This window comes from Ranitomeya variabilis, chromosome 2 (assembly GCF_051348905.1).
Source record: "Ranitomeya variabilis isolate aRanVar5 chromosome 2, aRanVar5.hap1, whole genome shotgun sequence".
NCBI lineage: Eukaryota > Metazoa > Chordata > Amphibia > Anura > Dendrobatidae > Ranitomeya > Ranitomeya variabilis.
The window spans coordinates 621,899,101-621,961,655 of NC_135233.1; the positions used below are offsets into that span (position 1 = coordinate 621,899,101).

Sequence of the window (62,555 nt, forward strand, 5' to 3'; positions counted from 1 at the left end):
GCTGGTGCAGTCACTGTGTACATATATTACATTACTGATCCTGAGTTACATCCTGTATTATACCCCAGAGCTGCACGCACTATTCTGCTGGTGCAGTCACTGTGTACATATATTACATTACTGATCCTGAGTTACATCCTGTATTATACCCCAGAGCTGCACTCACTATTCTGCTGGAGCAGTCACTGTGTACATACATTACTGATCCTGAGTTACATCCTGTATTATACTCCAGAGCTGCACTCACTATTCTGCTGGTGCAGTCACTGTGTACATACTGAGTGTTACAGCTTGTAGATCCCTTCTGTACAAAGGAATCGGCAGAGCAGTTGCTATTTAAGCAATTCCATCCCAATTACACCCTCACATCACTTTTTCACAAACAGACACAGGCACATTTTTGAGGTTTCAGTGTTCTTATGACTCGGCCATAAAATATCTAAAAGGAAACAAACAACATCAGGATATAAAAGCCAGTGTGGAAGATCGGTACAATGAGGACACCTACAAATCCAGGCAGGAAGAAGTGCAGCCGGGGCGATACCTGGGGATTGTACCTGTAGGACCCCAAAGTCCCCAGTGCAGGAGGAAACCAGAGGAACTGACAGCTAGGACCCCCAGGGATCACTGGTACAAAGGGGACTGGCAATTATAAAGTGGCCATCTTGGATTTTTCAGTGACTGTTAGGATTGCTACTTCCTATAGGTGGCACTAGAGTTCTAGTCCTCTTCCTCTCTGAAGAGACAATTTGCATATTTCCCAGAGGAGCATTGCGGCTTTAAGTCTCCTCACCTTGCCATGCTTAACATGTCACTCTCCGCAAGGAGAAACGATACCTCTTGGATGTCAGTGTCTCCTGGGGATATGCCCTTCAGAGGACAAGGTTTCGTCCTTTTTGTTCTCTGATGTATAAAAATAAATGTTGCAATAAAATGTCATTAAAACCTTTCCATCACCGCCATGCCGCGTGGGCTACTGTTAGCTTCACAGCTGATGAGTTTGTCGCTCTTTTATCCGTTTTTCACGGCTCCTATCAGCTGTTTTATTATCACATCAAAGCCCAGATCTCTTAATGTGGTCAGTGGAGAGGAGCAGTGAAAAGACAGATCAGAGTTATCAGAACGAGCTCACTGACAGATCCTCCGTTCCTCATTTCACAGTCAACAATATTGTAACCCTTAAGGTTTCACATGAACTTTGCAATGTTTGTATCAACCCCTTAAAGTGGCATTCATTGCTAATTCCTACTGGAGGTCACAGCTAATGGTCGGCCCCCTAAATGTGATCGAGGCAGCGGTCCGGGCCTAAACTAACAGCTCACGACCCACATGCAGACTCTTAATAGTATGCGCAACTCACAACACAATGTAACAGTGACAAGAACGTAAAGCCTGTAAATCCTTCATCTTCCCGATCATAAAGATGACCAACAATCCATACTCCAGTCACAGCCAGAGCTGCGCTCACAATTCTGGATTTCTGTTTCCAGACAGCAGTGCATTATGATGTAACTCCCGTTATAGATGGACGTGGTTACCGGACATTACGTGTAGATTGATCCATAAAATGAGAGAAGTGCAAGCCCTGATAGCAGGCGAGGTGGCGTCATACAGTGGAGTCAGACGGGACGAGTCTGCGTAGTTCACACTGACGGTTTGGGGCCATGTTCCCAGAGATCACCTCTATCTGCAGTTATGTTGCTAGAACCCTTCACTATGACCTTGGATATAACCAGTCCCACAAGTAAAGGCCGACAGCGTCTGCTCTGGGTGGCGTCCACCTTCAGGCTTTGTAGAGGTTTTATCAATCACGGGAGTGAATATGAGGGAGCACGTTTGTTCGTCATTCCTTAGGTTTGGCAATAAATTTGTTTGTGTTATTCCAGCCTCGGGGGTTATTCTTTTACCCGGCGAGTCCTATGTGCCGGCACAGGATGTGTCCTAGGGGGACCCAACTTAATCTGTGGCCTGGAAAGCAGCACTAATGGAGAAGTCGGCATCAGGACCCAGCTGGGTGCAGGGCTCGGCGTCATGACTGGGCAGACTATCATCGGCCCCTGTCTGATGGTCTCTTTGTTTTTGTTTTCTTGGCTTTGTCATAGCTCCGGTTTTTCAGCACACACACACAGGCGGACACCCCAGCCACTGTCTTCGGCAGGTCCGTTCCTTTCACCCACTTCTTCCTTTCTTTATCATATATTTGGACAGTCCTTGAGAAAGCCGTGTTCTCCCAGCTGTAGCCGCCCAGGATATAAATCTTATTGTCTAGAACAGCTGCCCCGGACTCACTGTTCGGCTGAAGCAGTGGGGCGACCCGCGTCCACTGATCGCACTGGGGGCTGTAGCACTCCACCGCCAGGATATCAAACCGCTCCATGGACTCCAGGTTGTCATCGCTGCCCCCTATAGCATATATACTGTCATCCAGTGTGCACATACTGTGCCAGCCGCGGGCGATGGTCATGGGTCTCCTCTCCTCCCAGGCATCAGCTCGCGGGTCGTAGCACAGCAGGTTCTTCCTGTAGGGGCCAATCTGGTAATCGTGTCCTCCAGAGATGTAGACATAGTCCTTGTGTACGGCCCCCGCATGTCCGTATGTGAATCTGAAATATAGAAGCAGCGTCATTGTATTGTGGCAAGTTTACATTGAGACATTATCTGCGTATCAGGAGCCCAAACCATTGATTCCCATACACATCATGGTAAACACCAAGTCTTTTGTTCTCGTGAGAAGTCGCTGCTGAGGGGTCTGCAAGAGGGGGACTGAAGGGTCCGTTAACTATAGTAGCTATTCCCCCGGTTTACATGCTGCAGATTGGGTAAATCGGTTGTGTATGTGGTATTAATAGAGAAAAACCAATGAGCTGCTGCCAGATACCCCTGTCCTCCTCCAGGCCCCTCTGTCCCTCTCCTCCAGACACCTTTGACTTCGGTTTATCTCTTGTAAGAACAAATGATTGGACATGTGGAAATCCAGATCAGTGCCTTTACTGTACTATATATGTGCAGTTATACACGTTGGCGTATTGCCGTTAGTAAAATTGAATCCATTTACATCAGCTATGTGGCTACAAACCGCATCCTGACTGCCCCCCATCCTGACTGTCCTCCACCTGCATCCATCCCGACTGTCCTCTACGACTGTCCTCCACCTCCTCCGTCCTGTCCTCTCTCCACCTGCGTCCCGACAGTCCTCCACCTCCTCCGTCCGGTCCTCCCTCCACCTGCATCCCGACTGTCCTCCAACCCCTCCGTCCGGTCCTCCCTCCGCCCCGACAGTCCTCCGTTCTGACAGTCCCCCCTCTCGCCTGGCAGTGCAGTTCCTGGCTAAGACCCCCCAGTAGCACAATGTCTGTCCACGACGTCCGTGAATTGCAGGTAGCTATTCTTGAACCCAGAGATAAATGTGAAGGAATCAGACGTGGGGAGATCTACTCTGTTGAGGTATTTAGCCAATTGACGATTATCTAGACAGAAACAACTGTATCAAACCCTCAGCTGTGAGAGGTGTGACAGAAGTGGCAGAATATTTTGAGAGTGACACAAACTTTGATTTGTACATTTTGCAGCTTCAGTGTTTTCGCCCTTTTAATCAGTCATTTATATACGTTTTTACACTATTATTAACAGGTACATGAAGTTTCTGTAAAGCATCAATAGTTTAATGGTCCTTGTGAATGGACCCTTACTGCAGGCAGACGCAGGACTCATGGCAGCATCAACATCCGGAGAAGAAAAGTGTGAGTCTTCATCAGAGAAAGTAACTTTCCCAGTGCTCTACGGACCAGTCTCTACACAATGTCAGTTGGTCCTTGGTGTTTTCTAAGTGGCTTCATTGCTGCCCTTCTTGACACCCGGCCGCCTCCACAAGCCGTCGCCTCACTGAAACCTGCCTGCTGCCATTCCTGAGCAAGCTCTGCACTGGGGCTAAACTGAGCCCCGTAGCTGAAGCTTCTATAGGAGGCGGTTCTGGTACTTGCTGGACTATTTTCAGAACCATTTTCTTTTGATGTTCATGATGATCTGATAAATGGTTGATTTAAGGGCAATCTTACAAGCAGCAATGTCCTTGCCTGTAAAGCCCTTTTGATGTAAAGCATTAATGACTGCACGGGTTTCCTTGGAGGTAACCATTGGTTAACAGAAGACAATGGTTTCAGCACCAGCTACTTTTTACAGCCCCCAGTCTGCTCTTATCACTCCATCACCATGACAGAGTGATATCAGCTGCCTTGTCCTAGTTAACACTTTCTACCGCACTAACGAGAAGATCAATGGGTTTATGGCAAGAGGTCATTTTGTGGCAGCAGAGAAAAAAATCAGTGAAAATGGGGTTTTTAGATGGTTCATTTTCATAGCAAGGAATTAATTTTCAATTCTTCTGATCTCTCTTCTAGATCTAGTGTTAATGTAAATTTCCACTATGAAGACTGAAGAAACAAAATATGTAAACCCAAAATTTATGTCCGTCTCAAAACTTTTGGTCACGACTGGCGGTTATGTGCACACAGAGTCTTTTGCTGATTTTTTGGGGTCAGAAACTGATCAAAACGCCCAAGTTTTGAAGAGTTTTTAAGGAGGGTTTGGACAGTTTTTGCTCAGTTCCAGCTCCAACATTTCTTCAATAAGATACAGTGCGAACAAACCCTTGGATCAAGAAGATTTTTAGGCTTTGAATGTAAACAGCAAGCAGAGACGTTAACAAGTGCAAAGAAATGAAGTATCCAGTCATTATATAGGAGGAGATTGCTCTCGGGCAATCAGACAGGAAAGTCACAACACAACCATTCCACAACTTTTAGGTTTTGCTTTTATATTTGGGATTTTGTTTTGTTTCCGCAAGCAGCAGAATTTGCCCGATACATTTATTCCGGGGATCGGGAGGACGAGGCGAGAACACCTGTAGATGGCTTTGGTATAGATGAATAGACCTCCTCCTACCTGTCGGCATCCCCGGCGCCTCTTCTGATTTCTATCATTGTTGTGGCGTGTCGGCGACTGATCAGGCAGGTAGGAGGAGGGCAGATCTACATGTCAGTTGTGAGTGGTTACTCGCCGTCACGTGAGCAATAAAGTCAGCATCGCATTCACCTCGGCAGCTCAGACATGTAGCTCCAAAGATCGAGCTGAGGGCAGTAGACTTCCACCGAGGACAGGGCGCCATTTTCATTCCTTCCACCGACTGCGACAAGTTTATCAGTCACGGCACCTAAATAAAAATCCACGCGATGCTGATTCATGGAGGCCACCTGTGAACGGCAAACGTGACACTCAGGGGAGGCAGTAGATTTAGAGTCTTAAGCACCGGAATGAGACCTTCTGCAGATTTCTGATACGTCTTTACATGCCGACAGTAAGTGAAGACATCTTTAGCTATACCCAGAGGCTGAAAAACTCTACAAACCCCATGCTTTTCCCAGCTACAAGTTCTATCCAGTCTAGCCAATCCTCTAAACATTCCACATAGATACATTTTCCTTGCACTGATACATTGTATCTATCAGGTTTCCATAAAGGCTTATTCCCATTCAGACATCCATGGTGGGAGACTAAAATATCAGTGACCCTCACAGGGGATGATCTACGGAGACCCCCCCGAGTGTCTGAGCTGTGGGCTTTTTGTCCATACCCCCCTTTAGTACTCCGACGCTGATATTCTATTACCACCCTCTAGAAATCCCCTGTACCACATGCACCATTTTTTATTTCACCACGACCGGCGGCAGACAGAGGCGCAGCTATATCCACGTGATGGGTCTCACCTGAATCCACAGACTCCAGCGGGGATCGTACCTGTAGAGCAGGTTGGATGCAGCATCCCCGCCATTGTCCCGGGAGAAGCTTCCTCCGGCCACATAGATAAAGTTGCCCAGAGCGGTGACGCAGTGGTGACTCCTCCTCGCGGGGAGCTGCGTCTCCGACATCCACTGCTCCTTCTCAATGTCCAAACTGTAGACGTCGTCGCTCAGCTCCAGACAGTGTTCAGAAACCTCTCCACCCACGAAGAGAAGGCGCTCCGACCCCATGCGGAGGGTGCTACGAATGTTCTGCAGCAGGGGCTGTGCCGCCACGTTGCTGTGGTAGTAGATGGCTTCCTCCACCAGGCTCTCACAGTTGGACTCTTTAGGGAGCAGAGAACACACGGCGGGCTTCACCCGGTGCAGAAGTTCGCTCTTTGAGATCAGCTGGAAGCGGATGTTCTGCAGCAGCTGGTAGGCCTGTGCCTCGCGCTGCGGACAGTGAGTCGCCCACTGGAGCGCGGACTGCAGGAGGTCATGCTCGCTGCCGTGCTGCACGTGGCTGCTCATCAGATACAGGGACAGCTTCTGCAGAGGGATGTCCTGCAGGAAGACGCTGGTGAAGCACAGGGCGCTGTAGCTGCGCAGGATGAATGAGTCAATGTAAGAGCCCAGCCGCTCCAGGCTGTAGATGGAGGCCAGCTCCTGCAGGTACAGATAGTTCTCCTCATTTACCTCATTCTCCAGGTACTCGCAGCAGAAGTCCACCACTTTCCAGATCTGCAGAAGGTGGGCGGTTTCTAGGACGTAGTCAATGTTCCCTCCATCCAGCGTCAAGTCACCGCTGTACAGGAAGTCCACTGCAGCCTTCAGGCCGACGAAGGATGCACCCACAAGCTCCACCTCCGTCTGGTGCGCCTCTCTCATTCCGATGGTGAACATGGAGTTGAAGTAGTCGCTGCAGGCGGACAGGTAGTTCCTGTGAGCCGGCACTCGCTGATCGTCGGCCACCAGGACCACATCACAGAAATGCCCCTTCTGCCTCTGCTCACTGAGTCTCTGAAGGACCAGGCAGGAGAGGTCGCTCCACCGGTACAGCTGTGGAAGAAGAGGACACGTTACTGACTGTAGGGGCTTCCCACCAGAGTCACTGCTACGCCAACACTCCCACCATCTCAGGTCCCCCTCGTGAGACGAGTACACGTCCCAGAGAGGAGACCCCCATCTGTCAATCATTTATGGTATACCCTGTGCATACGCCATAAATGTCTGAGACCCCCAGAAGGCAGCACCATGACCCCACGGATCCCACCAGGATAATGTGTATAAGGGAAGAACAAATCTTTCCCAACAGCAGGTGGTGAAGAAAAGGACTGAGCATGTGGAATGTTAATATGCCCAATACTTCAGAAGATAACCAGCTGTCAGGGGTGTCTAAACGGAGGGCGGCGGGGGGCAGAAATGTCTGCGGGGGGGCTGGGGGAGACACAGGTATCTGGAGGGGCAGAGGCGCCTGGATGAAAGGGGGTGTTGGCTATACAGACTACTGGAGGAAGGGGGGGCAGAGGCACCTGGAGGGACGGGGGATAAAGACACCTGGAGGAAGAGGGGGAGGCAGAGGCACCTGGAAAAAGGGGGGACAGATGCCTGGAAAAAGGGGCAGAGGCACCTGAAGGAAGGGGGGGGGGGGATAGAGGCACCGGGATGGGAACAGACGTCTGGAAGAAGGGGAGCAGAGGCAGCTGGAGGAAGAGGGGGGACAGAGGCACCTGGAGGAAGAAGAGGGGACAGAAGCGCCTGGAGGAAGATGGGGAACAGAGGCACCTGGAAAAGGAGGTGGGACAGACGACTGAAGGAAGGGGTGCAGAGGCACTGGGAGGGGAACAGAGACGTCTGGAAGAAGGGGGGCAGATGCGCCTGGAGGAGGGGGGGGACAAAGGCACCTGGAGGAAGAAGAGGGGACAGAGGCACCTGGAAAAAGGGGGGGAAAGATGCCTGAAGGAAGGGGGGCAGAGGCACCTGGAGGAAGAGGGGGGGGGGGAACAGAGGCGCCTGGAGGAAGAGGAGGGGACAGAGGCGCCTGGAAAAAGGGGGGGAAAAGATGCCTGAAGGAAGGGGGGCAGAGGCACCGGGAGGAAGAGGAGGGGACAGAGGCGCCTGGAAAAGGGGGGGCAGATGCGTCTGATAGTAAACTCCCCCCATCAGGAGCACATAGCTCACGGTGCAACACATGCCTGTGTTTCGGAGGGTGCAGAAGAACATCAGATGACCTTTCCGTGATCTGGGGTGTACAGCTGCCTCAATAGTAAATGTGTGTCTGGTGTGGGCTGTGATAGGGACATCTGTCTCCTGTGCAGAATATAAAGGGGACATATCAGGTATAGACGTCAATGTCCTCAGAAATGTTGGGAGTCTGTAAAAAGTAACACAAAAGCTTTGCAGTGCATCCATGGTGCTCAGTCCGCTGTCATGCAGCTGCGCACTACTGGCTTTTCCCGTCTTCCCTCCAGGTGTCCGGCTAACCAGGGAACAGTACATTGCCAAAAAGTAACATGTGCCACCCCGACATCCACAGCATCCACTGGGCTCAGGATCTGTGGCTCTGTATCAGGAAGATACATTCCCACATCAGGCAGAGCTGTGGTGGACAGTCGCGATAAGGTGTGATAACGGGGGGCTTGCATGGACACGTCAGGGGGAGCAGAGGTATCAGCAGCCGTACCTTGGAAGACTCGCTGATCTTGTGCGGTCGACAAACTCGGGTTTGCTTTGCGCCCTCCATTTCTATTTAGATGCCTACCTTCAGGGAGAAAAAGAAAAGCATTAAAGGAGTTGTCCACATTTGGAGGCACATTCCACCAAACTACAGCATGGGGTTGAAAAAAAATAATTCTTTCAACTGGGTTTCACTGAAAATTTCCCAGGGCTTGCTTTCTATCTGTATTATACCCCAGAGCTGCACTCACTATTTTGCTGGTGCAGTCACTGTGTACATACATTACATTACTGATCCTGAGTTACATCCTGTATTATACCCCAGAGCTGCACTCACTATTCTGCTGGTGCAGTCACTGTGTACATACATTACATTACTGATCCTGAGTTACCTCCTGTATTATGCTCTAGAGCTGCACTCACTATTCTGCTGGTGCAGTCACTGTGTACATACATTACTGATCCTGAGTTACATCCTGTATTATACTCCAGAGCTGCGCTCACTATTCTGCTGGTGCAGCCACTGTGTACATACATTACATTACTGATCCTGAGTTACATCCTGAATTATACACCAGAGCTGCACTCACTATTCTGCTGGTGCAGTCACTGTGTACATACATTACATTACTGATCCTGATTTACATCCTGTATTATACTCCAGAGCTGAACTCACTATTCTGCTGGTGCAGTCACTGTGTACATACATTACTGATCCTGATTTACATCCTGTATTATACTCCAGAGCTGCACTCACTATTCTGCTGGTGCAGTCACTGTGTACATACATTACATTACTGATCCTGAGTTACCTCCTGTATTATACTCCAGAGCTGCGCTCACTATTCTGCTAGTGCAGTCACTGTGTACATACATTACATTACTGATCCTGAGATACATCATGTATTATACTCCAGAGCTGCACTCACTATTCTGCTGGTGCAGTCACTGTGTACATACATTACTGATCCTGAGTTACATCCTGTATTATACCCCAGAGCTGCACTCACTATTCTGCTGGTGCAGTCACTGTGTACATACATTACATTACTGATTGTGAGTTACATCCTGTATTATACTCCAGAGCTGCACTCACTATTCAGCTGGTGCAGTCACTGTGTACATACAGTCATATGAAAAAGTTTGGGCACCCCTATTAATCTTAAGCTTAATGTTTTATAAAAAAATTTTTTTTTGCAACAGCTATTTCAGTTTCATATATCTAATAACTGTTGGACACAGTAATGTTTCTACCTTGAAACGCACTGTGTTTTTTTGCCGCCATGCATAACGCCTTTTTGTATTACCAAACAACTCAATCTTGGTTTCATCAGTCCACAGGACCTTCCAAAAAGAAATTGGCTTCTCCAAATGTGCTTTTGCATACCTCAGCCGACTGTTTGTGGCGTGCCTGCAGAAATGGCTTCTTTTGCATCACTCTCCCATACAGCTTCTCCTTGTGCAAAGTGCGTTGTATAGTTGACCGATGCACAGTGACACCATCTGCAGCAAGTTGATGCTGCAGATCTCTGGAGGTGGTCTGAGGATTGTCCTTGACTGATCTCACCATTCTTCTTCTCTGCCTTTCTGATGTTTTTCTTGGCCTGCCACTTCTGGCCTTAACAAGAACTGTACCTGTGTTCTTCCATTTCCTTACTATGTTCCTCACAGTGGAAATTGACAGGTTAAACCTCTGAGACAGCTTTTTGTATCCTTCCCCTGAACAACTATGTTGAATAATCTTTGTTTTCAGATCATTTGACAGCTGTTTTGAGGAGCCCATGATGCCACTCTTCAGAGGAGATTCAAACAGGAGAACAACTTGCAAGTGGCCACTTTAAGTAGCTTTTCTCATGATTGCATACACCTGGCTATGAAGTTCAAAGCTCAATTAGGTTACAAAACCAAAAAAAGTGCTTTAGTAAGTCAGTAAAAAGTAGGTAGGAGTATTTAAAACAAGAAAATGATAAGGGTGCCCATACTTATGCACCTGTCAAATTTTGTTTGAATGCAGATTGCACATTTTCTGTTAGTACAATAAACCTCATTTCAAGGCAGAAACATTACTGTGTCCAACAGTTATTAGATATATGAAACTGAAATAGCTGTTGCAAAAAAAACAATTTTTATAAAACATTAAGCTTAAGATTAATAGGGGTGCCCAAACTTTTTCATATGACTGTACATTACATTACTGATCCTGAGTTACATCCTGTATTATACCCCAGAGCTGCACTCACTATTCTGCTGGTGGAGATCATAAGAGTGACCTTGTCGAGCTATTTAAGTGTTGTGTGCCGACATTCTCTGCACACTCGCTCTGCTCCGGGCCGCTCTGGTCACTGCGCATCTTTCACACTTCTGGGACGTATCAGATCCAACTTCAATTAAATCTGTTGTTAATGCTATGAGCTCAAATAAATGGTGTCACAAATGTGTGCAGTACATTACACCATGCAGTAGGTGGCAGCATAACATCACAGCTCAGGTATAACTATAGGGGATACGTGACATGATGCTGCTGTAACCCAGAGTATCTCCGGTATATAATTATATATGTATATAGTAGAAACATACGAAAAAATGAACAAAAGGGGGAATCGAAAACCGTGTAACATATAAACCCCTTAAAAATATATAAATTTTATTAAATATATTTAAAAATACCACTTCCCAGTGAATACAGAAAAAGTATAATTTAGATACAACAAAAATCTAGTAGGTGCACCTGTCCTGATAAACTGACCCTACACTGGCCTGCTGTCCCTTCCTATCAGTGGAGGTTGGCACCCTGATAGATTATTTGGCGCCCCCACTCCACGACGGCTATCGCCTGCTGGCCCTGGATATAGCTAGCCAGCTATAGGCGGGAAAACAATGAGCAATTAAAAGAGATGAAAAAAAGCGTTCTAGGAGCATGGCAGCATTCTAGGAGCATATGACATTGCAATATTAGAAAATCATTATAGAAGACACATAGACAGTCTATAGAAAATGTCACACCGTAAACTGCACAGTAGGTGAGATTCCATGCAGATATCCATATGCTGTAGTAGTCAGTGTTCAGTGTCTTCTATAATGATTTTCTAATATTGCAAGATAGTGTGTCCATGCATAGTTCCCAATCGGGACTGAACTAGGTCATTTATTTTTATGTTTCTTTCCTCCTATTTATGTCTCACCATTTATGCACATAGACATATTATTGTGTAACTGTGCATTACTATGACCACAAGTAAATTCTATGAGCGTCAATGTCATATGCTCCTAGAATGCTGCCATGTCTGGGACCTCATTAAGGGAGGTTGTTAACATATATTTAGTGTACACCTTAAGGCCCCGTCTCACTAAGCGATTTACCAACGATCACGACCAGCGATATGACCTGGCCGTGATCGTTGGTAAGTCGCTGTGTGGTCGCTGGGGAGCTGTCACACAGACCGCTCTCCCCAGCGACCAACGATCAGGGGAACGACTTCGGCATCGTTGAAACTGTCTTCAACGATGCCGAAGTCCCCCTGCAGCACCCGGGTAACCAGGGTAAACATCGGGTTACTAAGCGCAGGGCCGCGCTTAGTAACCCGATGTTTACCCTGGTTACCAAAAAAAACAAACACTACATACTCGCCTTTCGGTGTCCAGGTCCCTTGCCGTCTGCTTCCTGCTCTGACTGAGCCGCCGTACAGTGAGAGCAGAGCGCAGCGGTGACGTCACTGCTGCTCTCACTTCTCACTGTACGGCCGGGAGTCAGTGAGAGCAGGAAGCAGACGGCAAGGGACACCGAAAGGCGAGTATGTACTGTTTGTTTTTTTTGGTAACCAGGGTAAACATCGGGTTACTAAGCGCGGCCCTGCGCTTAGTAACCCGATGTTTACCCTGGTTACCAGTGAAGACATCGCTGGATCGGTGTCACACACACCGATTCAGCAATGTCAGCGGGGCCTCAACGACCAAAAAAAGGTCCAGGCCATTCTGACACGACCAGCGATCTCGCAGCAGGGGCCTGATCGCTGGTACGTGTCACACATAGCGAGATCGCTATGGAGGTCGCTGTTGCGTCACAAAACTAGTGACTCAGCAGCGATCTCGCTAGCGATCTCGCTATGTGAGACGGGGCCTTTAGACTCTTCTACCCTCGCTTTTTTTCATCTCTTTTAATTGCTCATTGTTTTCCCGCCTATAGCTGGCTAGCTATATCCAGGGCCAGCAGGCGATAGCCGTCGTGGAGTGGGGGCGCCAAATAATCTATCAGGGTGCCAACCTCCACTGATAGGAAGGGACAGCAGGCCAGTGTAGGGTCAGTTTATCAGGACAGGTGCACCTACTAGATTTTTGTTGTATCTAAATTATACTTTTTCTGTATTCACTGGGAAGTGGTATTTTTAAATATATTTAATAAAATTTATATATTTTTAAGGGGTTTATATGGTACACCATCTCCTGTATATAACTATATATGTACAGCCGGCATAACCTGGGCATCTCCTGTATATAATTATATATGTACAGCCGGTATAACCTGGGTATCTCCTGTATATAATTATATATGTACAGCCGGTATAACCTGGACATCTCCTGTATGTAATTATATATGTACAGCCGGTATAACCTGGACATCTCCTGTATATATTTATATATGTACAGCCGGTATAACCTGAGCATCTCCTGTATATAATTATATATGTACAGCTGGTATAACCTGGGCATCTCCTGTATATAATTATATATGTACAGCCGGTATAACCTGGGCATCTCCTGTATATAATTATATATGTACAGCCGATATAACCTGGGCATCTCCTGTATATAATTATATATGTACAGCCGATATAACCTGGGCATCTCCTGTATATAATTATATATGTACAGTTGGTAAAACCTGGGGATCTTCTGTATATAATTATATATGTACAGCCGGTAAAATCTGGTGATCTTCAGCTTGCAGAAGTCTGATTGTCAGAGCCGCCATGTTGTGTGCAGGAGCTTGGAATCGATGTGATTTCTTCTGTCCTCAGAGCTGGGAGTGCTGCAGTTTGCTCCCGCTGTCTTGCACGTGACATTATATTCTCACATGTGACATCAGAGATCTGACATTATAAGGTTTTCTGATGCTCAGGTCATAGCGGCAGTCACTTTTTCCAGGTTCCACCCTGGTTCCATCAGGATCAGTAGACTCCCCCTGTTCCCTCTAATCCCCCCCTCCCTGGATACCAGAGGAACCCCCGTGTGTCAACAATGAGCGCTGCTCTGAGGATCACTGCAGCCCCTATGATGGTGCTGTCAGGTCGGCATGTAACATGCAGTGTTTGTGTTACTGTTGTGTAATCGCAGCTTTATTCTATGGTTATTATCAGTATTAGATGTTATGTTATTGCTGCTATGTGACCTCCGGGACAATCACATAATATTATTAGCGCTCCTGTTACTTTATTACATGGGGACATCATTAGGTCACTTCTTATTCCTCCTGTTATTTTATTACATGGGGACATCATTAGGTCACTTCTTATTCCTCCTGTTACTATTACATGGGGACATCATTAGGTCACTTCTTATTCCTCCTGTTACTTTATTACATGGGAACATCATTAGGTCACTTCTTATTCCTCCCGTTACTTTATTACATGGGGACATCATTAGGTCACTTCTTATTCCTCCTGTTACTTTATTACATGGGGACATCATTAGGTCACTTCTTATTCCTCCTGTTATTTTATTACATGGGGACATCATTAGGTCACTTCTTATTCCTCCTGTTACTATTACATGGGGACATCATTAGGTCACTTCTTATTCCTCCTGTTACTTTATTACATGGGAACATCATTAGGTCACTTCTTATTCCTCCCGTTACTTTATTACATGGGGACATCATTAGGTCACTTCTTATTCCTCCTGTTATTTTATTACATGGGGACATCATTAGGTCACTTCTTATTCCTCCTGTTACTATTACATGGGGACATCATTAGGTCACTTCTTATTCCTCCTGTTACTTTATTACATGGGAACATCATTAGGTCACTTCTTATTCCTCCCGTTACTTTATTACATGGGGACATCATTAGGTCACTTCTTATTCCTCCTGTTATTTTATTACATGGGGACATCATTAGGTCACTTCTTATTCCTCCTGTTGTTTTATTACATGGGAACATCATTAGGTCACTTCTTATTCCTCGTTACTTTATTACATAGGGACATCATTAGGCCACTTCTTATTCCTCCTGTTACTTTATTACATGGGAACATCATTAGGTCACTTCTTATTCCTCCTGTTACTATTACATGGGGACATCATTAGGTCACTTCTTATTCCTCCTGTTATTTTATTACATGGGAACATCATTAGGTCACTTCTTATTCCTCCTGTTACTTTATTACATGGGAACATCATTAGGTCACTTCTTATTCCTCCTGTTACTATTACATGGGGACATCATTAGGTCACTTCTTATTCCTCCTGTTATTTTATTACATGGGAACATCATTAGGTCACTTCTTATTCCTCCTGTTATTTTATTACATGGGGACATCATTAGGTCACTTCTTATTCCTCCTGTTATTTTATTACATGGGAACATCATTAGGTCACTTCTTATTCCTCCTGTTACTATTACTTGGCAACATCATTAGGTCACTTCTTTTTCCTCCTGTTATTTTATTACATGGGGACATCATTAGGTCACTTCTTATTCCTCCCGTTACTTTATTACATGGGAACATCATTAGGTTACTTCTTATTCCCAGCAGTTTGTTATATTCTGAATGTTAGGGGATTGTTACTGCTGTTATGTTGTTACTTTGTATATTGTGGTTGCTATTGCGCAGTTCCTGCAGGTGTCCAGCAGATGCCGCCACTGACGCTTGTAATAAATAGGAGCCGCCTGGTGTGTATAATGCATCATTATACAGAGTGTGAACAAAACAGCAGCAGCTCTGGGGGTCCCAGACCCTCCCCCCCGTGGCCCCCAGTAATGTGCTGTGGAGATCCTGCCATGCACTGTGTATGATCTGTATGTATGTGATCCGTATGTGTATTTTTTATGAGATGTGTGTGTGTGATCGGTACATGATCCCTGCGTGATATGGTGTGTATAATGCATCATTATACAGAGTGTGAACAAGGCAGCAGCAGCTCTGGGGGTCCCAGACCCTCCCCCCCGTGGCCCCCAGTAATGTGCTGTGGAGATCCTGCCATGCACTGTGTATGATCTGTATGTATGTGATCCGTATGTGTATTTTTTATGAGATGTGTGTGTGTGATCGGTACATGATCCCTGCGTGATACACACGAGTTATGTCTGATCCGTATGTGATCTCTGCGTGAGCTATGTTTGATCCGTACGTGATCTGTGTGGAATCCATGTGATACCTGCGTAATTCATATGTGATCCGCATGGGATCCATGTGTGAGCTATGTCTGATCTGTATGTGATCCCTACATGATCCATGTGTGATCTGTAAGTGATCCGTGCTTGATGCATGATTCCTACGTGATCCACGTGTGAGCTATGTCTGATCTGTATGTGATCCATGCGCAATCCACATGATCCGTATGTCATTCGTGTGAGCTTTGTCTGATCCGTACTTAATCCTACGTGAGCCATGTGTGAGCTTTGTCTGATCTGTATATGATCCCTGTGCGATCCACACGAGCTATGTCTGATCTGTATATGATCCCTGTGTGATCCATACCTGATTGCTGCATTATCAGTACATGATTCGTGCGTGATCCTTGTTTGACTTGTATGATCCGTGCTTGATCCATATGTGAGCTATGTCTGATCTGTATGTGATCCCTGTGCGATCCATATATGATCCATATGTAATCTTTGTGCGATCCATGTGATCCTTGTGTGTTCAATGTGATCCGCACATGATCCCTGCGTGATCCCGGCATGAGCTACAGTATGATCCGTATGTGATCTCTGCGTGATCCATGTGTGAGCTATGCCTTATCCGTATGTGATCCATGTGTGAGCTATGCCTGATCCGTATGTGATCCATGTATGAGCTATGCCTGATTTACATGTGTTCCACGTGTGAGCTATGTCTTATCCATATGTGAGCCATGTCTGATCTGTATGTGATCGGTGTAGGATCTGTATATGTGATCCACGTCTGATCTGTAGGTGATCCGTGTGGGATCCCTGTATGTGATCCCGTGTGATCTGTAGGTGATCAGTGTGGGATCCGTGTATGTGATCTGCATGTGATGTCTATTCTGCAGGAGATCCATGTGTAATCCACGTGTGAGCTATGTCTTATCCGTAGGTAATGGCTGCATGATCCACTTGTGAGCCATGTCTGATCTGTAGGTGATCCCCCGTGTGATCTGTAGGTGATCAGTGTATGTGATCTGCATGTGATCTCTGTATTCTGCAGGAGATCCGTGTGTGAGCCACCTGCGAGCTATGTCTTCTCCCTAGGTGATGCCTGCATTATCCACGTCTGAGCCATGTCTGATCTGTAGGTGATCCGTGTAGGATCCATGTATGTGATCCCTGTGTGAGCTGTAGGTGATCTGTGTGGGATCCGTGTATGTGATCTGCATGTGATCTCTGTATTCTGCAGGAGATCCGTGTGTGAGCCACCTGCGAGCTATGTCTTCTCCCTAGGTGATGCCTGCATTATCCACGTGTGAGCCATGTCTGATCTGTAGGTGATCCGTGTGGGATCCATGTATGTGAAACCCTGTGTGATCTGTAGGTGATCAGTGTGGGATCCGTGTATGTGATCTGCATGTGATCAGTGTATGTGATCTGCATGTGATCTCTGTATTCTGCAGGAGATCCATGTGTGATCCACGTGTGAGCTATGTCTTATCCCTAGGTGATGCCTGCATGATCCACGTGTGAGCCATGTCTGATATGTAGGTGATCCCCATGTGAGCTGTAGGTGATCAGTGTGGGATCCGTGTATGTGATCTGCATGTGATCAGTGTATGTGATCTGCATGTGATCTCTGTATTCTGCAGGAGATCCGTGTGTGAGCCACCTGCGAGCTATGTCTTCTCCCTAGGTGATGCCTGCATGATCCACGTGTGAGCCATGTCTGGTCTGTTGGTGATCCGTGTGGGATCCATGTATGTGATCTCTGTATTCTGCATGTGATCCGGCTGTGGTGACAGATGCAGTGCTCCTACCTGCAGCTCGGGGGTCCGGCCTGCTCATCCAGACCCCGCAGGCGCCTCTGCCGGGACTTGTGCTGCGCTCCCACAGCTGGCAGCGGCATATTCCGGATTAGCAGGATGGCGGTGCCGGGCTGTGCAGTGCGGGGCTCCCCGGCCTCGGGGCATCAGTCCTAGCTGACAGCGGCTCCTGCAGGAAGTCCCAGTAATGCACCGCGGACATCGCACAGGAAGGAGAACAGCCGCGGTGGGCGGGGTCACCCACCGGAGGCTCCTCCCATTTTTGCTAAAGAAAAAATGAGCTGCCCCATCCCAGTGTCAGCTGCCGGCCGGGGGCGCAGGGGTTAAGAGGCTGCTGAGCTGCACAGAGCGCGTCTGCTGCTCCACTGAGAGCTGCTCCTGCTGCACCGAGAGCTGCTCCTGCTGCACCGAGAGCTGCTCCTGCTGCACCGAGAGCTGCTCCTGCTGCACCGAGAGCTGCTCCTGCTGCACCGAGAGCTGCTCCTGCTGCACCGAGAGCTGCTCCTGCTGCACCGAGAGCTGCTCCTGCTGCACCGAGAGCTGCTCCTGCTGCACCGAGAGCTGCTCCTCCTGCACCGAGAGCTGTATCTGCTGCTCCTGCCGCCCGCTCCCAGGTTCCGCAGGGCCCCTGTGTCCGCTCTCGCTGCTGCCTCAGGATGACGAAGATCGAGAAGGAGTCGTGCCGAGAAGCTTACAACCTGGTCCGAGATGACACTAACGGCATCAGCTGGTGAGTGCAGCCTGACCCCGGGCGTCTGCCCGCTGCCCGCTCGCCTGTAACTTGTCCTGCCTGTACACTGCACAGGACAGGAGCGCCGTGCGGTGTGAAGAGCTGACTCTGTGCTGTGCTTACTGCAGGGTGTGTACAGTAACCAACCAGATCCGGCTCTGTGCATGATGCGGTGTCCTATCATGGTATCATGCGGTATGCGATATCTGCTGCTGTTCTATCATGTGTGACACATAGCGATATATGGCTGTGCTATACACTGCTCCCCTATATATAGTATATGTGGCTGTGCTATACACTGCTCCCCTATATATAGTATATGTGGCTGTGCTATACATTGCTCCCCTATCTATAGTATGTGTGGCTGTGCTATACACTGCTCCCCTATATATAGTATGTGTGGCTGTGCTATACACTGCTCCCCTATATATAGTATGTGTGGCTGTGCTATACACTGCTCCCCTATATATAGTATGTGTGGCTGTGCTATACACTGCTCCCCTATATATAGTATGTGTGGCTGTGCTATACACTGCTCCCCTATATATATAGTATATGTGGCTGTGCTATACACTGCTCCCCTATATATAGTATGTGTGGCTGTGCTATACACTGCTCCCCTATATATAGTATGTGTGGCTGTGCTATACACTGCTCCCCTATATATATAGTATGTGTGGCTGTGCTATACACTGCTCCCCTATATATAGTATGTGTGGCTGTGCTATACACTGCTCCCCTATATATAGTATGTGTGGCTGTGCTATACACTGCTCCCCTATATATAGTATGTGTGGCTGTGCTATACACTGCTCCCCTATATATAGTATGTGTGGCTGTGCTATACACTGCTCCCCTATATATAGTATGTGTGGCTGTGCTATACACTGCTCCCCTATATATAGTATGTGTGGCTGTGCTATACACTGCTCCCCTATATATAGTATGTGTGGCTGTGCTATACACTGCTCCCCTATATATAGTATGTGTGGCTGTGCTATACACTGCTCCCCTATATATAGTATGTGTGGCTGTGCTATACACTGCTCCCCTATATATAGTATGTGTGGCTGTGCTATACACTGCTCCTCTATATATAGTATGTGTGGCTGTGCTATACACTGCTCCTCTATATATAGTATGTGTGGCTGTGCTATACACTGCTCCTCTATATATAGTATATGTGGCTGTGCTATACACTGCTCTATATATAGTATATGTGGCTGTGCTATACACTGCTCCCCTATATATAGTATGTGTGGCTGTGCTATACACTGCTGCTCTATATATAGTATGTGTGGCTGTGCTATACACTGCTCCCCTATATATAGTATGTGTGGCTGTGCTATACACTGCTCTATATATAGTATATGTGGCTGTGCTATACACTGCTCCCCTATATATAGTATGTGTGGCTGTGCTATACACTGCTCTATATATAGTATATGTGGCTGTGCTATACACTGCTCCCCTATATATAGTATGTGTGGCTGTGCTATACACTGCTCCCCTATATATAGTATGTGTGGCTGTGCTATACACTGCTCTATATATAGTATATGTGGCTGTGCTATACACTGCTCTATATATAGTATATGTGGCTGTGCTATACACTGCTCCCCTATATATAGTATGTGTGGCTGTGCTATACACTGCTCTATATATAGTATATGTGGCTGTGCTATACACTGCTCTATATATAGTATATGTGGCTGTGCTATACACTGCTCTATATATAGTATATGTGGCTGTGCTATACATTGCTCCCCTATATATAGTATATGTGGCTGTGCTATACACTGCTCCCCTATATATAGTATATGTGGCTGTCCTATACACTGCTCCCCTATATATAGTATATGTGGCTGTGCTATACACTGCTCCTCTATATATAGTATATGTGGCTGTGCTATACACTGCTCCCCTATATATAGTATGTGTGGCTGTGCTATACACTGCTCCCCTATATATAGTATGTGTGGCTGTGCTATACACTGCTCTATATATAGTATATGTGGCTGTGCTATACACTGCTCCCCTATATATAGTATGTGTGGCTGTGCTATACACTGCTCCCCTATATATAGTATGTGTGGCTGTGCTATACACTGCTCTATATATAGTATATGTGGCTGTGCTATACACTGCTCTATATATAGTATATGTGGCTGTGCTATACATTGCTCCCCTATCTATAGTATGTGTGGCTGTGCTATACACTGCTCCTCTATATATAGTATATGTGGCTGTGCTATACACTGCTCCCCTATATATAGTATGTGTGGCTGTGCTATACACTGCTCCCCTATATATAGTATGTGTGGCTGTGCTATACACTGCTCTATATATAGTATATGTGGCTGTGCTATACACTGCTCCCCTATATATAGTATGTGTGGCTGTGCTATACACTGCTCCCCTATATATAGTATGTGTGGCTGTGCTATACACTGCTCTATATATAGTATATGTGGCTGTGCTATACACTGCTCTATATATAGTATATGTGGCTGTGCTATACATTGCTCCCCTATCTATAGTATGTGTGGCTGTGCTATACACTGCTCCCCTATATATAGTATGTGTGGCTGTCCTATACACTGCTCCCCTATATATAGTATATGTGGCTGTGCTATACACTGCTCCTCTATATATAGTATATGTGGCTGTGCTATACACTGCTCCCCTATATATAGTATGTGTGGCTGTGCTATACACTGCTCCCCTATATATAGTATGTGTGGCTGTGCTATACACTGCTCTATATATAGTATATGTGGCTGTGCTATACACTGCTCCCCTATATATAGTATGTGTGGCTGTGCTATACACTGCTCCCCTATATATAGTATGTGTGGCTGTGCTATACACTGCTCTATATATAGTATATGTGGCTGTGCTATACACTGCTCTATATATAGTATATGTGGCTGTGCTATACACTGCTCCCCTATATATAGTATGTGTGGCTGTGCTATACACTGCTCCTCTATATATAGTATATGTGGCTGTGCTATACACTGCTCTATATATAGTATATGTGGCTGTGCTATACACTGCTCTATGTATAGTATATGTGGCTGTGCTATACATTGCTCCCCTATCTATAGTATGTGTGGCTGTGCTATACACTGCTCCCCTATATATAGTATATGTGGCTGTCCTATACACTGCTCCCCTATATATAGTATGTGTGGCTGTGCTATACACTGCTCCTCTATATATAGTATGTGTGGCTGTGCTATACACTGCTCCCCTATATATAGTATATGTGGCTGTGCTATACACTGCTCTATATATAGTATATGTGGCTGTGCTATACACTGCTCCTCTATATATAGTATATGTGGCTGTGCTATACACTGCTCTATATATAGTATATGTGGCTGTGCTATACACTGCTCCTCTATATATAGTATATGTGGCTGTGCTATACACTGCTCTATATATAGTATATGTGGCTGTGCTATACACTGCTCCTCTATATATAGTATGTGTGGCTGTGCTATACACTGCTCTATATATAGTATGTGTGGCTGTGCTATACACTGCTCCTCTATATATAGTATGTGTGGCTGTGCTATACACTGCTCCCCTATATATAGTATATGTGGCTGTGCTATACACTGCTCTATATATAGTATATGTGGCTGTGCTATACACTGATTGATATATATATATATATATATCAATCAATCAATCTGTGCTATACACTGATACTCTATAGTATATACTGATGGGATATATGGATGTGATATATGCTCCTCTATATAGTATATATTAATAATATATGGATATAATATACACTACTACTCTATATACAGTGTATATATTGATTATTTATGGTTATGATACACGCTTGTATGTATAGTGTATACTGATGTGGTACATGGGGATATGTGCAGATGACATTTGCTGGGATACCGCTGCCATACACTGCTGTTATATGTGCCGGTGATATTTGCTGGCGTTTCTGCTTCTTTCGATCACTCATCTTTCTCTTCTCTCTATATTTTAGGGTCACATTTAGGTATGATGGATCCACGATCGTCCCTGGAGAGCAGGGGTCCAGCTACGAGGAGTTTGTGAGCACCTGCACAGGTAAGGGGTCCTCCGCCTCCTCTGTTCTGCATCTTGCAGCCAGTGAGGAAATCTCCCCCGGGGCCAGGAATGTGGAGAAGTGATATTGTGGAGGACGTGTTCAGCCCTGTCCTGACTGCACCGAGGATCAGCAAATGTATCCTAGTCACTGCTGTATACACTTCTGCATGTGCGCGGGGTGCTGCCCATCCACTGCGTCGCTGGGGTTCAGTCCGTCCTCTGTATGGGGTGGGGGGCCTTCCTCTGTATGTGCCGCTGGGGTGCGGCCAATCCTCTGTATGCGTCGCTGCGGTGCGGGCCATCCTCTGTATGCACCACGGGGGTGCGGGCTGTCCTCTGTATGTGTCACGGAGGTGTTGGCCATCCTTTGTATGCACCACGGGGGTGCGGGCCGTCCTCTGTATGTGTCGCTGGGGTGCGGGCTGTCCTCTGTATGCACCACGGGGGTGCGGGCCATTCTCTGTATGTGTCGCTGGGGTGCGGGCCGTCCTCTGTATGTGCCACTGCGGTGCGGGCCATCCTCTGTATGCACCACGGGGGTGCGGGCTGTCCTCTGTATGTGTCACGGAGGTGTTGGCCATCCTTTGTATGCACCACGGGGGTGCGGGCCGTCCTCTGTATGTGTCGCTGGGGTGCGGGCCGTCCTCTGTATGTGTCGCTGGGGTGCGGGCCGTCCTCTGTATGTGTCGCTGGGGTGCGGGCCGTCCTCTGTATGTGTCGCTGGGGTGCGGGCCGTCCTCTGTATGTGTCGCTGGGGTGCGGGCCGTCCTCTGTATGTGTCGCTGGGGTGCGGGCCGTCCTCTGTATGTGTCGCTGGGGTGCGGGCCGTCCTCTGTATGTGTCGCTGGGGTGCGGGCCGTCCTCTGTATGTGTCGCTGGGGTGCGGGCCGTCCTCTGTATGTGTCGCTGGGGTGCGGGCCGTCCTCTGTATGTGTCGCTGGGGTGCGGGCCGTCCTCTGTATGTGTCGCTGGGGTGCGGGCCGTCCTCTGTATGTGTCGCTGGGGTGCGGGCCGTCCTCTGTATGCGTCGCTGGGGTGCGGGCCGTCCTCTGTATGTGTCGCTGGGGTGCGGGCCGTCCTCTGTATGTGTCGCTGGGGTGCGGGCCGTCCTCTGTATGTGTCGCTGGGGTGCGGGCCGTCCTCTGTATGTGTCGCTGGGGTGCGGGCCGTCCTCTGTATGTGTTGCTGGGGTGCGGGCAGTTCCCTGTATGCGCCGTGGGTTTGTGGGCTGTCTTCTGTATGCACCACGGGGATGCGGGCCGTCCTCTGTATACAACATATTGTGCCCAATTATCTCCTGTCTGAGGACAGAGACCCCTCGCGTCTGTCACTGGTGACCACCAGCATTAATCGCAGCCATGGACGAACGGCGCTGCGCTCCGGTGAGATGACCCTGCAGGGAGAGACGCACATTCATAATATTACAGCAGATTACCTCTGTGAGGAGACCGTCAGCAAGCAGGAGCACATGGCTGAGTTTACAGCCTCACTGTTGGCTCTCAGGCGGCAGGACGTCTGCCGGGTCAGTGATAACCGTAGCGCCATTGCTGATGCCCGCATAGTAGGGCCGTGACGGGAGGATCAGTCAGCATGGTGCTGGCAGTCTCCACCCCATTGGTTAATATTTAGTTGGTGTTCTCTCCATTTGTTCCTGGTCGGATCTGCGCTGGTTTTGTTGTCGCACCCCGGCGCTGACTGCGGGGTGTAATTATGTGGCGGTGTAATTGTGGGGTCCCCGGGGAGCGTGGTGACGGCAGCTTTTACCTGTTTACCTGCCGTGTTTGTGCAGACTCCTCACCTGCTCCTCACCATCCTCGGCCATTGTCCTCAGCCCGGGCCCCGTCCTGACGCTTTGTCCTTTACTGATGGGAAACGATCGGATTTTGCGGTGATGTTTGTAGACTCAGGACGAGGGATTGATCACAAAATACGGAGCTGCCCGCGGGCCTGACACTACAACTGCCAGCATCAAATCCTTTCCCAATGTATTTCGCTATTGACGATGGCTGCGGGTGACAGGCGCTGACATGCCCCGGCCCACACCGGCTGCCCCTGACATTCCTCATCCAGCGGAGGCTCACACATGACGAAGACACAAATTTAAAGGTAAAGTCATAATCCTTTAAAATAACAGCTACCATATAGGAAACCTCCTACCAAAAGTGAAATGGGGGCCAAAGATGGCTAGAAAATGATTCTCCCTGAGGGCCAATCTGGGGGCCAGAAGATGGAAGGGTCGCCCGCTTGTCAGCTACTTTTTCTAGAGAATCCTCTGATTTCTCGGCTCTTCTGATTGGTTGAAAAAACATTAGAGGGGAGTGGTTACATTCTATCTATCTATCTATCTATCTATCTATCTATCTATCTATCTATCTATCTATCTATCTTTTCTAGATCTATGTACAGAACAGCAGAATGTGTTGTAACAATATTTACCTTCCCCAAATACTCTGTCAGAGTTGCAGTTTTTCTGCTGACAGTTCCTGGCACGGCCGGAGCATTTCTTCCTGCAGACGGACATTACCTCCGCGAATAGAACAACCTGGGTCATTGTCTCTTATCTATTGAAGAATGCAGAAGATTTGCTGCTGATCATCAGTTCTGTTAAATCATCGACCCGATCTATAAATATTCATTACACCGGAGAGGAAGACCCAAACCAGAGAGATAGATAGATAGATAGATATATATATATATATATATATTTATTTATTTTAATTTTTTTCTTAATAACAGCATCTTTCTGATGCAGAGCTCCAAGGGTATGTTCCCACGGGCAGTAAACGCTGCGGGGTGGGCGCTGTGTACATCCACAGAGGTCAGATGTTACCACCACTAGGGGGAGCTCCCTGTACACAGAGATACATGATAAGATCCTGTCTGCAGCCACCACTAGGGGGAGCTCCCTGTACACAGAGATACATAGATGTTTTGCTCCAGGATTGGGTCCACAGCCTATTAGAATTGTTCATTATGTGACTTGTGAGATCTTTCTGGGATGATACAAGCAGCTGTAGAAGTAATGGCGCCCGTGCGATGTCACGTAGAGACTTTATACCAGTACAGTGCTGGCGGTCAGGGTGTCCCGGGCGCCCGTCCTCTGCTCAGTCATGTGAGACCGGACTGTATATTATAGATACGTGGTCTCCCCTCCCCGGGGTGACTTCCAATATGTCGTCTGCCGCAGCTCCTGGCACTGGGCGATCCTGGCGGCCATGTTGGCTGTCACTCAGCCCTTCCATACCCATCCGCCTGCTGACCAGCGATACATTGTAATGGTCAGACACCCCCTATTGTGCTGATTGCTGTTCGCTGGTTGTCAGCGGTTGTCCGTCCTTGTGATGACGGTATTACGCCGTGCACCTCATGGTTTCTCCATCTTCTCCCGCTACAGACGACATTCGGCAGTTCGCCTACATCAGATTCACCACCGGAGATGCTCTGAGCAAGAGGGTGAAATTCGCCTTAATCACTTGGATCGGTGAAAGCGTCAGCGGGCTGCAGCGAGCCAAGATCGGCACCGACAAGACCCTGGTGAAGGATGTGGTCCAGGTAGGCAGTGCACAGCGTCATCGGGCGGTGTGCCGCTCATCTGTCCGCGACCTCGGCGCTGTCAGCGGGGGGAGCAAATAACGGCTGCACAATGTTCCCTTGTGGTGGGGGGTCCTGGTGTCACCACATTGGGGTATTCAGAAGAGCCCCCTGGTATGCTGGGCAGGGAGCGCCATCTCTGGGTCTCAGCTTCTGGGACCTCCTACTTTATCCCAGTGAGGAGCACTAAGCCGTGAGATCGCCATATGGTGCATGCCAGCCTGGCAGCTCGGCCGCAGGTCACACCGGGTGCGTGGGGGGATTCGTAATGAGACCCTGTGTACGGAGAACATCAATAATGGCACGGGGGGTGTTATGTGCTGTGCCCCTGGGGGGGGGGGGTTTGTGTTCCATTATTTAGTTCGTTCTTAGTTTCGTGTTACCTCCACACTGAGACCTTCCTCTCGGATTATCCTGGGGACACGGTGGGTTTTCTGTGTATATGTTTCCGGCCCCTCTTACTCTCCTGCTCCTCCAGAAATGGTGAATGTTACAGGGGAGCCTTCCCTAAATCTCCCGTAGGTGAGAAGGCTGGTGTCGCGAGATGCGAAGTATTGGGGTCCCGTCCTGCAGAGCCCGGACCCCTCTGATGCTTCATTGCTGGATAACGGCTCCGCAACGTTCTCAAATGTTTCGTTTTTCTTTTTTTAGAATTTTGCCAAAGAGTTGGTGATCACCGACCACAAGGACCTGGAGGAAAACTACATCCGGGGGGAGCTGAAGAAGGCCGGCGGTGCCAACTACGACGCCCAGACAGAATAATGGCCCCTCCGCGCCCCCTCCTGGGGAGACGCCGATACCGCGCCCCTCCTGGGGAGACGCTGGTAAAGCTGTTATTTCATATTTCCACACTCCTCTCCCCATTTCCCCGGACCCCAGTGACGCCGCCCTGCTGGCTGTTCCGCAGGCAAACGCCATCTTCAGTCAGCGACAGCACTGCTCACTGCACCACATCCTTCAGGATGCCATAGACTGCACCTCTGGGGGTCTGCACTGCAGAGGGTCTCCTCCAGACCCCCTCCCCCCACCTTCATCCTCCATGTTTGTCATCTTTTCAGATTGTCAGCAGGAAAGATGGAAACCGTATAAGATGCCGGAGCTCGGGGATCTCTCTCTTACGACAGCGCGGGGAGGGGGCTCGTTAATGTGCTGGAGCAGAGCCCCCGTATAACCACACAACTCCAGCCCCATGTGGTTACCCCAATCAGCCTCCGGGGGCAGCAGTATAACGTGCCCAGAGCAGTTGTCGCCTCCCTTCCCCCACTCTAAAGGGCAGGAATTAGATAATAAGAATCTGAGATCTGTGCTGCGCCAGCACGGGTGCAGTAAAGCCCATGTTATACCGTCGTATCCGATGTGACTGGAGATGCCAATCATCCATCCTCATCACTTTTATTATGGGGGGGAATTTTTTTATTTTTTTTCCTTCTTTATATATTCCAGCAATGATCTCCTGTGATTAGCGGACAAACCAAAATCTGTCACCTGCGCCTCCACTGCATTCATCTCGCGGCCCCTGGTTAGCTTCCATGTCGTGGCCCTTCTGACATCATCTGTCATATACCCACTCTCCTGTCCCTGCAGGTTATGGGGGGCTCTGCTTATAAAATAAACTGGAATCCGCCGCTCTCTTGGGGAGGCCGCCGCCGCTCCCTGGGGGGTCAACGCCGCTTATCGTTTACAGGAATGACGTTTATTACTGATATGAAATGTTTTAGGTTTTTTTTTTTTTTTTTTTTTTTTCTAATTTTCATTTCCTGATCCACAAATGTGAATTATCCCGGAGATGGAAACCTGAATCTTTGTGAACTGGACGGAGAAACGATCAGAAAAAAAATCACCAAGAATAAAAAAAAAAAACGTGTTTTTTCCACAATGTGTTGCTTTGTGTCTGTTTGGCGGGCGGCCTGACAACCTCTTACACATGACGTACAGTCTGGTTGTCAGATGGGTCAGTCATTGCTGTATTGTAGGGGAAGGCTATAGACATCTAGTGCATTATTACGCGGGGCGGGTCGTGGGGGTCTGAGCCTCTCGGGGGTCCGGTCAGGGGGTCTTTATTCTTACACACTGAACCAAATATGTGAATTTACATTGAAAAAATCCCAAACATGGGAACGTCCCCCTCTGATAAAGAAGAATTCAGGGGGTCAGACAGGAGCGACGCCGGACAATGGGCGATCTGTGCGATGTCGTGTCTGCCGGAGGACAGACGTCACTGTGGGATGATGGGGGCAGTAGTCACCTATTGGCTCAGGCACAATGAGGGGCTTTCACGTCCAGGAATGTCCCAGGGGGGCTCATTACTGCTAATATTGGGTGGGACGTGTAGTCGCCCTCCGTCCCCAATGCGAGTGATAGCCCTCCACGGTAAGTACCAGGGGACATGTTCTAACCCTGTGGTCCCCAACCTTTCTTGCCTTAAGAGATAGTTGTGCGACACATGCAAAGCCCCCCCCCCCCCCCCCCCCAAGCCATAGCATCCAGTGCCCCCCACTGTAGTGCCGGTGTAATGCCCCTCAGTGTCCCACCAGAACTCATGCTGAGACCTTGTTCCCCCTTCTCGGCAGTTTACTTGCATCCACATCTTCACACATTGGCAATTCTCGCACCAGTCCCTTTTCCGAGCCCCCTCTATCGGCAGGGTCGTCCTCTCTTCAGCCCCCCCCCATACTGATCGCCCCCACTCTGTGCACGTCCAGATCTGCTCTTCTATGCGGAGAAGTCACCGGCTGGAGACAGAATCTCCACAGCTGTGTGCTAGACGTGGTGCTAATGCAGAGCCGCAGGTCGGGGACCCCCGCTGTACCCCGAGTCCCTGCCCCTACAGGAAGAAGGGGTGGGCTGCGGATGATGGGGGTGATGGTACACTTCTAGGTAATGGAAGCTATCAAGAGGATATTCGGGGGGCAGCTGGACGTGTCAGCTCTCAGGAGGAGTACTGCGGGGGCAACAAGCAGGGGGCAACTCCAGAGGAGGGACACTTCTTATACAGATGCAGGCACTACAGAGGGCGGCATCAAGGGGGCAGTACTGTGAGGGTACCTGTACGGTGGGGGGCAGTACTGTGAGGGTACCTGTACGGTGGGGGGCAGTACTGTGTGGGTAGCTGTACGGTGGGGGGCAGTACTGTGTGGGTAGCTGTACGGTGGGGGGCAGTACTGTGTGGGTAGCTGTACGGTGGGGGGCAGTACTGTGTGGGTAGCGTGGGGGCAGTACTGTGTGGGTAGCGTGGGGGCAGTACTGTGAGGGTAGCTGTACGGGGGGGGCAGCACTGTGAGGGTAGCTGTACGGGGGGGGCAGCACTGTGAGGGTAGCTGTACGGGGGGGCAGCACTGTGAGGGTAGCTGTACGGGGGGGGCAGCACTGTGAGGGTAGCTGTACGGGGGGCAGCACTGTGAGGGTAGCTGTACGGTGGGGGGGCAGCACTGTGAGGGTAACTGTATAGGAGGGCAATACTGTGAGGGCAGCTGTTTGAGGGGCAGTACTGCAGGCTACAACATGCTCAGAAGCAGAATGTGGACTTTGACCCGGAGGCGCTGCTGCATTCAGGAATCTTAGATAAATATTCTTCCCTGTTAGTAAATATTGAGAACATGAGACATTCCGCAACAATGTATCAGGGGGCAGAGGCCAGTATCACCAGCAGAAGTTGCCCCTCTCAGTCCCTGCCCTTCTCTCAGTCCCTGCCCTCGTCACAGTCGCTGCCCCTCTGTCCCTGCCCCCCTCACTGTCCCTGCCCCTCACTGTCCCTGCCCCTCACTGTCCCTGCCCCTCACTGTCCCTGCCCCTCACTGTCCCTGCCCCTCACTGTCCCTTCCCCTTACAGTCCCTGCCCCGCACAGTCCCTGCCCTCTCAGTCCCTACCCTCCTCACCTTGTGTTCTCAGAAGCAATGACCTGGAGGAACGATGAGGTCAAGCTGTTCTGTGCCTCACAATTAGCTCAGACGGTTGTCACCTCCCCTCCCCCACACACCGCGCATTACAGGGGGAGTGGGTCTGGAATGATGGGAATTCACACAATTCTGAAATAATTAACCTACTTATCTAAGAACTCATTCCACTAAAAACTTCTTCACACAATCCCTCTGGTAGCTGCTGTACTCGTGTGCCATCTGCTCCAGTCACATACAAAGCTGTACCTTTAGCCAAGTGTTTCTGGCAGCTGTGGACGTTACTGGAGTATAAGACACGATGTAACAGCAGAATAGTGAGTGCAGCTCTGGAGGTGACTGGAGGATAAGACCTGATGTAACAGCAGAATAGTGACTGCAGCTCTGGAGGTGATTGGAGGGTAAGACCTGATGTAACAGCAGAACAGTGACTGCCGCTCTGGAGGTGACTGGAGGACAGGTGCCCACAATCAGTCACACCCTGCTAGGAGCAGCACCTGTCTTGTGAGCTCCAGCACTTCCGGCAGGAGGCCCAGAGTCTGCCTCTCTTCTCCCCAGGGAGAGGCAGGCTTCCTGGGAGGCCGGCATGGTTTCCCAGGCTTCTGTTCCCCGTTCTGTGTCGGCGGGGGACAGAGAGCAGCAGCAGCAACCGGCCCAAGAGGGACTGAGGAGGTCGGGACAGGTGAGAAGAACCATATCCACCTACACCAACCCTGAGACGGCTCATCGTCCGCCCAGAGAGGGAGACAGGGGCACCCCAGAAAGGAGAGACCAGGAACATCCTGGGGGGAGAAGAGCTCCGGCGAGTCCACGAGTACCTTCTCCCGAGTGGTCGCCATGCTACGTGAGTACGAGGACGCTGGCAAAGCACTAACCGGGCGGAAGGAGGAGCTGCGGGTGGCTCGGATCCTGAACACCCGAGCCTCTAACAAAGAGAAACCCGCGACCTCCCAGAGGTTCAGAGCCCTCAAAGATGAGGTGGTCCGGTTAGTGCTCCTCCGGGAGGGGATTGAGAAAAGCGCAGGTCCCTTCCTGGAGAGGTTTAAGAACCAGCGGCTGTTCTCAGAAATGAAGGAGCTAAATACCAGGGCTGTGGAGTTGGAGTTAGTTTTGGTTGGAGTCGGAGTCGGTAGAAATGTACCGACTCTGACTCCAGCTTTAAAAAAAATGTATTAATATTTCATAATATATAAGGATAAGCAGTTCTGCTGGAGATAGAGACATTTCTTACTTCTTGTGTGTCACTGTTCTCCACTGCCCTTATCTAATCTTATACTTGGTTAACCTCATAGTGCCCCAACCCCACTACTTACAATGTATGAAACTGAAAGTGAAAATGTGTTGCAAATTCTTAGTAGTAAAGCTCCTCCTCTAGACTAGATGTTTACTAGGTGTGCGTCTTCCAAGCATCTCACAGCTGCTACTCAGAAGAGGAACTCTGTAAGAAGTATTATCCTTTCAACAAACTTTGCATCAGTTAACTGTGAGTACATGAGGAATAACAGTATTACTGACCACTATATCAGTTGAACGACCTGGCAATAATTTTGTACAATTGTTTTTAGGAAAAACAATTGTCATTTGGATTGTGAATGCAGAATTAAAAACCTGAGAATGTCAAAGAAGCGTCACATTAAATCAGCTGTATTTGAACATTTCACCATCACTCAAGATAGAAAACATTATGTCTGTCAGTGTATGACAAATGATCCAGACGAAAACAAATGCTGTGAAGCCAAGATCAGTGCATATTCAGGCAAAGATAAAAATGCTCCTACCAGAGCTTCTAATCTAAAGAGACATTTACAGCGCTTTCATCCAGAAGTTCTGAAAGCAGTGGATGAGAAAGACTGCATCCAAACCAATGAACCAGTGCCCAGCTCTTCCAGCCAAACAAAGGAGCAGAGAACTTTGCAGCCATCAGTTGCAAGATATTTTGTCAGTGACAAAGTTACTGTGACAATGACTAGATACATTTAAAAAAAACAGATCATAGAGCTTGTTGTAAAGGATAGTGTGCCTATTTCATTATTTTCACGACCAGCTTTTATGTGTCTGAATGGGGAAATGGCCCGCAAGCTTGGTGTTTCTCTGGAGAGAGAGAGTATTAGAAAATTGGTAATCGAAGAAGCTTTTAAACAAAAGGAAGAACTTAAAAAAACTCTCAAGGGACGCTTTCTGTTTCTTAAAATGGATGCCTGCACACGTCACAGAGTGAAATATTTTGCCATCAATGTCCGATTTGTTTGTGACAAAAATGAAATAGTTACCAAGACATTGGCAGTAAAAGACACCAAAGCTCATCACACCAGTGAGTTTCTCCAGGTCTTGGTGGAAAAGGTTCTGCAACACTATGAACTTAAAAAAGAGCAAGTTCTTTCTGTCATAACTGACAATGCTTCAAATATGATAAGTACTATTAAGCTAATGAATGAGAGTAATGATGGTGACCAGCAGCTAGAAGAACATTCTGGGTCCACAGACACAGAAATGTTTGAAATAGAGGAACACAGTATTGTAACTGAGGAGCAAACTGAAGTTGCTTCAGATGAACAGCAACATGATAGTTTAGATGATCTTGTTGAAACTGTGTCAATACGTTCTTTCATTCATCACATGCGCTGTGTTGTGCATACGCTACAGCTGGCTATAAGAGACAGTCTGCAAGAAGGACAGGCTGCTGCACTGATTGGCAAGGTGAGAAAATTGGCTACTGTTGCCAGAACCCCTCAAGTTGACTCAATTTTGAAGAGACGTGCTGGAAAAGGGGCAATTATTGATCAAGCCACACGATGGGGCAGTACTTAATGATTCAGCGCTTGGTTGAACTGAAAACCTTTCTTGTATACATGGCTAACCCTCAACTGACGCTAAATAAAAGTCAGTGGAATCAGGTGACTGAGCTGGAAAAATTGCTAGAGCACCCATTTACAGTGACTAAAAAATTACAAGCAGAGGACTTAACTCCAGGTATTTTTTTAAAGGAGTGGAAGAACCTGATGTTTCGCCTGTCCCAAAGAGGAGGGTTAATTGCAAGTGGCATTGCTACATCAATGAAACGGAGAGAGGAGCTACTATTACAAAATAACATTCTTTTGGCAGCTGTTTATGTAGACCCAATGCACCGGATTCTTCTAGATGATCAACAGCTAACTAAAGGAAAAGAAGCTCTGTTTGAAATAGCAGTAAGGATGAAAGGGTTACAGAACAGTCAGGAGGAACAAGAAGAATTTGGTTGTCCTGCCACATCTTCACCCTCATCAACTCATGAAGAATTTAATTTCGAAAAATATTTGGATCACAAGGACCGTGCAAAGCGTTCCCGCATAGAAGAAGAGTCATCCCCATCAAAGAACACAGCCAGTACATTTCAGCAGAATTTTTCATGTGCACTAAAAGAAATTGAGAAATTTGACCGTTCATCAAAAATAACAGTGCAACAAGCGATTCCTCTGTATCCTGACATTGTCAGAGATGTTGCCCGAGTGGTTACTGCTTTGCCACCAACCCAAGTTAGTATAGAGAGGTTGTTCTCTGCTCTCAAAATAATTAGATCAGATTTGAGGACAGCCATGAAGGAGGATCTGACAGAGGCAATACTTTTTCTGAGGACAAATTTATATATTTCTTCTTATTAACTGCATAACAGTGTTTATTGCATATTTACTTACAAGAGTTTAGAAAAGTTTATAAAAGTTATTTGCTATATTCTAATTGTATTCTAATAAATACAGTTTTTGCTCTAAGTGGTCTGATTACTTATATGATGGTGAGAAACAGAATAAGCACGATGTTAATATTTCACAACAGTAAATTTATTGTTACAAATTGGCTATTTATGAAGGAGTCGGAGTCGGAACCTTATAAAATCCAGGAGTCGGAGTCGCAGCTGTGGCTTACCGACTCCACAGCCCTGCTAAATACCTCAGGAGAGCCGCCAGCCGGCGTCCTAAGCGACGAGGAGGAGGATGATGTGGTTGTGACTGGAGTCCTGCAAACTGGAACCAGCCGGGAGAGTGAGTCGCAGAGCCGACAACAGGGGAGCGGCCTCCCGTCATGGCAGAGGACTCCAACAGCACAGGCTGGAGTGTCAGCGGAGGAAGAGGAGGAGGGCGGTCTGCTAGAGGAGATCCGACAGCTGGAGTCTCCAGTGAACCTGGACTGCTTTTCCTTTGGTGAGGACGAGCCAGCAGAGGAAACAAAGAAGAGGAAGAAGACGACGAAGGAGACCGCATGGGAGGTGGTGAGTTACAAATATGTACATATGGCTGATGTTACACCTACCACCTCCTGTGTAAACCCCACCAAACCAAAAGGCATGGGCTCTGCAGTGGGTCCGGGGCATAGGCAAGGTGGGGAGAGGAGGAGGACGTCCGGCGGTGCTGCCGTCTGTGCAGGGAACAGTGCAGGGGCGAGGCTGTGGAGGTACTCACGGTGCCGGACATAGGGGACCCCGAGGAGTTTCCCTCTCTGCCCTCTGCGGCTAAGCCGGTTATCGGGCCAAGGAGGGCGAGGGGGGTGTCCACGCCGTTGCGAAAGGGGGACGGTGTGGGCAGACTCCATCTCTGCTCACTGCGCCTGAGCCGGCCGACGCCGGGGCTGTGGGGAGCGGGTCCGAGAAACATGGTGCGGCGAAAGGGGGGCGCACTGTTGTGAAAGGGGCGCAGTGCGTCTCAACAAAATGTAGACATACTTTGGGGTTGCATTTGTGCAGGGGAGCATTCGTGCACTATTATTCGTGTACATCTATTCAAAGTACTTTTTTTCTAAGTACTCGGCAGTTATAACATGGCAGTTAGACAGGGCAGGAGACAGGTAAGACAATCTAAATCTATTCACTATTAATTTGGAACAGAACAAATACTCACCATATGTATTTGTATAATCTATATCCTGGCTGCTGCATTCACTCACATTTACCGCCCTTGCATAAACTCTTTACACTCCATCCATATCGGCCCCTCTGTTCTTGCCTCTCCTATGTATAGCACTGATGCTCTGTTCACATTGCTTAACAGTACAGATCCATTCAGTCCCACCATCCAACACAAGAGATGCGCTCACAAATCACTTAACCATCTGCTTACTCTTTCTATCCTCCTCCTAGTTGCTGGAGACATCTCTCCAAACCCCGACCCCCCCATGTTATAACCAATCAAACCTCCCAATTGCTACACCCAGAAACCCCTCAAACCTTATTAATATTCCATGCATGCCTTCTGTCTCTTTCAATTGTGCCCTTTGGAATTCTCGCTCTGTGTGTAATAAACTCTCCTTCAGTCATGACTTTTTCATTTCTAACTCTCTCAATCTCCTGGCTCTTACTGAAACCTGGATCCAGCAGTCAGACACCACCGCTGCTGCTGCTCTTTCATATGGTGGACTACACTTTTCTCATACCCCAAGATCAGACAACAGAGCAGGTGGAGGCGTTGGTCTGCTCCTTTCACCCAAATGTACCTTCCAAGTTATCCCCCAAGTACCCTCACTTGTATTCCTTTCCTTTGAGGTCCATGCTGTCAGACTCTACGTCCCCTTCTCCATGCGAGTAGCAGTGGTGTATCGTCCTCCCAGCCCCTCTCATCAGTTCCTGGATCACTTTGCCACCTGGCTTCCACACTTTCTCTCCTGTGACACCCCCACCCTTATCATGGGTGATTTCAACATCCCCATTGCATCTCCCCTCTCCCCATCTGCTTCTTACCTTTTATCTCTAACCTCCTCTTTCGGCCTCTCGCAGCATACTTACTCCAACGCATGAAGATGGAAACTCCCTTGACTTGGTCTTCTCCCGGCTTTGCTCAGTGGACGATTTCACAAACTCCCCTCTCCCGCTCTCTGACCACAACCTTCTTTCATTCTCTATCAAGAACTGCCATCCCGCTCAGGTCACCCCCACTTTCCACACTTATAGAAACATACCGGCCATTAACACCCAGAAACTTATGAAGAACTTGCAGTCCTCATTGGCCCCAATCTCCTCCATCTCATGTCCTGATTCTGCTCTGAAGCATTACAATGAAACCCTGCAAAGTGCCCTGGATGAAGCTGCACCTCCTATACATAGAACAACTCGGCACAGATGGCGACAACTGTGGCACACGCTGCAAACACGTTTCCTGCAGCGGTGCTCCAGGTGCGCCGAACGTCTGTGGAGAAAATCTAATCTACCTGAAGATTTCATCCATTATAAGTTCGTTCTTAAAACATACAACTCTGCACTTCACCTCTCCAAACAAACCTATTTCAACACCCTCATCACCTCACTGTCAAATAACCCTAAACGTCTCTTTGACACTTTCCAGTCCCTACTCAACCCAAGAGAGCAGGCCCCAACCACGGATCTCCGCACTGACGATCTGGCCAATTACTTCAAAGAAAAAATTGACCACATTCGACAGGAAATCATCTCCCAATCTCTTCATACCAGGCACTGTCCTCCCTCCCCCACTGCATCTAGTTCACTCTCTGCCTTTGAACCAGTTACAGAAGAAGAAGTAATCAGGCTCCTTGCATCTTCTCGCCCGACCACTTGCACCAGTGACCCCATTCCGTCACACCTCCTCCAGTCCCTTTCCCCGGTTGTCACCTCTCACCTAACAAAAATATTCAACCTTTCTCTCACTTCCGGTATTTTTCCCTCCTCATTTAAGCATGCCATCATGCATCCATTACTTAAAAAACCCTCCCTCGACCAAAACTGTGCCGCTAATTATAGACCTGTCTCTAACCTTCCCTTCATCTCCAAACTCCTGGAATGCCTGGTCCACTCCCGTCTTACCCGCTATCTCTCAGATAACTCTCTTCTTGACCCTCTTTAATCTGGCTTCCGCTCTTTACACTCTACTGAAACTGCCTTCACTAAAGTCTCTAATGACCTACTAACAGCTAAATCTAATGGTCACTACTCCATGCTAATTCTCTTGGATCTCTCCGCAGCATTCGATACTGTGGATCATCAGCTCCTCCTCACTATGCTCCGCTCCATCGGCCTCAAGGACACCGTTCTCTCCTGGTTCTCCTCCTATCTCTCTGACCGATCCTTCACTATATGTTTTGCTGGTTCCTCCTCCTCTCACCTTCCCCTTACTGTTGGGGTTCCTCAAGGATCAGTCCTAGGCCCCCTCCTCTTCTCTTTGTATACTGCCCCTATTGGACAAACAATCAGTAGATTTGGTTTCCAGTACCATCTCTATGCTGACGACACCCAATTATACACCTCTTCTCCTGTTATCATGCCGACCTTTTTAGAAAACACCAGTGATTGTCTTACCGCTGTCTCTAACATCATGTCCTCCCTCTATCTGAAACTGAACCTGTCAAAAACTGAACTCCTCGTGTTCTCTCCCTCTACTAACCTACCTTTGCCTGACATTGCCATCTCCGTGTGCGGTTCCACCATTACTCCAAAGCAACATGTCCGCTGCCTTGGGGTCATCCTTGATTCCGAGCTTTCATTCACCCCCCCACATCCGATCACTGGCTCGCTCTTCTTATCTGCATCTCAAAAACATTTCTAGAATTCGCCCTTTTCTTACTTTCGACTCTGCAAAAACTCTTACTGTTTCACTTATTCATTCTCGTCTGGACTATTGTAACTCTCTACTAATCGGCCTCCCTCTTACCAAACTCTCCCCGCTCCAATCTGTCCTGAATGCTGCAGCCAGGATCATATTCCTCAATAACCGTTACACCGATGCCTCTACCTTGTGCCAGTCATTACACTGGCTACCCATCCACTCCAGAATCCAGTACAAAACTACTACCCTCATCCACAAAGCACTCCATGGCTCAGCACCACCCTACATTTCCTCTCTGGTCTGTCTACCAACCTACCCGTGCCCTCCGCTCCGCAAATGACCTCAGGTTAGCATCCTCAATAATCAGAACCTCCCACTCCCGTCTCCAAGACTTTACACGTGCTGCGCCGATTCTTTGGAATGCACTACCCAGGTTAATACGATTAATCCCCACAGTTTTAAGCGTGCCCTAAAAACTAATTTGTTCAGATTGGCCTACCGCCTCAACGCATTAAGGGTATGTGTCCACGGTCAGGTTTGCTTCAGGCTTTGGTCAGGATTTTATGCAGGTAAAATCCTGACCAAAAATGCACCTGAGGTCACTGGCAGGTCACCTGCGGTGTTCCTGCGTGTTTTGCTCCTTGTAGCAACATGCTGCGTTCTGAAAAAACGCAACGCATGTGCGTTTTTGCGGGAAAAACGCATGCGTTTTTTAATGTACAGTGGAGACGGGTTTTCATTAAATCCCCTCCACTATGCTGTAACATCTGGACGCTGCGTTTTTGACACTGCGGCTCAGCGCTGCGTCAAAAACGCAGCGTTTCCTGAACGTGGACACATACCCTAACCTAACTATCCCTGTGTGGCCTATTAAAAAAAAAAAAAAAAAAAAAAAAACATAATCAGGTTCCTCGCATCATGTTCTCATACACTTTATTCCTCCTGGTATCTATTTTGAACTGTGATTTCTGTTATGCTGTAATGTCTATTGTCTGTACAAGTCCCCTCTATAATTTGTAAAGCGCTGCGGAATATGTTGGCGCTATATAAATAAAAATTATTATTATATTATTATTATAAGAGGCATGCGGCTGCGACAGGGGAGCAGCATGTCTAAAAAGCACAGAAAAAGCAGGATAAATCATCTGCAGGCAACACTGGGCGCCATGCTGCGACGGGAGGACAGAGTGCTCCAGCACCCAAACGTGACACCAGGACCCCGAAGTCTGTGGGTGCAGGGCAGGCGGCGCCCCCCAACAAGCAGCGGGCCCAGAATAATAAAATACAAACTGCTGCAGTGGGGGAGCAAGGCGCTCCAGAGACACAACAGAGCACCAATCAAGGGAAAACGGGTGTGGTGCTGCACCCCTCCCCCGGTCCAGCAGGTGTGAGTGCAGAGAAGCCAGACACAAGTGAGGAAGGAATGGATGTTACTGTGGAAGGTGCAGAGAACACTGGGAAAAATGGTGGTGAGAATTCTGGTAATAAAGTGACGTGAAGTGGTGGCAATGGTAAGGGGAATGATGGGAGTAGTAGTGGAGTGAATGATGGGAGTAGTGGTGGCAGGGCTGCCACTAGAAATTTCGGGGCCCCATACTGGCAAAATTTTTTGGGCCCCCTTAAAACTCCGCCCAGGCTCCACCCCAGCCCCGCCTCCAACCCTCGAACTGTCCACAGCACCACCGCTGTCTCTTGGAAAAACTCCACTTCTCACCAATCACACATTAACAGTTCCCATCACCAGATCACACACATAGCCAGCAGATTTTGTTTTGGCCAAAAGATTTTTTTAATCTGCCACGATGACAAGGTAGACTCTTTTGGCCGGGCCCTACTCTACTCTAACTTATTAAACATTTGTTAAAATGTGCAATACAATTTAGGTATATTTTTATTTATTTTTCAATTTTTCAAATGACCAATAATACCACATACAAGGGACAAATACCACAACACCATGACCAGACACCACATTATCACCACATAGTGACCTATAATACTATCTACAAGGAATAAATACTGCCACACCATGTGCAGACCACATATTCCCACCACAGTGACCGAACAATATCACATACAAGGGACAAATACCACCGCAGCATGTCCAGACCACATATTACCACCTCATGGTGACCAACTACATACAAGGAACAAATACCAACACAACATAAACAGACCACATATTACCACCACACAGTGACCGAATAATAGCACATACAAGGAACAAATACCACCACACCATGATCAGACCACATATTACCACCACATGGTGACCAACTACATACAAGGAACAAATACCAACACAACATGACCAGACCACATATTACCACCACACGGTGACCGAATAATAGCACATACAAGGAACAAATACCGCCACACCATGACCAGACCACATATTACCACCACATTGTGACTGAATAGTACAATACTGATCATTAATAAAAAAAAAAATACTATCACCATAAGTGCTATTATACACAGGAGATCTGTACTTAGTATGCAGTGTCTGTGTACTAGTAATACAGTGGTCACCGGTGCCATTATATACAGGAGCTCTATATGTAGTGTCAGTGTACAGGTAATACAGTGATCACTAGTGACATTATACACAGGAGCTCTGTATATAGTGTATAGTGTACAGATAATATAGTGATCACCAGTGACATTATACATAGGAGCTCTGTATATAGTATACAGTGTATAGTGTCAGTGTACAGGTAACATATTGACTCACCAGTGACGTCTCTAGCTGAAGTCCTTCATCTTTGCGTTTCTTTTTAATCCAGTGCAGACCGCCATCACTTCTTTCAGCCAGGACTCGTCTCTGCATAAAATAACAAAGTTATCTAGAGCTTCGCTTCCAGAGCACATTCCCCACTTTTTCCCTTTCTTCTACACTACACATCTGAATACAGACATTCACCCACCATTAATATATACTGTAATTTGTTATTATGCAACCCACCATTCCAAATATAAATTATAATACGCCACTGAGCCCCTTCTAGCTATACATAGCCACTTTCCCCATTTAATATATAAATTAATTAGCACCTGTACTCTTTCCCCCAATTTATTTCCAGTCACTTTATCCTCAACAATCCCACTATGTACCTCCCGCTCTAACCCTAACTCCGATTCATTATAGTTACATGCCCCTTCTGCCTCAATTCATTGTCATGTCTTCTCTCACCCTCTATTCATTATCAACTGCTCTTCCCCCACCCTCAAAATTCATTATTTGCTCTCCCCACCTTCAATACACCATTGGCTCTCCCCACCCCCACCTTCAATTCAATTGCTGTCCACCATCCCTCACACTCACTTGATGTGCAGTCCCCATTACCCCCACTTCATCATTTGCAGTCCACCTTACTTCATCATTTAGTCCCCTATCCCCCCTTCACTTCATCTGCAGTCCCCCTTACTTTATCATTTGCAGCCCCCTATCATTTCATCATGTGCAGTACCCCCTCAAACACAATTCATCATCTGCAGTCTCCATCACTCCCACATCATCATTTGCAGTCCCCATCACCCCCACATCATCATTTGCAGTCCCCATCACCCCTGCATCATCATTTGCAGTCTCCATCACTCCCACATCATCATTTGCAGTCCCCATCACCCCCACTTCATCATTTCCAGTCCCCATCACCCCTGCATCATTTTCAGTCCCCATCACCCCCACATCATTTGCAGTCCCCATCACCCCTGCATCATCATTTCCAGTCCCCATCACCCCTGCATCATCATTTGCAGTCCCCATCACCTCCACTTCATCATTTCCAGTCCCCATCACCCCTGCATCATTTTCAGTCCCCATCACCCCCACATCATCATTTGCAGTCCCCATCACCCCCACGTCATCATTTGCAGTCCCCATCACCCCCACATCATCATTTGCAGTCCACATCACCCCCACTTCATCATTTGCAGTCCACATCACCCCCACTTCATCATTTGCAGTCCCCATCACCCCCACTTCATCATTTGCAGCCCCCTATCATTTCATCATGCGCAGTGCCCCCTTAAACACACTTAATCATCTGCAGCCCCCTATCATTTCATCATGCGCAGTGCCCCCTCAAACACACTTCATCATCTGCAGTCTCACTCCCCCCGACCTCACCCATTTAAAAAAAACAAAAATAAAAATGTTTTTTATACTTACCTCAGTCGTTCCCGGGGCGTCTAGTGTTTCCAGCAGTGAAGCAGCAGCTAGAATGTATGGGCTGCTGAGAGGACCTGACAGGAGCCCATACATTCTAGCACATTCACTACTGAGACTGCTAGAATGTATGGGCTGTAGTCAGGACCTGCAGGGAGCCCATACATTCTAGCTACAGCCAAGCAGGAGCTGCACAGCCGACTAGGTAAGACGGCCGTGCACAGCTCCAAAATGGCTCCCGGGCACCAGCACCGACGTGTGCGCCGCAGTGCACAGTATTTTAGTGCATGATGGGGCCCGATCAGTAGAAGCACAACAGTGGGGCCCCCGGATCTGCGGGCCCCTCTGTGTACTGCTGCTGACCGGGCCCCATACAGCAGTAACGGCTGTAATGCCCTGATGGCGGCCCTGAGTGGTGGAGTGAATGATGGGAGTAGTGATGTTGCAAATGATGGGAGTAATGGTGGAGTGAATGAGGAGAGCATTACTGGTGTTGGTGGAGGGGAAGCAGGTAGTGGTCCCGTTGCCCCTCCCCCCCCCCCCCCGGCAGTGGCGGGGGCTTCAGCCCCAAGCTATTCAGGAGCTGTCACTGCTGGGGGTAGTAGTGCACCCTTGTCTGGTGACCCTGAGAATGGTGACTTGCAACAGCGCTTCCTGGACACCCTGAGGAAAGGGGAGAGTTCCATCAATGTAGAGGGGAGGGAGGTTGATCTGTCTTTCTGGATAGAGAGACACGGTCTTTCCACCTTCCGAGATAGAGGGGCAGAGACTGTCTGGTCTCAGCAGACACCGGGGCAGAGGAGTAGCCGTAGGAACGTGGCCCGTCTCCAGTGGGTAAGCAAGGATGCCTGTCCTGATGGGTCAAAAGTTGCTGAGCTCCTGCTGGGGATGGGCTTCGTGGCATATGACATCTTCGCCTTGATCCATCCCTATGGGACCTCCTACTTCGATGTCAGCTTCGTGAGACCGGAGGGCCTTGAGCTTTTCTGGTCTTGCCATGAGCTGGCTTGGGGTCGCCCCGAATGGCAGGGTTTCCTCGCTGTAGCAATATCCTGCCAGAACTCAGTCAGGAAGGTGACCATTTTGACCAGTAACGAGTCACTTTCCTGTGTCGACATCTCTACCTGGGTTGGACAATACGGTGACATCGTCAGTATTCCTGAAAAGACCCTCGAGGAGCATGGTATCTGGTCAGGAACCTGGACCTTCATGGTGAAATTGAAGGTTTCAGGAAACACCGTTACCCATATCCCTTCCTCAACATTTTTGGGGAGGGACAGGATCTTGATTTTCTACCGGGAGCAGCTTAATGTCTGTCACAGGTGCGGCAGCCCCACACACTTCAGTGCGCAGTGTACCACCCAGAAATGCGCACTGTATGGGGACCTCGGCCATCTCGCTGCTACCTGTGGCAGGATTAGGTGTAACTTGTGTGGTTACCTCGGTCACCCGTTCAGTCGCTGTCCGCGTTCCTTTGCTAATGCGGTCCTGAAAACGGTGCGGGACAGGTGAAAGCCGGGACTAATCTCGCCGGTGAAGGGAACAGCAGAGGCAGAGGAGGCAGGGAACCGGTGAGGAGCAGGCTGCCGCCATCCAATATCAGGCGGCAGGAGCAGCGCCATGGGAGTAATGACCCTAAACTCTGACCCGGGTGCTTCACTTGCAGCTGAGGATCCTAATGACAGCGAATTGAGCGAGGAAGTCAAGAGACTTGAAAGGGAGAAGCAAAAGGACGCCATGTCTGCCCAAAAACCTTCATCCGGTGACAGTCTGGATAAGGGAGAGGGGGAGTGGTCACAGCAAAAGAAAAAGGGTTACAGGAAAACAACTAAGGATAAGAGGGGGTCCGGGCCTCGAGCCTCCTCCTTGGAGTGCGACCCCTCTGACTCCGTAGCCCTGATCCAGGTGCCATTGGAAGGTCCAGCCGCCCCCCCTCTGGTGGATCTCTCTAACCGGTTCCGGGCCCCCCAGGACTCCCCTCCAGAGGGGGGCGATGGGGACCCGGGGCCGGAGGTTGCGGACAAGGATGTTGGGGCTCAGGAGGTCGCTGGGTCCTCTTCTCAGGGGGCAAATACAAAGTCTTCTGGGGGGGGGACTACTTCAGGACCACCAGACAAGGGCCAGAGTGTATGTAAGGAGAGAATGGATGAGTCTGTTTGTCTTAAGCGCACTAAAAACTCATCATTGTCAGAGGAAGAGGGTGAAACTGTTGGGGGTGGGAAGAAAAATGCTATCTAATTCAATCAATCATGATGGCGGCACCCACCCCGTTGACGCTGGCAACCATTAATGTTGCCAGCATAAAGTCAGAAGCGGCAAGGTACATGGCCTTTCATTTTCTCGGCCAACTTGACGCCGACATTTTGTTTTTGCAGGAGACCAGGTTGACCGACGCAAGGCGGGAGTAGAGGCACGGGCCCTCCTACTGGTCTCTTGCGGCCGAGCCGTATAGCGAGGTGGCGGTCCTTTTTAAGACCGCAGCGGTTGAATGCAGACGATTGATCGAGTTAGAAATGGGGAGATGCTTGATCCTAGATGTCTCCATGGGGGGACATGAGCTTCGGCTCATTAACATCTACGGTCCCCAGTCCAAGTGGGACCGCAAGTGTCTCTTCATGAAGATCAAACCTTTCTTATTTTCGAGTCGGCAGGTGGTCTTTGGAGGGGATTTCAACAACGTCACGAGACCCTGTGATAGAGGAGGTTCCGGAGACCGGCTGGCTTACGATTGCGTCGCGCTAAATAGGATAGTAAGTGAGGCATGCCTGGTGGATGTCCACATCCGGCACAACACAGGCCACGCGGGGTTCACGTTTTTTAGAGGTAGTCAGTGCAGGTCTAGGTTAGACAGGGTTTATTTGGAGGCCGTTTCCTCTGCGTTGTCGGTTGTGGAGGTGGAATTCTCCGATCACTGTTTGATTATGTTTTCTCTGAGCATTACAGAGACTCCTCGGATGGGAAGAGGTTATTGGAAGCTGAATTCGTCACTCCTTGAGGAAGAAGGTAGCCAGGTACCGCTGCTGGGCCTAAGTAACACTAAGTCTGAGTGGTGGGAGATGTTCAAACATCGGGTGGCGAGATTCTTCCGGCAATTCTTGAACCTCAGAAGTCTGAACAGGGATCGCCTGTATCAGAGCCTGAGGCGGAAACTCGAGCATCTTGTCTCAACTGGGGGCAGCCGCGAGGCGATCTCCAGTGTGAAATCCTTGCTAAAGAGGTGTCAGTACGATAGGCACGCATCTTTGGTTTTTGAGAGGTTCTAAGGGAAGTACTACTCGCCCGACCCTTACAGAAGCTGCAAGATGTCAGTGAATAGTAAGATAGTGACAGGGTTGATGGACAGTACGGGATCCCTGAGAAAGTCCAGATCAGGGATCTTGGAGGTCGTCAGTTCATACTACTCGCACCTCTTGGGAAGGAAGGAACTGGATCGTGACAGGATGTCGGCTTTCCTGGCTGAAGCTGTTCCTGAGCCAGAGGCTGACCTCTCGCTGGGCGGTTTGGCAGAAGCGATCAAAGAAGAGGAAGTGAGACTGGCGATCGATGGGCTCTGGCCCAAAAAATCGCCAGGTCCGGATGGCTTAACATCCAAGTTCTTTAAGACCTTTAGGAACTCCTTGGTCCCCCTCTTGACTCAGGTGTTTAATGAGTGTCTCTCCTCGGGCACTCTGCCGAGATCATTAAGGAGGTCGGCTTTGATCATTTTGTCAAAGGGTAAGGATCCGTCACGCATTGAGAATTGGCGTCCCATATCACTTCTCAATGTGGACAGGAAGGTTTTGGCTAAGATACTCTTCAACAGGCTGGTGAAGTTTGCACCACGGCTCCTTTCGGAGGCCCAGCACTGTTGCGTTCCTGGCCGTAGCACTTTCAGTGCTGTTCTGGGTGTCCGAGAGGCCGTGGAGCGGGGCAGGGCGGGCCTTTGGAAGGGGTTCTTGCTGACTTGGATCAGGCAAAAGCCTTTGATCGGGTCGACCACGAGTACCTCTGGTCCACTCTTTTGAGGTATGGTCTGCCTGGAGGGTTTGTGGACTGGCTTAAGACCTTGTACGCAGGGGCTAAGACTTTCCCTCTGGTAAACGGGTGGATTGGACAACCTTTCGGGGTGGGATCTGGTGTCCACCAGGGCTGTCCTCTTAGCCCTTTGCTTCACGCGTTTTGCGATTGATCCCTTCCTTAGAAGGGTTGATTGTGGACCGTTGGCGGGGGTGAGGATTGGCGGGTTGGTGCCAGAGGCTATCCTGAGGGTAGTGGCCTACGCGGACGACGTTACCGTCTTTGTTTCTTCGCAATAGGAGGCGATGGTGGTGATGTCAGAAGTGGAGAGCTACTCGGAGGCATCCGGGTCCAAGGTCAACCAGGACAAGTGTGAGAGTCTCTGGCTGGGAGGCAGGGATTCCACGTTTGATCTTCCGGACACCCTCCCCAAACCCCAAGAACATGCCAAAGTCCTAGGCATTGAATTTGGCCAGGGTGATTACCCCACGAAAAACTGGGAAGGCAGAATCAAAGGTGTCGCCCAAAGAGTGGACCAATGGAAGGGTTGATCTTTGACCCTGAGGGAAAGGGTTGACCTGTGCAAAGCTTTCCTGCTCTCCTTGCTAATCTACCTGGGCAGCGTCTGTGTCTCTCGACACGGGTCTACAGTCTGTTCTTCCAGATGTTATGGGCGAATAGACTAAACCTAGTCAAACGGGAGGTCACTGATCGCACGAGGAGACTAGGGGGGTTGAATATGGTGAACCCCGTGGTGTTTCTAGTGAACACCTTTTTGAAAGTTAACGTGGCAAACCTCTGGAAAGAGAGGGCTCCTCCGTGGGTATTCTCCTGCAGGGGATGGTTTCAGCCTTTCTTCCAGGAATGGGAGACGGGGAAGATTGAAGGATCTTCGCACACCGCACGGGCATCTCCCGGGTTATGTTACCCCGGTTCTGAAAATGATGCGCCGGTGGGGTCTGGGAATGTGGGAAGTGAGGTCCCTCCCGAGAAAACTCCTCGACATGCGGGTCTTGCTTTCGCATTTTCAGAGACCATTGGTCCTCAAGGACTGCCCGAGTCGGGATCTAGAGGTTGGCTTAAGTTTGTTAAATTCTAGCAGGATCCCCAAGAAGTATTGGGACTTGACTTGGTGCTGCTTCCAAGGTAAGTTGTATGTGAGGGACAGCTTGAAGCACAGGAGCTCCGTGGACAGGAATTGTCCCCGTGAGGCTTGCGCTACCATGCTGGAAAGCATGGAGCTCTTCCTGCTTCATTGTCCCTTTAATACAGAGGTGTACAACAGGGTGGGCGCTTCCATTGGTTGGCCGCGGCTGGCCACTCTGTCCTATGCCGAGTGGGCCTATGGAGCGTTTAGAGACCTCGGGAGAGGGACCGAGCCACTTTATTCTTAGTCAGCGCAGTGGTCAGGTACTTCACGTGGAACGCACAAGTTTTAGTTTCGATGCAGAGTAAAATCCTCCGTGTAGATGAAGTTTGTAGCAGCATCCTAGGTGCCCTGGTGAAGGTGCGTTCTCTGGAGTGCGAAAGAATGGGTGCCCGGAGTGCTGCCCATCTCTGGAGGGGTTTCTCCTTTGGGGTGCCTTAGTCCGTTAGCGCTCCTATATCCTGGTGGTGGGCTGATATCTTTACACCCTAGATTTTTGTTTTGTATTTCTGTTCCCTGAATAGAAGGTTTGCAGGCATCGAACTTGAGCCTTGGGTGGTGAGTATGTAGGTAGTGTTCTGCGATGTTGGTTTATGTATATATTGTATATAGTGTATTGTATATAGTGTGTATAATAGACGGTCTTAGTTAGGTTGGGTGGGGGGATTGGGGGGTTAAACGGCGGTGATAAGAGACTGATCTGGCCTGGCCCAGGCCCCGCCTGGGGAAAAACTTTGGGGCCTGATCCTAACTCGGATAATTCCTGAACTTTGGGGCCAGAGCTGGACCAGGGGTGGCAGGATAGTTAGAGTAGGTGTGTGTATATATATAAAAAAAAAAATGGAAATATAATTAAAAAAAGTATGAGTATTTTGGTTGTTGTCTTTTTAGTTTTGCTTTCTTTATTTTATTGGAATTTTTCTTTCACATCCCTGATTTGTAGGTCATGTCATGAACTTTCTCCATTTTTGTTCCATTTCCGGTTTATTTCTTTGTGATTTTTGTCGTTTGTTGTCGTCTGATAGGAGCTTTGTTCTTATGTTCTGTTCTGTTGTGTTTTATTTGTAATGTATCACATTTAGTGTCATGTAAAGTATTTTTATTTTATTTAATAAAAGACCTGGAGGATAAGACAGGAGATAAGAGTACTGTGTACACTGTGTTCCAAATTATTATGCAAATTTCATTTAAGTGTCATAAAGATTTAATTGTTTTGTTTTTCAAATAAACTCGTGAATGCTATTGTGTCTCAGGGCTCAATGGATCACTGAAATCAATTGTAAACACATGTGATAATTAGTTTTCCAGGTGATTCTAATTAAAGAAAAACTACTTAAAAGTAATGTTCCACATTACAGCAGGCCACAAGTTTCAAGCAATATGGGAAATAAAAAGGATCTCTCTGCTGCTGAAAAGCGTTAAATAGTGCAATGCCTTGGACAAGGTATAAAAACATTAGATATTTCACGAAAGCTTAAGAGTGATCATCATACTGAGAAGAGATTTGTGACTGAAACAGAGCACAGACAGAGTTCATGCAGATAAAGGCATAATGAGGAAGGTTTCTGCCAGACAAGTTCATTGGATTAAGAGAACAGCTGCCAAAATACCATTACAAAGCAGCAAACAGTTATTTGAAGCTGTTGGTGCCTCGAACTTCAAGGTGTAGGATCCTTCAAAGGCTTGCTGTGGTACTTAAACCTACTATTCGGCCACCCTTAAACAGTGTTCACAAGCAGAAACGGTTGCAGTGGGCCCAGACATACATGAAGACTAATTTTCAGTCTTGTTTACTGATGAGTGTCGAGCAACCCCGGATGGTCCAGATGGATGGAGTAGTGGATGATTGGTAGATGGCCACCATGTCCCAACAAGGCGGCGACGTCAGCAAGGAGGTGGAGGAGTCATGTTTTGGGCTGGAATCATGGGGAAACAGCTGGTATGGCCCTTTAAGGTTCCTGAAGGTCTGAAAATGACCTCTGCAAGTATATAGAGTTTCTGACTGACAACTTTCTTCCATGGTATAAAAAGCAGAAACGTGCCTTCAGGCGCAAAATCATCTTCATGCATGACAATGCAGCATCTCATGCTGCAAAAAATACCTCTGAGTCATTGGCTGCTATGGGCATAAAAGGAGATAAACTCATGGTGTGGCCACCATCTTCCCCTGACCTCAACCCTATAGAGAACTGCAGCGCCCCAGAGTCCTGGTCGTTGCAGTACTGTGGCTCCGCCGCTATGGGGGGCTATGGTACGTCTGATGGCACTGAAGGAGTTCATCTGACCAGGTATCACATACACCAATACATTTCACAGTCGGGCCTCCAGGGGGAGCTAAGGGTACTATTCATTAGGCCACTCCTCACATACTGGTAAAACTGGGGGTCAGGCAGGAAGTTAGAGAGAACGCTGACTGGGTACGAACCAGGCAACACCTTGTGGCAGAGGGTGTTGCAGGGGAAGATTCGGTAGGGTCCCTGTCAGGGGTGGGATCCTGACAGAGGCCTGGCAAACAGAGAGAAAGATACGGGACCGCGCCTGCACTTCATAGCGGCGGTGCCCTAAGAAAGGACAAGAAGCGAGATTTATTGTGCTGAGTGAGAAACGAGATCAAAGCAAGAAGGAGAATACCAGTAGGAGTCGTGCTGTAAGATCGAGGCAACATCCTACTGAGGCGTAAACAACCGGCGGCCGGAACGCCGAGGAGGTACAGAGCTCTAAGCCATACTTCAAACCAACGGCAGGACAGTCAGTCACAGGCGGGCTGTCTCACTTAAATCACCTACGCAGACATAGGGGGCAACCTTTGGAGAGGGGCGACTCTAGGGTCCCGGAAGAGCTCCGAGCCTACCCGTCATACGGGTGCGTCCCAACCATAACACCTGGGAGGGACGGAAGATTAGCAGAAGATCATCTAATCGAGTTGTGAGGGAACACGAGAAACAGACACAACAGTTGTGGGGACTATCCCGTAAGCACAGCAGGGGAGGACCACAACACATAGCGCTAGCAGGAAGGCACAGATTTCCACCTGCAAGGAGAACTCTGGAGGTGCCATTGGACCGGCCGGACTTGCGCAGCCTGGTGAACCGTATTCCGGACTGAGGACCCAGAGACCTTCAGTAAAGAGACTGCAACCTGGTGTCCTCGTTATTTACTGCACCGCACCACCACCACTATCCACATCTATTACTGTACGCCCCTCCGCAGGGTCACGGACCGGGTCTAGCCACTGTGACAACCCCAGAGCAGAGACTCAGAGGCCCGGTACCGGGTACCCCTCGGCCCTGCGGCAGTGGGGGCGCTACAGAACCTTTGGAGTATCATCAAGCAAAAGATCTATGAGGGTGGGAGGCAGTTTGCATCAAAACAGCAGCTCTGTGAGTCTATTCTGACTTCATGCATAGAAATACAAGCAAAAACTCTCCAAAAACTTACAAGTTCAATGAATGCAAGAATTGTGAAGGTGATATCAAAGAAGGGTTCCTATGTTAACATGTAACTTGGCCTGTTGGGATGTTTTGGAGTTAAATAGCTTTTTTGTTCAGTGAATGTGACCTCCTAATGCTGCAAATTCCACAAATGAGCATTTTCAGTTCTTTAAAACAAATCAAATGTTTAGAAGATTTGGAGCGCCCCCACGTTAAGGGCAATGGGGTACTCGGTACCGGGTGCCTCTGTCTCGGTCCTGGGGATGTCACGGTGGCCCGACCCGGTCCGTGGCCCTTCTGAGGGGCGTCCAATTAAAGGTGAAGTTTGTCTAGTGTTTGTGACGCCACCTGTGGTATTCGGTCAGGGTGACCGACGCTGCTAGGGGTCCGCTGGGGTGATGGAATGACAGCTAGATGGTATACCTTCCCACAGGTGAAGTATGTCCCCAGGGCTTCCCTGATGTGTAGGTAGTGATGGTGGACGTTGTAAGGCGCAATGAATAACGAGGACACAAGGTTACAGTCTCTTTACCTTTTACTGAAGACTTCAGCGTCCACAGTCCAGAGTACCGTTCACAGGGCAGGCAGAATCCGGCCGGTCCGAAGGCACATCCAGAGTTCCCTTGTCCAGGTGGAAATCAGTAGCCTTCCTACTAGCGCCTGTGTGTTGTAATACCTCCCTGCTGAGCACCACGGGATAGTCCTCACAACTTTCGTGAATGTTTCTGATGTTCTCTCTCTCTGTCCCCCAGATGGTATGGCTAGGACAACCCGTATGACGGGGTAGGCCTGGAGCTTATTTATAGGGACCCTAGAGACGCCCGCCCCTCTCCCACAATTTGCCTCCGTGTCTTCTTAGGTATTAAGGTCGGGCAGCCAACTTGGAATTGACTGTCCTGCCGGTCTCTGAAGTAATGTGTAGAGTCAATTACTCCCTCGGTGCTCCGGCCACCGGCTACGCGCCTCAGAAGGAGGCTGCCGATCTCGGGGCAGAACTCCTCCTGGTATTATCTCCTTGTGCTGTGACTTCGTTGCTCACTCTCCATAATATACTTCGCTTCATGTCCTTTCTTAGGATGCTGCCGCAATGGAGTGCAGGCGCAGCTCCGTAACGTTCTATCTTGTGCTTGACCTCCGTCTGCAGCTCAGATGTTCCTCCTCCTTCCCCTGTCTGCCTGACAGGTTCTCTCTGGGTCTAACCCAGGTAGCTTCCGACTCAATGTTATCGGGACGAAGCCCAGTCTGCTTCTCTCTGACTCCCTATCCAACCCACCAGTTTTACCCATGTGTGAGGAGTGCCCTAATAGATAGAAGCAATGCTCCCCCTGGTGGACTGGAGTGTGAAGTGTAGTGTGTGACTGTGATACCTGGCAAGGTGAACTCATTTAGTACCATCAGACATAATATCACTCCCCCTGGTGGAAGAGCGACATTACTGCAACGACCAGGACTCTGGGGTGCTGAAATTCTACTGTGCCTAATAATTTGGAACAGTGCATTTTGAGTTTTTATTGATTTTGGAGACTATACTGTTATCATTGGGAGGTTTCTTCAATAAAATTCGATGTATACTCTAACGGATGATGACTTTTATTATACTGATTGTCATTCGCACCGACCATTTAGGAAAATCCAAGAAAAACATCATTTGCATACTAATTTGGAACATAGTGTACATAGTAGCTGGCGTGGCCCCGGTTTCCGGCATGCGGTGATGTGGCCCTCGATATGTGGGAGGTTTGTGATTCAGGGAGTCGGGTCTGATCCGAGCCGCCGATAATGTGATTAGCTGAGGCGGCTTCTGGACGATGGTAAATACAGTATTAGTGACGGTATCTGGGGTGAGCGGTACATGGCGGACGTCCTGCGGACAATGACAGAGGGCGGCTCTGGAGACCCATGTCATGTACAGACCCCCGGACTGCGCAGTCCCGACCCTTCTGGCCCTGGTGCCTGCCATACGGTGGTCTTTTGCCCCAATCTCACTGTACATGTAGCTCCTGGACCCCAATGTGCAGTCCGCACCAGAGACCCCCGTCAATGAGTCACTTATAATTCTGGATGTCTTCTTATCTGACAGAGCCCCCCATGCGTCTATCCCTGCACTCCTTATACAGTTGTGTGAAAAAGTGTTCACCCTCTTCCTGATTTCCTGTTCTTTTGTATGTTTGTCACTTAAATGTTTCAGGTCAACAAACAAATGTAAATATTAGTAACTATAAGGGAAAAAGAAATCCAAACCTCCAGGGCCCTGTGTGAGAAACTGATTGCCCCTAAACCTAATAACTGGTTGGGCCCTTAGCATTGACAACTGCAATCAAGCGTCTGTGATAACTGGCAATGAGTATTTACAATGCTCGGGAGGATTTTTGGCCCCTGATCTGCAGAATTGTTGCAATTCAGCCACATTGGAGGTTTCTGACCATGAACAGCCTTTTTAAGGTCATTACAGCATCTCAATCGGATTGAGGTCAGGACTTTGAGTAGGCCACTCCAAAGTCTTAATTTTGTTTTTCTTTAGACTTGATGATGTGCTTTGGATCATTGTTCTGCTGCATAAGCCATGTGCGCTTCAGCTTGAGCTCATGAACAGATGACCGGACATTCTCCTACAGGATTTTTTGGTAGACAGCAGAATTCATGGATCCATTTACCACAGCAAGCCTTCCAGACCCGAAGCAGCAAAACAGCCCTAGACCATCACACTGCCCCCACCATATTTTCCTGTTGGTATGATGTTCCTTTTTTGAAATGAGGCTTGTTAATTCTACACCAGATGTAATGGGACATACACCTTCCAAAAAGTTCTAGTTTTGTGACTTGTCTTGTCCACAGAGTATTCTCGCAAAAGTCTTGGAGATCATTAAGATATTTTCTGGCAAAACTGAGAGGAGCCTTTATGCTCTTATTGCTGAGCAGTGGTTTTCGTCTTGGCTCTCTGCCATACAGACCATTTTTCCCAGTCTCTTTCTGATGGTGGAGTCATGAACGCTGACCTTAACTGAGGCAAGTGACGCCTGCAGTTCTTTAGGTTTTGTTGTGGGGTCTTTTGTGACCTCTTGAATGAGTCGTTGCTGCGCTCTTGGGGTAATTTTGGTCGGCCGCCGACTCCTGGGAAGGTCACCACTGTTCCAGGATTTCACCATTTGTGGATAATCGCTCTCACTGTCGTTCGCTGGAGTCTCAAATCTTTAGAAATGGCTTTATAACCCTTTCCAGACTGATAGATCTCAATTACTTTCTCATTTGTTCCAGAATTTCTTTGGATCATGTCGTGATGTCTAGCTTTTGAGGAGTTTTCGGTCTACTTCACTTTGACAGGCAGGTCCTATTTAAGTCATTTCTTGATTGAGAACAGGTGTGGCTAGGAAATGTGACCTAATCTTCCCAAAGATATGAGAAACCACAGTTACTTTATGTGTTAAGGGGGAAGGGCAGTTACTTTTTCACACTGGGCCCTGGAGGTTTGGATTTCTTTTTCCCTTAATAATAACGACCTTCATTCATGAACTGCATTTTGTGATTACTTGTGTTATCTTTGTCTATTTTTTTTTTGTTGGTGATCGGAAACATTTAAGTGTGAGACACATGCAAAAGAATAGGAAATCAGGAAGGGGTGAACACTTTTCACAGAACTGTAGTAGACCCCTGGCTCCAGGTAGTTCCCCTTCCTCCTCCCTCTGGTCTGCTGTTTGGTGGCCCCCTCAGCCGGAGTCATAGCCACATGGTGTACAGAGGAGCAGACCCTCCAGCTGGAGGAGCAGGTTGAGGTGGACGACAATGGCTCTGGCGTTCCCTGCAGGAGATCCCTTTAACGGCGGGCGGCATGTCTTCCGTGGTGGCCTCATGGCTTGGTGGCCTCGTCTGACTCATTTCATGGTTTCCTCTTGTGGCTGTGCCCTTTTCTGTAACTTCTCTGTTCCTTGAGTTGTTGTCCCTCCTCGCTCAGTTCCTTCCCCTTTAATTGTGGCCCTTCTGTCACCGCGTTGTTTTCAGGTCGTTACCGATGACTTTATTCCACATCCGTCATCAATTGTCCATAACCGTGTCCATCTCCCGACCCGTCACCACGACCAATACTATAGGCGTGAAATGTCAGCGGGTTTTATGGCAGCGGCTGAAATATCGCCAGAAATTGCGAGTTAACCCTTCCATGACTGCAGCGTCTTGTGAGTTGTCGTATACAGTGGCTGCTTCATCACCACACAGCAATCAGTGGGTTAACAGGCAGGGTCAGTGTCAGCCATCACTCCTCGCCGTCGCCTTATGGCCGCCATAAAAACGGAATTTTATTTAGAAGGTAAATGTCGCCGGATGCGATGTGAGCGCCGACCCGGAACAGGAGTGATGGATGCCAATAACATACAGATGACATGCGGGGGGTGCAAGTGGAAGGATCGGAGGAGGGATGGACAGATGGGAGATAAGGGTCCGGAGAGATGAGGGAGCGGGGAGATGAGGGTCCGGAGAGATGGGGGATCGAAGAGATGAGTGATCGGAGATGAGGGTTCGGAGAGATGGGGGATCGGAGAGATGAGGGTCTGGAGAGATGGGGTATTGGAGAGATGAGGGATCGGAGAGATGAGGGTCCGGAGAGATGAGGGTCCGGAGAGATGGGGGATCAGAGAGATGAGGGATCGGGGATGGGGAGATGAGGGTCCGGAGAGATGGGAGATGAGGGTCTGGAGAGATGGGGGATCGGAGAGATGAGGGATCGAGGATGGGGAGATGAGGGTCCGGAGAGATTGGGGATGGGGAGATGAGGGTCCGGAGAGATGGGGGATCGGGGAGATGTGGGATAGGGGATGGGGAGATGAGGGTCCGGAGAGACGTGGGATCGGGGATGGGGAGATGAGGGTCCGGAGAGATGGGGGATCAGAGAGATGGTGGATCGGGGATGGGGAGATGAGGGTCCGGAGACATGGGGGATCAGAGAGATGAGGGATCGGGGGTGGGGAGATGAGGGTCCGGAGAGATGGGGGATCAGAGAGATGAGGGATCGGGGGTGGGGAGATGAGGGTCTGGAGAGATGGGGGATCGGAGAGATGGGGGATCTGGGATGGGGAGATGAGGGTCCGGAGAGATGAGGGTCCGGAGAGATGAGGGATCGGAGAGATGGGGGATCGGAGAGATGAGGGATCGGGGATGGGGAAATGAGGGTCCGGAGAGATGGGAGATGAGGGTCCGGAGAGATGGGGGATCGGGGATGGGGAGATGAAGGTCCGGAGAGATGGGGGATCGGGGATGGGGAGATGAGGGTCCAGAGAGATGGGGGATTGGAGAGATGGGAGATCGGGGAGATGGGGGATCGGGGAGATGGGGGATCAGAGAGATGGGGGATGGGAGATTGGAGATGGGAGATGAGGGTCCGGAGAGATGGGAGATCGGGCACAGGGAGATGAGGGTCCGGAGAGATGGGGGATCGGGCACAGGGAGATGAGGGATCAGAGAGATGGGAGATCAGAGATGGGGATCCGGAGAGATGGGGGATCAGAGAGATGAGGGAACGGGGATGGGGAGATGAGGGTCCGGAGAGATGGGGGATCGGAGATGGGAGATGGGAGATGAGGCTTCGGAGAGATGGGGGATCGGAGAGATGGGGGATCGTGGATGGGGAGATGAGGGTCCGGAGACATGGGGGATCAGAGAGATGAGGGATCGGGGATGGGGAGATGAGGGTCCGGAGAGATGGGGGTTCGGAGAGATGGGGGATCGGGGATGGGGAGATGAGGGTCCGGAGAGATGGGGGATCAGAGAGATGGGGGATCGGGGATGGGGAGATGAGGGTCCGGAGACATGGGGATCAGAGAGATGAGGGATGGGGAGATGAGGGTCTGGAGAGATGGGGGATCAGAGAGATGGGGGATCGGGAATGGGGAGATGAGGGTCCGGAGAGATGAGGGATGGGAGATTGGAGATGGGAGATGAGGGTCCAGAGAGATGAGGGATCGGGGATGGGGAGATGAGGGTCCAGAGAGATGGGGGATCGGAGATGGGAGATCGGAGATGGGAGATGAGGCTTCGGAGAGATGGGGGATCGGAGAGATGGGGGATCGGGGATGGGGAGATGAGGGTCCGGAGACATGGGGGATCAGAGAGATGAGGGTTTGGGGATGGGGAGATGAGGGTCCGGAGAGATGGGGGATCGGGATGGGGAGATGAGGGTCCGGAGAGATGAGGGATCGGAGAGATGGGGGATCGGAGAGATGAGGGATCGGGGATGGGGAAATGAGGGTCCGGAGAGATGGGAGATGAGGGTCCGGAGAGATGGGAGATCGGAGAGATGAGGGATCAGGGATGGGGAGATGAGGGTCTGGAGAGATGGGGGATCGGGGATGGGGAGATGAGAGTCCGGAGAGATGGGGGGATTTTAGAGATGGGAGATCGGGGAGATGGGGGATCGGGGAGATGGGGGATCGGAGAGATGGGGGATGGGAGATTGGAGATGGGAGATGAGGATCCGGAGAGATGGGAGATCGGGCACGGGGAGATGAGGGTCCGGAGAGATGGGGGATCGGGCACAGGGAGATGAGGGATCAGAGAGATGGGACATCGGAGATGGGGGTCCGGAGAGATGGGGGATCGGAGAGATAAGGGAACGGGGATGGGGAGATGAGGGTCCGGAGAGATGGGGGAACGGAGAGATGGGGGATCGGGGATGGGGAGATGAGGGCCGGAGAGATGGGGGATCGGAGATGGGAGATCGGAGATGGGAGATGAGGCTTCGGAGAGATGGGGGATCGGAGAGATGGGGGATCGGGGATGGGGAGATGAGGGTCCGGAGACATGGGGGATCAGAGAGATGAGGGATCGGGGATGGGGAGATGAGGGTCCGGAGAGATGGGGGATCGGAGAGATGGGGGATGGGGAGATGAGGGTCCGGAGAGATGGGGGATCAGAGACATGGGGGATCGGGGATGGGGAGATGAGGGTCCGGAGACATGGGGGATCAGAGAGATGAGGGATGGGGAGATGAGGGTCTGGAGAGATGGGGGATCAGAGAGATGGGGGATCGGGGATGGGGAGATGAGGGTCCGGAGAGATGAGGGATCGGAGAGATGGGGGATCGGAGAGATGAGGGATCGGGGATGGGGAAATGAGGGTCCGGAGAGATGGGAGATGAGGGTCCGGAGAGATGGGAGATGAGGGTCCAGAGAGATGGGAGATCGGAGAGATGAGGGATCAGGGATGGGGAGATGAGGGTCCGGAGAGATGGGGGATCGGGGATGGGGAGATGAGAGTCCAGAGAGATGGGGGGATTGGAGAGATGGGAGATCGGGGAGATGGGGGATCGGGGAGATGGGGGATCGGAGAGATGGGAGATGAGGGTCCAGAGAGATGGGGGATCGGGCACAGGGAGATGAGGGATCAGCGAGATGGGAGATCGGAGATGGGGGTCCGGAGAGATGGGGGATCGGAGAGATGAGGGAACGGGGATGGGGAGATGAGGGTCCGGAGAGACGGGGGAACGGAGAGATGGGGGATCGTGGATGGGGAGATGAGGGTCCGGAGAGATGGGGGATCGGAGATGGGAGATCGGAGATGGGAGATGAGGCTTCGGAGAGATGGGGGATCGGAGAGATGGGGGATCGGAGATGGGGAGATGAGGGTCTGGAGGGATGGGAGATCGGAGATGGGAGATGAGGGTCTGGAGAGATGGGGGATCGGGGATAGGGAGATAAGGGTCCAGAGAGATGGGGGATTGGGGACGGGGAGATGGGGGATCAGAGAGATGGGAGATGAGGATCCGGAGAGATGGGGGATTGGGGACGGGGAGATGAGGATCCGGAGAGATGGGGGATCGGGGACGGGGAGATGAGGGTCCGGAGAGATGGGAGATGAGGGTCCGGAGAGATGGGGGATCGGAGAGATGGGGTTTTGGGGATGGGGAGATGAGGGTCCGGAGAGATGGGGGATCGGAGATGGGAGATGGGAGATGAGGCTTCGGAGAGATGGGGGATCGGAGAGATGGGGGATCGGGGATGGGGAGATGAGGGTCCGGAGACATGGGGGATCAGAGAGATGAGGGATCGGGGATGGGGAGATGAGGGTCCGGAGAGATGGGGGTTCGGAGAGATGGGGGATCGGGGATGGGGAGATGAGGGTCCGGAGAGATGGGGGATCAGAGAGATGGGGGATCGGGGATGGGGAGATGAGGGTCCGGAGACATGGGGACCAGAGAGATGAGGGATGGGGAGATGAGGGTCTGGAGAGATGGGGGATCAGAGAGATGGGGGATCGGGGATGGGGAGATGAGGGTCCGGAGAGATGAGGGATGGGAGATTGGAGATGGGAGATGAGGGTCCAGAGAGATGAGGGATCGGGGATGGGGAGATGAGGGTCCGGAGAGATGGGGGATCGGGGATGGGGAGATGAGAGTCCGGAGAGATGGGGGGATTGGAGAGATGGGAGATCGGGGAGATGGGGGATCGGGGAGATGGGGGATCGGAGAGATGGGAGATTGGAGATGGGAGATGAGGGTCCGGAGAGATGGGAGATCGGGCACGGGGAGATGGGGGTCCGGAGAGATGGGGGAACGGAGAGATGGGGGATCGGGGATGGGGAGATGAGGGTCCAGAGAGATGGGGGATCGGAGATGGGAGATCGGAGATGGGAGATGAGGCTTCGGAGAGATGGGGGATCGGAGAGATGGGGGATCGGGGATGGGGAGATGAGGGTCCGGAGACATGGGGGATCAGAGAGATGAGGGTTTGGGGATGGGGAGATGAGGGTCCGGAGAGATGGGGGATCGGAGAGATGGGGGATCGGGATGGGGAGATGAGGGTCCGGAGAGATGAGGGATCGGAGAGATGGGGGATCGGAGAGATGAGGGATCGGGGATGGGGAAATGAGGGTCCGGAGAGATGGGAGATGAGGGTCCGGAGAGATGGGAGATTGGAGAGATGAGGGATCAGGGATGGGGAGATGAGGGTCTGGAGAGATGGGGGATCGGGGAGATGGGGGATCGGGGAGATGGGGGATCGGAGAGATGGGGGATGGGAGATTGGAGATGGGAGATGAGGATCCGGAGAGATGGGAGATCGGGCACGGGGAGATGAGGGTCCGGAGAGATGGGGGATCGGGCACAGGGAGATGAGGGATCAGAGAGATGGGAGATCGGAGATGGGGGTCCGGAGAGATGGGGGATCGGAGAGATAAGGGAACGGGGATGGGGAGATGAGGGTCCGGAGAGATGGGGGATCGGAGATGGGAGATCGGAGATGGGAGATGAGGCTTCGGAGAGATGGGGGATCGGAGAGATGGGGGATCGGGGATGGGGAGATGAGGGTCCGGAGACATGGGGGATCAGAGAGATGAGGGATCGGGGATGGGGAGATGAGGGTCCGGAGAGATGGGGGATCGGAGAGATGGGGGATGGGGAGATGAGGGTCCGGAGAGATGGGGGATCAGAGAGATGGGGGATCGGGGATGGGGAGATGAGGGTCCGGAGACATGGGGGATCAGAGAGATGAGGGATGGGGAGATGAGGGTCTGGAGAGATGGGGGATCAGAGAGATGGGGGATCGGGGATGGGGAGATGAGGGTCCGGAGAGATGAGGGATCGGAGAGATGGGGGATCGGAGAGATGAGGGATCGGGGATGGGGAAATGAGGGTCCGGAGAGATGGGAGATGAGGGTCCGGAGAGATGGGAGATGAGGGTCCAGAGAGATGGGAGATCGGAGAGATGAGGGATCAGGGATGGGGAGATGAGGGTCCGGAGAGATGGGGGATCGGGGATGGGGAGATGAGAGTCCAGAGAGATGGGGGGATTGGAGAGATGGGAGATCGGGGAGATGGGGGATCGGGGAGATGGGGGATCGGAGAGATGGGAGATGAGGGTCCAGAGAGATGGGGGATCGGGCACAGGGAGATGAGGGATCAGAGAGATGGGAGATCGGAGATGGGGGTCCGGAGAGATGGGGGATCGGAGAGATGAGGGAACGGGGATGGGGAGATGAGGGTCCGGAGAGACGGGGGAATGGAGAGATGGGGGATCGTGGATGGGGAGATGAGGGTCCGGAGAGATGGGGGATCGGAGATGGGAGATCGGAGATGGGAGATGAGGCTTCGGAGAGATGGGGGATCGGAGAGATGGGGGATCGGAGATGGGGAGATGAGGGTCTGGAGGGATGGGGATGGGAGATCGGAGATGGGAGATGAGGGTCTGGAGAGATGGGGGATCGGGGATAGGGAGATAAGGGTCCAGAGAGATGGGGGATTGGGGACGGGGAGATGAGGATCCGGAGAGATGGGGGATCGGGACGGGGAGATGAGGGTCCGGAGAGATGGGAGATGAGGGTCCGGAGAGATGGGGGATCGGAGAGATGGGGTTTTGGGGATGGGGAGATGAGGGTCCGGAGAGATGGGGATTGGAGAGATGGGGGATCGGGGAGATGGGGTATCGGAGATGGGAGATGAGGGTCCGGAGAGATGGGGGATCGGGGATGGGGAGAGGAGGGTCCGGAGAGATGGGTGATCGGGGAGATGGGGGATATGGGATGGGGAGATGAGGGTCCGGAGAGATGGGGGATTGGGGATGGGGAGATGAGGGTCCGGAGAGATGGGGGATTGGGGATGGGGACATGAGGGTCCGGAGAGATGGGGGATCGGAGAGATGGGGGATCGGGGATGGGGAGATGAGGGTCCGGAGAGATGGGAGATCGGAGATGGGAAATGAGGGTCCGGAGAGATGGGGGATCAGGGACAGGGAGATGAGGGTCCGGAGAGATGGGGGATCGGGGACGGGGAGATGAGGGTCCGGAGAGATGGGAGATGAGGGTCCGGAGAGATGGAGGATTGGAGAGATGGGGGATTGGGGATGGGGAGATGGGGATTGGAGAGATGGGGGATTGGGGATGCGGAGACGAGGGTCCAGAGAGATGGGGGATTGGAGAGATGGGGGATTGGAGAGATGGGGGATCGGGGAGATGGGGGATTGGAGGGATGGGGGATCGGAGAGATGGGGGATCGGAAATGGGAGATTGGAGATGGGAAATGAGGGTCCGGAGAGATGGGGGATCGGGGATGGGGATATGAGGGTCCGGAGAGATGGGGGATCGGGCACAGGGAGATGAGGGATCAGAGAAATGGGAGATCGGAGATGGGGGTCTGGAGAGATGGGGGATCAGAGAGATGAGGGAACGGGGATGGGGAGATGAGGGTCCGGAGAGATGGGGGATGGGAGATGGGAGATGAGGGTCTGGAGAGATGGGGGAGATGAGTGTCCGGAGAGATCGGGGATCGGAGAGATGGGGGATCGGGGATGGGGAGATCGGAGATGGGAGATGAGGCTCCGGAGAGATCGGGGACGGGGAGATGAGGGTCCGGAGGGATGGGGGGACTGGGAGATGGGGGATGGGGAGATAGGGGACGGAGAGATGGGGGATTGGGGGCGGGGAGAAGAGGGTCCGGAGAGATGGGGGGATAGGGGATTGGAGAGATGGGGGATGGGGAGATAGGGGATCAGAGAGATGAGGGGATGGGGAGATAGGGGATGGGGGGATGGGGGGATCGGAGAGATGGGGATCGGAGAGATGGTGGATCGGGGATGGGGAGATGGGGGCTAAGGATGGAAAGTCGGCTGTGTGGCCCCCTATAAAAAGCCATGCAACACTCCTCAATCTCTTCTGTCCCTGGATCAGTGTCACCTGTTCACATTGATACATTGTATCACTGATGCTGTGCTGGCTGCATCCTGCGGACAATAGCAGACAAAACGCTGCGGTGACGGACGGACGTCGCTCCTGTAATTATCTTTCTATTCTGTCACTTTCTGACAATAAAATGAACATTAATAAAGCCGGAGAACATGGCGCCAGGTGGGGATCACTCTGCCCATCCTCAGGGCCACAATACGGCATATAGAAGCGCCCACGGCCAGGAGACCCCCAGATCTGATGCCAGGAGACCCCTGCACGATACTGAGACCTTGTACTGTGCAGCATTTCCCTGGGTCCCGATACGGACAATGCCTCTTATTCTTCACTAGTACAGCAGGGAGGCATTACAGTGTTACAGGCTTTTTTCTTGTTTTATCTGATACATTTCAATAAAGACTGTTGTGATTTTTGGTTTCTTGATTCCGTTGGTTTTTGTATCATTGACGACATTTGATATTGGAGCAGTCGTGGACATCTATGTGTTGCCGCACAGGTCTGGTGGAGGGACATGTGTTGTCGCACAGGTCTGGTGGAGGGGCAGGTGTTGCCGCACAGGTCTGGTGGAGGGGCAGGTGTTGCCGCACAGGTCTGGTGGAGGGGCAGGTGTTGCTGCACAGGTCTGGTGGAGGGGCAGGTGTTGTCGCACAGGTCTGGTGGAGGGGCAGGTGTTGTCGCACAGGTCTGGTGGAGGGACATGTGTTGTCGC

The 62,555-nt window shown here is 50.0% G+C and overlaps 2 protein-coding genes across 2 annotated transcripts; one reads left to right on the top strand and one right to left on the bottom strand.

Moving 5' to 3' along the window:
- Positions 1-402: 402 nt before the first annotated feature.
- KLHL36 (kelch like family member 36) lies at positions 403-17,792 on the bottom strand. The gene is made up of 5 exons (XM_077288878.1): positions 17,602-17,792; positions 8,461-8,538; positions 5,763-6,836; positions 5,092-5,249; positions 403-2,603 (listed from the first exon to the last, which is right to left on the bottom strand). The coding sequence occupies exons 2-5, from the start codon at positions 8,518-8,520 to the stop codon at positions 2,048-2,050; spliced, it is 1,848 nt and encodes a 615-aa protein (XP_077144993.1). The 5' UTR covers positions 8,521-8,538; positions 17,602-17,792; the 3' UTR covers positions 403-2,047.
- Positions 17,793-18,004: 212 nt separating this feature from the next.
- Positions 18,005-27,905, top strand: COTL1 (coactosin like F-actin binding protein 1). The gene is made up of 4 exons (XM_077288879.1): positions 18,005-18,337; positions 22,356-22,438; positions 25,833-25,990; positions 26,681-27,905. The coding sequence occupies exons 1-4, from the start codon at positions 18,264-18,266 to the stop codon at positions 26,789-26,791; spliced, it is 426 nt and encodes a 141-aa protein (XP_077144994.1). The 5' UTR covers positions 18,005-18,263; the 3' UTR covers positions 26,792-27,905.
- Positions 27,906-62,555: the final 34,650 nt, after the last annotated feature.

Bases quoted from the DNA above. Each gene is read 5' to 3' on its own strand.
- KLHL36 (XM_077288878.1), bottom strand. From the start codon at position 8,520: ATGGAGGGCGCAAAGCAAACCCGAGTTTGTCGACCGCACAAGATCAGC. The intron at 6,837-8,460 runs GTACGGCTGCTG...CTTCTTCCACAG, and splicing joins AGATCAGCGAGTCTTCCAAG to CTGTACCGGTGGAGCGACCT. The intron at 2,604-5,091 runs GTGAATGCGATG...TCTATATTTCAG, and splicing joins TACATGTCTGAGCTGCCGAG to ATTCACATACGGACATGCGG.
- COTL1 (XM_077288879.1), top strand. From the start codon at position 18,264: ATGACGAAGATCGAGAAGGAGTCGTGCCGAGAAGCTTACAACCTGGTC. The intron at 18,338-22,355 runs GTGAGTGCAGCC...TCTATATTTTAG, and splicing joins GACACTAACGGCATCAGCTG to GGTCACATTTAGGTATGATG. The intron at 22,439-25,832 runs GTAAGGGGTCCT...CTCCCGCTACAG, and splicing joins GTTTGTGAGCACCTGCACAG to ACGACATTCGGCAGTTCGCC.